The sequence below is a fragment of the Haliotis asinina genome, chromosome 15 (genome assembly GCF_037392515.1).
Source record: "Haliotis asinina isolate JCU_RB_2024 chromosome 15, JCU_Hal_asi_v2, whole genome shotgun sequence".
NCBI classification, from domain to species: domain Eukaryota; kingdom Metazoa; phylum Mollusca; class Gastropoda; order Lepetellida; family Haliotidae; genus Haliotis; species Haliotis asinina.
Genome location: NC_090294.1, coordinates 1,330,396 through 1,391,343, shown reverse-complemented (window position 1 = coordinate 1,391,343; position 60,948 = coordinate 1,330,396). Strand labels below are relative to the sequence as shown.

Here is a 60,948-nt window from a genome sequence, read left to right as displayed (position 1 = left end):
GAACACTAAATTGCAGGATTATGGGGACGGAAACTTTCATTGTACAAATACAACGCTTGATACCGACAAACTATTGCCATACATGTTCACAGAACATAACGATATGTCAGCCAGACAGTACAGATGCTTGCCTAGAATGTCTGAAATGTTCTCTGATTGTATCAATTAAATGCAAGGCTCTGTGTAAGGTGATATATACATAGCTAATTTCATCTGTCTGATTGAAGTTACTAGCCCTCACAGAAGTTTTAGCGTCTTTCCGACACACTGTACAGGGGATCTCGACTTGATAGCTGGTCACAGCCTTCCATAGATGACACAGTGGTGTCTTGATTTGTTCTGTGTCGTAGCTGGTACTGACACGGCGGAGGTCATTGAACACCCTCATCCTGGCGTCGGCGTCCGTTAGAGACCCATAGGCAGCCATAAGATCATCTATCTGTAAAGACACAAGTCTAATTGATTTGCTCTTTAAATATCACTCCTTGTTGGAGACGAAATATTTCACATCAATATTCAACGTATTTGGTAGCGGTTTTTAAATAGTCGAGTCTGGACCAGATGAATACGGAGATCAACAGCATGAATATTGATCCATACAATTGACACGTGTCAGCGAGTCTGACCACCCGATCTCTTCAGTGGGCTCTTAAAATACGCACCCGGATGTTCACGGGTAACGAGAATAATAACCAAGTGATGTGATTCGAATCATATTTCCTTCAACCGCACGACAACAAAATAAACATGCAGATTTATGTAAAGATCGATCATACGAATGATGGTCTTGATTTTTAAATAATTCAGACAAAGTGAGTAAAATTTCTTTGTAATAAATCATTTTTTTGGTTCCCTGTAAATAGTATTTCAGCTATATCACGATCTGTAATTGTGATGTCCGAGAACACCCGTAAGTGATGCTGATCGGCATATCCTTTGCAGACCACGTCAAACTATTATAGATCACTTACGATTTCATTGTCCGCACTGAAAGGGTTAACTGGCGGCCAATCTGCAAACATTTCCATTGTGCTGTCTTCTATGGAATATGCGTTGACCTACAAGAACAGATGGCATGCATACACGTAATCAGCTTTGACTCTTTCGCTACATGACCTCTCACAATCCGAGCCAATCAGCGAAATATACATCACCATGTTAACGATGCTCTCTATTTTAATAAAACATAATACATGATAATTTTTAGAGTAGTAATTCTGCACTTGCTAAAATTGTGAATATAACGACAAATGTCTTTCGTAATTTTTCTCACGGTTACGGCAGATCCGACAATGTCCTTCACATGTCCATACAGCCGTGAAAGTATTACTAAAACCTCGAAAAACTTTCTGAGGAAGGACAAGAGGTAATATTGAAAGAAAGAGAGAATCTTTGTTAACTAACGGGAACAGGAGAAACACAGCCATGTCAGTCACGGCTATCAGAATTTAAAGGCAAAATAGTGGAAGTCGTGAAGTCATATGAAAGTAGTCGTAATAAAAGGTAATTACTATGGAAATATTTACCTAACATCAGTGTTGACAACATGTAATATGAAAGTTTTTACCTGATGGCAATACCATGACTAAAATATCGAGAAATGAGGCATCCAGGACATCAGTCTCACTTTCTTAGTTTCTTATTCGCAGTCTTAGAAGTGATGTTTTTTTTATATTTTAATGTGTCCTTTTATCTAAAAGTTATATTTGTTAAACAAGTGAAGTTGGAATAAACAGCAAAAGGTCTAGGAAATGCTCGATTTAGATGTGATAGAGGTATCTAGTCACAGTGAGTGTAGTCATCTTTCTGACTCATCAGTCGCATCACCAACCTCGGACGCTATACCTTAATTTTAAATGTTTTATTTCAAATTTGAATATATCGTAAGTAATATGTTTGTAAATTAAAACCTGTGTTAGCGCTTGGCATTCAAGGTTCTGAAGAGATTTACTTTTTTATGTGTAACTTCACTTACAAAAATGAAAAAGAAACATAGAAACTGTAGTCCCGTATCGTAAACAGGTTTAAGATCGATAAATCTGAATTTTGAAACCAAATTAAGACATTTCCAAAATGAACGAGGTAGTGTGTTATATTGTTCTTTAAATACTTACGAAATATGTCAGTTTTGTGTGCAGATAATGTCGAAAGATGCCCAACATCCGGGAAAATCTGTGTATTTCCTGTTGAGTTGGATTGATGGTGTTCTGGTGAACGCAAGGCTGACACAGATCGGTTGCATTGGTGAATTTCAGGCTTAGAAGGGCAGCAAACAAGACGATGTGATGGATATCTGAAACAATGGAGAGATGGTCATATTTAGGCACCTTTCCACACGATGCAATCAGTTTAATTTGAATTACCTTGAATGTGAGGGTCCAAACTGAAGGAAATCATTTAAGGTGATGTACATGGCATTCGTGAGCACATTATGTACTTATTTAACAGAACAAATTACAACGTTAGTTGAACTAGTTGAAGAAAATGTGAAGCGGCTGTCGAAGATATAAATTCAACTCATGTCCATGATTATACTATACTCCTTGCACTTACTCATCTTGATACGGGCTCAAACGTCTGTGATACCAACACATGATGTTGTCCATTTTATATAGCATGTTTAGAAAATTCCTTTTCGGTGTAATTTGGAAAATCTCATTCGTATACTTAAGAAACTGTAAGTGTTTCCTTAAAGTTACCTTAAGTAGGTCTTTGTTGAACGGGGAGGCCCAGTTCTGTAATGTGCGTGACTGGGACAGCAGAAGGTCTTCAGTGTCATGATCTCTAAACAGATAAGTTACACGCTAGCTTCGCCAAAATACCTTCCTTTGTTGGCCACTGAACTGTGCCTGTATACTCATTCAGAATGGAAATTACCAATTCCGGTGTTGAGAAGGTTTTTAAAAAAATAATTCTGATTGGATATGATAACATTGACAAGTGTTAATGCACTGGTGTGGTGTCATCACACATTAATGATTGGTTAGATGTTTGGTTTCAATATCCAATGTTTATCGGGAGATTATTCTATTTTATTAATATATCTTACACCGGTAACAACATTTCTATGAAGCAGAGTTTAGGACGAACTGCTTTCCACACCAACTACCTCAATGTTTGAATGTGCTACACTGCAAAGTTGCAAAGAACAAAAAAAGAACAAGAACGGACATTTGCCATGATGTTTCTCACGTTGATATATCTTGAAATCCCAGCCCATACCCAGTGTTTGTTCAAATTGTAGCATGAATTGTCCACTTCCCGGGAATGGGCAGGATAGTTGCCCAAACCCTGGGAATGAGGAGTTCCGGAACTTGAGTACGGCAGCGATATATACATATATATAATAATATATGTAGGTGATGGACATCTATGTGTGATCACTGTAGGTGGCACCAGAACGATTCTCCTGTATGTGCAGCCAATGTCACGGCGGCTTTCAAGAGATTTAAGAACACCTCTGACTGATTGTGTTATGTGTTAACATGTTTTTTTCCTGTCTGTACATATGTCAAGTTTCGCTGTTTCAAGAGGCACGTTGTTGCAAGGTGTAGGTGTACTATTTTGGACACCACGTTTACAGGAACTTCAGTTCCTCGCTGAAAACTATACTGAAAGTGTTAGTCAGTTCGGATAAAGCTATATCCGGCTGTACATGCATGTGTTGGCATGCTGGTTCTCTTCTCTATATCAGGACGTGTGCTCAGGTTGGTCAAGTAGGAACGTATTGATCATTACTGTTACCACGTCCGTCTGGGAGACTGTGATGTGTAAGCAACATGAACAAAAGACTGTTTGAAGGAAATAGTTAATATACAGACACGCCCAACACATGAAAAAGGAATATTCATGTTTATTGAAGCGAACACGGTAGAGCTGGTGGACGGAGTACTACGATTCACACACCAGCAACGCTACAGAGCCATGCTGTCATATACAGGAAAGAACTTTCTTGAGACAGATGAACATGGAAGACTTCAGAAATATAAATCTAAACAATATATTAAACTCCAACATGAATAGGCAATATATAAGTGTAGAGGAAAATTATCACATTGGTATGGTAGTTTATAAATAAAAACATATAAACAGGTTAATGAAATATAAATATAGTCAGTGACCGTACACTCAGTGAACATACTCACTCACACACAAATCCACTGAATGATAAAGTAGCCTGTCTAGAAACAACAGCATTCCACAAACAGGCAGAACAAGGTTATAGGTTGTTTACATTCAAGAACAACATTAAATGGTGTTTACATTCAAGAACAACGTTATGTGTTGCTTGCTTTCAAGAACAACATTATATGTTGCTTACATTTAAGAGCAACGCTATATGTTGTTTACATTCAGTGGATGGAAAATTAAACATACATTTATATAATGAAGGCTGAGCGAAAAACTCTTACATTGTTCTTCTCGTAAGAAGTAGGTTACCATGGAAACTGGTTGAACATTTTGAAAACATCAGAAGCAAATTATATGACAATAACTGTTAGGGACTATCTGGCTCTGTCTAATTACCATGATGAAGTTTAAAATTACAATTATTGCCATTCGATATTTTTTATCTCTTGGACATGTTTTAGATAATAATAAATGCTGTTTGAGGAAATCCTTGTTATAAAACACATACAGGAACATAAACGCTAAGCAAGTATAACAAAATACATTCAGATTGGGTGTCCTGATAAATCTCTATTTTGACTTATGCTTCTGAATATACAATCTGTATGTTTAGAAGCAGTAATGAAATACGCAGGCTACAGCAAAACGCCCATAAACAAATATTAAACAAACAGGTTGCGTCAATGTCAACATAACAGTGACAATTAGATGCATGGATCGCCAGAACTAAGTGTTCACGGACAAGGTGAACATGTCCTGTCATGATAGGAGTGATGAAGTCAAATGTTAAACCAAATCCTAGAGCTTGGAACTACCAGAGATCGTCATCTCAGGGGCACCGTATGCTGTACTGGTGGCCACCGGTGGGCCACCTATGGCGTCATTCGTAACTACTCGGGTCATTCCGGAACGCCGGATGGCGTCTCGTACCCATCTCCATTCGTAACTACTCGGGTCATTCCGGAAAGCCGGATGGCGTCTCGTACCCATCTCGTGGCCATGTTACCGACTGGGTCTTGTCTAAGCGCAAACGGGCGCGGAGATGAAACTAGTCTAGATTGACGGACTATTTCCATAGAAAGATAACTCCGTTTTCAAGCATGGCTACTCCAAGAAAACAAGAAGAAGAAGTTTGTTTAACTTGCAGAAAGAAGGCCGGAAGATTACTCAGTTTGAAAGGAAAGAAACTGGCACAGGATCTTGAATTTAGGGACAAGTTTAGGCAGTTTCTACGGATAGAAATTAATGACTCGGATATTCAGTTACTTTACATTTGCCGATCGTGCCACAATAAAGTTGAAACCTTTGCAGTTTTCCAAGCGACTGCCATACGCAATGCCAAATCAGGACTAGAGCAACTACAACGTCCCAAAAGACTACTTTCAACACCTAAGGTAAGCGCACCTAAAAGGGTGAGCGTTGCGTGTCAACTCATTTCTTCTGTTGAGAAACTAAGAATTAGTGATGCTACCACATCCCAGTCAGACAAATCAGCCCAAAAGGTACGCCGAAGAAGATTGTTTTCGGAGGCTGCAACATCCTCTGTTGACGACAGTGGTGATTCGTCATATCGTTTTGACACGACTAAGCAGGATCATCTCTATGCAGCAACAACACAGCCACAGGAAGACCCTGTGAAATTTGAACATGTGTATGGAAAGCCTATTGTACGATATGCCTCTGAACAAATTGACAGACCAAACAAGTTGTCTGCAGAAAGACTTATTGAGACTAAACCAGATACAAGTGGATGGGTCTCACACACTGAAGATATGTGTCAAGCTCTGACAAAGATGTGTGCAGCAGGAAAGAGTGTTCTGTATTCAAAGTCCCCTCAGTATTTATCTAACTGTGATATTTTTTCTGAGGCAGTGTGTGAACTGCAGAGGGTGTCCCCATTTCTGTTTTCAATTCTGCATGTTGTATTAGGTGACAAGATAACGCTGTCATCAAAGATTTCTACCATAGCTACCATCTATGGTATGATACTGCACTCAAACAACAATAAAGTGTCTGCTGTACAAAGACTTTTTACGACCACAGCCATCAGATATCATGCAGATAATATGGTACCTTCACTTAAATTACATGTTTAGTTATGTTACATTTACAAGCTCTTTTGAAGCATGTTAGAAGAGCTTGTTTTCTTTTTCTTTTGAAATAAGTAACTTCGAATGGATGTTATTACTTAATTTTATTTCATATACATACGTGTTTTAATACATATGTATTAATCATAGCATTCCTTCAATTGAAATTTGTTTTTATTTCTGGAAATTTATATTTTGTTTCCAATTGGTTTCATCTCCTATTTTAAAGTTGTAAATGAAAGAATACATTATGTTTGTTTATGGTGGGGTTGTTTTTCATGAAAACAAAAAAAACATTGATGTCCCTCGCTCTCAAAATCTCTGCTGGCAAAAAAAAATCATTTTTGGTATGGAATTCTACAATGTACATGTATTACCATGTAAATTCACCAAAATATGCTACATGTACATTTTAGCCGTTACGTAAGCTTGATTATGTTAATTGGAGATGAAGTCATCAAAGTTTATTAGGTCTTTTATTAAGCAACATACTGTACACCACCATAGATTTCATATGTTTACAGTATTTGTTACCCGTTCATGTGTTTCCTGTTCTTTGTTTGAATTTAAGCATATTTGACCACTAAAGAGAAGATGGTATCCAGACATATAAAGTAAGTGATTTCTTTAAAACCCTAATTGACATATATATGGTAATCAAATGTTTACTGAAATAATGTGAAATTTTTATTATTTATATTTGTGTACGTATATAGCTGTATTCTGCATAATGTGATTCTTGTTAAAATAAATGTGCTTACTTTTTTAATACAGTTCTCTTCACCTCTTTGGAATGTATATTGTTCAAAGTAAGTTCCTAAATGTTATCACAAATATTTCAGCTTCTCTCAGTTCTCAGTCACAATTTGTGTATAAACTGCTATCAATATCTGTAATGTCATACGTTATAGCATAGAATTGTCATCATGAATCAGAAGTTCAAATTTGCTTGAAGAAGAATTGTGTTATAAACTGATTTGTAATTTGTTTGTACAGGTTTGGATGGGAAGCTAAATGGTGACAATCTAGATTTGAGAGTAACTACAAATGATGTTCGAATGACAAACAAGAGTAAGGACTACCATTTCTTTGCTTCTGACTTTGTTGCGGACAGGATTGATGTTTCGCAATTGTCGAACAAAGCTCCTCAGAAAGAGGTGGAATCAGTGGGTGCAGATGACTTCCTGCCTACATGTGAAGAAATCAGAAAGTTTAAAGAGTATGTAAAGGTCTTGCTGGCAAGGAAATTAGTAGAGCATGTAGATGCATTCAGCTGGATGAAAAGTCTCATTCCAACCCATGTTTCACATGCTAGACAAGTAGAGATGTCAAAGGCTTCATCAATTCACTTGTTGCCAATCATATTAAAAAATGAGGCATCATACTCTGACTGTATTGACATAATGGATGCTTACGTCAAGCACATCAACCACTGGTATGCCAAAGCAGGAAGAGGTAAATGTTTCATTGTTCCTACAAGATTCTGTTCAATCATGGCATCTATACATATACAGAACAATGGAATTTTTGAGATTATGTAAATGATTGTCATTTCATATATTACATATTACCTACATTTTGTATTCATTTTCATAAATTTACACACAGCAGTTTGTAGTTGTTGCATGATTTGATTTTCCTTTCATATGTATTTAATCAATTAATACTTCATTTTAGGCTCAGAGCTTGAAACATTACAAGTTCCGGTGGGTGGGGACCAACTGACAAGAGTAAGACTCCAAGGAGCAAAAGCCTTGAGGGAAGGGACACACACTGTGCAGTCAAGATTTGATCAGTTGGAACCAGTCATTGTGGAAATGTTCCACACTCTTCAAGATTTCCTTGAGGTAGAGATGATACTATCACAAATATGTTGCCCTTATTCTTACGTAGACAAAGCATATGAGGGTTAGCGGGAATGACATGGAATGAAACATCCAAACACTTGTGAGTTTAACCGAACCTATCAGGTTCTTGAATATATTTGTTCTGCTGACACATAGACAAATAGCTTAACTTCAAAATTAACCTCTCAAGCAATGTTGACTATGCCAAATGAGTGTAATTGCCTGGTATGTATCAGTCCATAACATTTCAATGACTAGTATGAATGCACATATTGAAATTGATGAAATATATCATATATTCGGGATTACTCTTTCTTAGTAAAGTAGTAGTATAGGGAATGATAGTCCGAAAACACTTTTCAAAAACCCCTCTAAAAAGCCTCATTTACTAAATGAGGCTTTGGTGGGACCATTAGCTCTTGCTATTATTGCCCCTACTACAAAGCCACACCATCACGTTTACCGTGACTTGGCAGGTGGTAACACTGTGCCGTACGGTACGATCAATAATTTGTTGTAAGTTTTGACCGACCATATAGGATCGGTGGCTCGCTTACGGCTATGTTATGTTTATATCGATGAAACAGTTTAACGTGAACCGCCTACGATCTCTTTGGTGTTCATAATAAAGGCTTGCTGGGCTTTTTGTATCCCCTGTTCTATGTACTTTTTTTTCTCGTCCTCGCTGATAGCAGACTTACGAGACTTGGATCGAATATCTTGTTTCATTCCGTTATATTTTTTGAGTTCAGAGAGGATTGAACGAAACTCCTCTTCTGAGATCTTACTGTCAGAGAGTGCCGTGGAAATACGCTCACTAACTGTGTTCAGCTTTGCTTCGGCCAGAACCCTGATCTCATCGTGTTTCAATGCCTTACGATGCAGTCTGCGTGATACCAACTTAAGCTGCTATTTCAAAACCTAGAACTATAGGTGCAGCCACGATGGTGGTTAACAACACAACTCCTGCCGCCCCTAGTCCCATGCTGGTTGTCATAAGGGTAGTGTCAGCCCCGTCCACGATATTGAAAGCTCTATTGTATTTTTTACATAGTGCTTTCCGCGTGTCACGGTCTTGTTCTAGTTGACGTTTTACATCACATAACTGCCTCAAGCGGAATCCATCTACGGTTTCTAACGTCTTAGCTACTTCCTCTACGACTGGGTACAGACCCATCCTATAATATATATTTTGAAAGATATTTTAATTGGGGTTCAGTTAAAAATCTATCAATGTATTTGAAGCCTATAAGTTCTAGACTACTAGTCAGGGTAATAGGTGAGAGGCTAATAAAATATCCTATTCTAATAAAAACCCCACTGGGGCTTATTAAGTGGTTTATAGGACCCGTGGTATCCTGTTGTATAACAATACGACAATATTGGTCTCTGTAAGACCAGCGTATTGACACCCCGGGTAAAATTTGGTGTACTATTGGGGGGTCTTCATCGAATGAATCCGTAAAGAAGACTTCTATGATGAGTGTGAAAGGGGGGGTTATTATTTCAGGGTTACTAAATGTTAATTTATTTTCGAAGTAAGTTGATAACCCATTTTTGTCGTAACCATCAGATAGTCTGGGTCCTAATCCCCTCTCCGGAATGAAATCCCCAGCCCAGATACCGTTGTTCCTAATCTTAGTGATCCAATTATTTTCGTCTATTGTGATATAAGGTGAGGTGGGTGTTAAGTTGATCAGCCATTTAGGTTTTGTAAAATCTGGTAACGGCACCGGTCTGTACACGTTGTCTTTGAAGTGTAGGATGTATAATTCATCTTCCTCACCAGGCTGATCGAATCCATCCGTATCTCCCAGGTCGTTAAGTGTAGTGTTGGGATGATGACTGGTCATTATTATACTATTATGATATAATTTCCAACTGGTTTTCTGATAATAATTCAGGGGTTAACTTAATACCCATGAAGTGTATGTTGTCAGGCAGGAAGATATTGATTAGTGATATCTTATTTTCCACGATCACGTTGACCCCCTGCAGACTGGTCTTGGAGTCGACACCCACCCGCACGTAAACGTTGCAAACTTGATACTGGTGCCGTTTCACCCACCCGAGTTTGATCCCCTTCACGATCTCGACATCATTCACCGATGGTTCCCCTAGGTAGACTTTGATGAATAGTGTTGAGTTTGCCGGTAGACTCTCTAGTATCTTGACCACGCCTTCGAATTCAGACACCAACTGCAATTTCACGTTTTGTATGGCTGGTTTACTCGATAGCATGTGGGCTGCTATAGTGTTGACTGGGCTGACGACTATGCTACGTCTCTGAGTTGGGACGTAAGCCACGAGCAGGGTTCCATTGTTCACGACTTTGTTTAGGTGGTTGTCTTTGTTATCCGTGAACACGTAAGGGGAGACGAGTCTAATATTGAGAAACCATTTGTTATCGGGTAACAACACCCACTTGTCATCTTCGGTGAAGACGAGCATATATGGTTTGTTTTTGACGACGGTAGTGCTCTCAACATCGTCTAAGTCGAACAGTTTACCTCCGAACGATGGGTATATTACCCAACTATTATCACCGGTGTTGACAAGGGAGTACTTAGTGTTTACTGTTGCTCTTGTGGTATCTATCATATCACTTAGGGTTCCACCGGAGGGGATTTCAACGCGTTTGTAAATGTTGTTTTTCAGTTGCAAGGCATACGATTTACCATCTACTCCGGGAGCGTCGAAACCGCGTGTGTCTCCGAGGTCGGAGATCCCGATATTGACGCATTTTTTCACTCCGGGTCCTTGTGCGCTGGTCATGTTACGTGAAGCGTTAAGCTGAGGTATCCTATATTTACAGGATTATGATTTATATCTAACACCGATATTGTCAGCTCAGGTATGTTGCCCTGGGTTAATCTCTTATACTGCCGTGGTGAAAATGACTCGGTTCTACCGTCGTTGAATTTCTCAGTTTTCACCGGCACTGCTCTCAATATAGTGGAAGGGTGACCTCCTTGAATGTTATACGTTGTGCTCACCTGACTGAGATGAATGTACAGCTCTCGGTACGGTACTAGGTCGGGTAACTTCGTGCCTGTGACGGTTGTTGTTGGTTTTATCTCGTCAGGAGACATACCGAGTATCCTCGCTAATGGTCGGCCGAGCCTCAAGGAGGTTCTTCCGTTGTTGATTAACACCACTGTGCCGTTTGAGTCGTTCATCTTGAGTTCGGCTCCCAGGGGTTTGAAGACCTCGTCGTTTAGAGAGCACACGCTGTAGTAGCCGTCAGTTATCTGGCTGCGAGTTCCACTGACGAACAGCTTATTGTTGCTGATATTGATGTTAGTCCATTGCGGTAGGTAGGTGATATCGCAGAGTGCGACTTCGAGTTGACCTGACGTGTTATCGATCGCGTGCGTCAGCTGAACGGCCTCACCGCTCGTTATTCCAGGAAGTGTTATGTACATATTACATATATATTTATTATATAATAGTTTTAAAATGTATTCCCCTGGTGTGTTGTACCCTAAACTGGACGTAGATTTCTCCACCATGAAGATCGTGGTTGCTCCTGGGTTGTATTTCAATGCCAAGTTTATAGATATGCCTGATAAGTATAAGCTTTCGGTGACTAACATTGAGGCAGTCCACGCTTGGTTCAACAACCCTATGCAGTTCTGGCAGAACCAATTCAACTTTGCCGTGTGGTGCGCTACAACGGGGTGTGGTGTGACATTGACCGACACTCGGCGTGGGCCGCTGAGTCAGTCTGTGTTCAAGTTCCACGTGTACTACCAGGTCAGACGTATCCTTAAAGAGATCAGCGCCCCCCTCCCACAGGACAAAGCGTGGGACGCAACAAACAACCCGTACGATAGACGGGTCTACGAACGTATTTGCAACGAATTCGAAATAGACCCGAAGACGGATTGGCGTTTGCCGGGGCTGAACCACGGGTTGGGTATTCCTTACGCTCATGGGCTCTCGCCAAAGGCATTTGACAAACATATACTAATAAAATTTATGCAACGAAAAATGTTTAGTACGGAACGTTTTTCCCATGCATTAGCTGATCTTGTTCCTAAACCTAACAAATCTGGACCAAAACCAGTGAAAGATGCCAGTGATGATTTACTGACACTAGGTATACTTAGGCAGGACTTTGCTTTGTTGAGTAATGAATGGAGGGATGATCGTATGGACTTTAAAAAAGGTGGTGTTGGTTTCACAATCCAGAAAGTGGAGCAGTCAACCACAGACGGGTGGAAAATGTTCATGCTGGACACGTCGAAAGGATTCACTCGTGCAGGGGTAGTTAGGTTGAACGACTCGATTCGAACGTACGTGTGGGCGCTGTTGGGTGCGCAGTCGATGACGCGTTCCAACATCATCGGTAAGGGAACTGCTTACGACGCTCAGACACAATTCGTTTCCAACGTTGAGGATGCTATCAATTCTCCAGTTGATCTCCCGCGGGCTATCGAACGCTACCAAAACGTGTTAGAATACACCAGATCGAAAGTCGACTACGTGTTCGGCGTGGGGTTGTACATGGCCCCGAGTGATATGCAACTTAGAATAAAAAAAGTGGTGGGTTATAACAACAAAATAGTCATAGCCACGGCGGACCAAAAGTTGGGTATCAACCCCGATATTAACACCCCATATATCCCACACATCCCACCACGTGAAAAGGGTATAGTGGCGCCACCTCCGGAGCCTAAAGTTCATGTGGAGGTACCCCCCACACACTCTCATATTCAGGCTCAGCAGCATATTGATAATAAAACAGCCTTAGTGGTTGGCGGGGTAACTTTGGGACTTATTTGGTTAAAGATTTCTTAGCCGCTACGTACACCAGACCCGCCACGGCGACGATGGCTGCCCACAGGTTTTGACTTAGCCACATAGCAGTTTTAGACAGAGCGCTCAACAACCACGAGACGATGCTACCCAGGATGCCGGGAAGGGCTTCGGCGGCTTTACCAGCCAGTTTAGCTAGGCCTTCCCCGAGTTTTTTGATCCAGTCTTTAACACCACCACCGCCACTTGGAGTTCCGCCGCCGGCACTTGGGGGTGTGGGGGCACCCCCCACCAGTGACACCACCAGGGTTGATATGATTAAACCCAATGCAGTCAGAATGCTGGCGATGGTGATCCCTTGCTCCCGGAATAATATCCGAATCCTGTTGGCTAAAGTTGTATCTTCGTTCAGTATTCTATCGATTGTTTCCCGAATGCGACTGATCTGGGATCGAAGATGTTCACGATTCGAGGAAGCGGCTTCCAATCGTGTACGTCTCTCGTCTTCTAAATCGCGTAGTCGTTCATTGATACGATTCTTCATATCATCGTCGTCAGTTTCGGTGAGTTTGGTTTTTTCCCTAGCGATGTGCTCGTCGATTTCGTTCAGTTTCCCCATGTTGTTCACGAGTTCTCCACGCACGCGTTTCACGGCTTCGTCTAAGCCGTACAGTTCCCTTACCGGAAAATCAAACCCCGGTAACGGTTTGTCCCAGTAGGTGCTCAACAGTTTTTCTATGCTGTCCGAGGCTTCTGTAGCACGCTCTGGCGTCATTTCATCTATAGTGGTGAGGTGGGATCTGGTAGCTTGCAGATCTTCTTTAACGGTCTTAGGTATTGTGCCAACGTAATCACGCATGTTTAGATGTTCAATGATAAATTTAGCACCACCATTGCGGCTGGCTAGAGTTGACAAGGCCAGTGGTTTTTTAGTGATCTTGTTAAAGAGGTCAACCTTTGGGGCAGACTTAAGACGTAGAACACCCTTTGTATCAATAAAAAAATCCTTATGGTATCGACCCTGGGGTTCAACGTAGTTTTTATCGCTTTTTAAACTTTCGTAATAATCATTTACCGTTGTTTCTAAAAGTTGTTGGCTCAATGGCAAACTAGTAAATGAGGTCTCCTGCTCATCATATGCCTGGGCACTATCGCCCCGCATATCATCCATAGGTATGTCTTCATCCATTAGTATTAAAAATATATTTCATTTATATAACAATGTACGGTAGAAAATTAGATCCTTTCAGAAAATTGAGAGAGCCATTAGGTGCCAGAGCCGTGCGACAGTCGGTGACCATCACCAACAATCCCAGCAAGATAGACCAGAACCAAACTCTGCTGGTTAGATTTCCAAACCTTGGTGAGAATGACCTCATTGTACCAGGCACTGTTCGACTGGCGTTCAATATCACGTTGACCTCCGACAACGACAAACGCGAGTTAGTGCGGAACGTGGGTCGAGCTATCATCAAGAAAACGACCGTCAAGATCAGCGGTAACGAGGTACTGAGCATCGACGACAGCGACGTGTTTCACTGCTACAAGGATCTCTGGAAAAGCGAGAGAGAACGAGTCAATGATGTGTACCAGGGTATCAGCAAATCAACCCGGGCGCGCATAGGATACGTCTTCACGCAAGACCAGCAAGACAAGCTATCGGACGGTGAAAAGGCTATCGCTCTAGCATACGGGAATCGATTCTGCGTGCCGCTCGACTTCGAGTTGCTCACGGGACACGCGCCGTTTTACCAGGCCGCGCTGGGTGATAGGCTCGAATACGAGCTCACGTTTAACGACTATAGCAAAGTAGTGCGTACGCCGAACGGTGATGAGGCCAGTTATGCCATAGACAACATCTCTCTGGAGTTCGACATGGTCACTAGCCCGGAGCTGGCCAGGCAGGTTCGAAGCCAGTACTCTGGGAAGATGGCTATCCTGTACGATCGCGTACTGAGACATAGATCAGTCGTGCGAGATAAGAGCGACACTGTGTGGAATATCAACCTTAACGTGCCGGCGCGATCGATGAAAGGTATCCTGGTCGTCCCCGTGGAGGATTACGATCCATTCCGGAGGGACAGCGAGAAGTTTTTCAACCCCGAGATTGAAAAGGTGGAAGTGACCATCGAGGGCGTGCCCAACCAGCTGTTCAGTCATGGTATGAGGCCACACCAGCAGTGGGATGAGATAAAAAAGCTACCAGTGGGGGATTACATAACAAAGGACCTGGACCTCGGCTCCGTGCAGATCGGTGAATACCTGACCACCAAGTACGCCCTATGGTTGGACATGCGATCCACGGATGATGATAAACTGCACGGTAGCGGACGCCGTATAGATAACGGCAGCGAAGGGATAACCATCCAGATTACTAAGAAGGCTCAAACCGCTGGTAAGTTGAAATTATATCTGTACGTAATTATGGACGCGCAACTTAATATAGACAATGGGAGATTCGTGCAAGCCATCTACTGATGGGGGGTACCCCCCACTACCCACTGACCCACACTGCGCTATCATATGCGGGCAGACTGGCTGTGGGAAGACCGTTTTCGTGTTGGATATGTTGGAGGGTTACTACAAGGATGTGTTCGATAACATCGTTATCATGTGCCCTACTCTGAGCATGAATAAAACGTACGCGCGACCTTGGGTGATGACGGACCCGGACGTACACAAAATCGACCCTGGAACACGCCTGCAGGACTGGTTGAAAGCTCTTCACGAGAAATTTAAAGGGGAACCGACGCTGTTTATACTGGACGACTGCAGCGCTAATCGCGAGATAACAAAAAAGAGAGACATGCTATCGTACCTGGCCTTCTCCGGCCGGCATGCAAATCACAGCGTCTGGGTGCTAACGCAGAAGTTCAACTCGGTGTTGAAAGACCTCAGGGAGCAGACGCGATGGGTGGCCTTATTTCACTGTAAGGACAGGGATTCGTTTGAGGAGTGTTTGAGAGAGAACGATGTGATGAGTAAATTAGAACGGGAACGGGTGAAGAAACAGCTCGCTGAAACTAAACACGCTAAGCTCGTGCTAAAGACCGACCAACCAGTAGCATATATAGTTTGCTAAGCAAAGCTAAGTAAAAGCTAAGCAAAGCTAAGCTAAAGCTAAGCAAAGTTAAGTATATAGCTATGATATTTGAAGTATTTGTCGTGTGCAACTTAACCTTCATTTCTCTGTGTTTTGTTTGTATCGGGTATTATATAGTTAAAACTAAATCTTACTTGTTATATTATAAGATGGAGTGTGAGGAATTGCTCGAACAATTGTCGCCCGCAGGCCCCACTGATGACAAGCGAGAGAAACTGGTGGCGTTGGCTGTTGGCGGCAAAGCCAAACATTACTTTGGAGACTACACCCCGGATAAAATTCACAAAATGTCAGCCGAAGAAATCGATAAGCTGTACGCTAGATACGAGTCCCGGCTCGGAGCAGAAATGACAAAGACAATAGGATCGGCTATGACCCAGATATACACCGGTATTGTATCACAATTCCTTCCCATTCCACCAGAGCGCCGACTTTACCTATGGGAGGACCTCGAGAAAGACCCTTTTATCGAACACGCCGTGAGCTCTATCAGCTGCGGGTTGTACCACAAATATGGTATGTTGTTGGCTCCAGTGACGGCGGCGATTATCACGGCAAAACATTGTCAATTTGAGAGAAAGAATAATAATAATAGTATAGATGGATGCTGCACAGGAAACCCCAGTGGAGGTACCCCCAACAGTGAGTCCCGAGGTGACGGAACCAGTGACGGTGGAGACCCCAGTGGTGGTACCCCCAACAGTAACCAGGCAGAAGAATCCTAAGAGAGTAGCTGCCGGGAAAAAACGGTGGTGTAACCAACATAAAGTGACCAACCCAACCCGACTGTTGTTGGCTGTAGGCGTAACTGCTGCCGTGGTTATAACATGGTTATACGCCTCCCACAGTGAGCCACCACCCAACAGTGAGGTAACCCCCAAGCCGCCGGCAGGCCCCACTGTTGACCCGCATATCATGTTATAATTTAAAATATTTTATATCATATACATAATGTCTGAGGGGAAAACGTTCGTCAACGACGCATACCACGCCACAGTGGTCGCCAGTCTAGCTGTAGGGTACGCTCGGTTGACTAAAATGGTGCTTAAACAACCAACTATTAAGCTAGATTTCAACCTGCAGGATATGGGTATGCTCATAATGAACCTTGGTATGGCGATGGCCACAAAAGACATCCTAGTAAAACAAGGAATAATACCTGATAATATAATGAAATAAATATAGGGATGGCCACGATAGCTATGATGGTCGGTGGGGCGTTAGTGAATGCCCTGGCATTTTCCGGGAGTAATTTCCTCTTCTCGAAACTACGAGATGATCACGCGGCTGAAATACAGGAAGAAAGGAAGCGACACGATCTCGCTACTGAGAAATTACAAAGAGCACAGGCCGAGTACGCTAAAAAACGCCTCCAGAGGATCGATTTTATTAACGAACAACTCACGCGTGAAAACCATGCCGTTCAAACATTCAACGATGTTGATGAAGCAATGAAAGAATACTATCTACTAACTGGTAAACAATTGGAACCGCTCAATAAACCCACACTCGCTCAGTACTACACACCATCCAAGGGGCAAATGAATCGTGAACTGGGCTTCATAGTGTTGGGTATAGCAGCTACTGCGTTGGTTGCTAAGCAATTAAACTAAAATACCTATATAAGTAAACATGAGACCCGCTCCATACCGATGCGAATATATACTTATGGGGAAGACCGAGGCCTGTGGTAGGAAATGCAGGAATCAGGGGTTCTGTTGTTTCCATATGGGAAGTCCTAACTACACGTGTTCTGTGTGTGGTATCGGGGTTAAAGGACACTACTGTTTATGTAAAGCTCACGGAGCGAACGTAGTCAGACATCAACTCATATACGAGAATAAAAAAGGCTACATAAAAGAACGTAGGCGACTGCTCAAGATAGCCACTTAAGAGTTACTGTGAACCAATTAGAGATTATACACACCTACGTATAGCTATGTCTATGGAAAACATATTCAAATATGAACTGGCCTTATGGGGAAGCTTCAGATTTAAGATAATAGTGGACGTGGTATGGATTAAAGAGGGTGTTAAGTATACTCACCCCTTCGAATGGGAGCGGGATATCGCGTCTCAATACCATATAGAACGTTTTTCGAGTATAAGTGAATACAAGGAATACTATACCCAAGGCGAGTACTGGATTGAAACAGCCACACTATATATTTTACCAGGTACGTGGGACGATTTGACAGAATGTCTAGAATTGTACCCGGCCACCAGAAAATATTTTTTAAGAGTTACTGCCGACCAATTAGACATTGATTCTCTTAGGTGTAAACACTATGGCTACTGTGCGCGAGCTCAAGCGGGCCGCAAAGCAGAGAGGTGTTATCGGGTATTCTAGAATGCGGAAGCCAGCATTGTTGAGATTACTAGGTTTAGAAGTCCCTCCTACGGTAAAACAGTTAAAAGCTCAAGCGAAACAGCTTGGATACACGGGTTATTCAAAACTGGGGAAAGCCGGGTTAACCACATTGTTATCACATGCCCCAGTAGCACGTCCAACTGTAAAACAACTGAAAGCCGAGGCACACGATTTGGGTTTAGGCGGGTATTCTCGTATGAGAAAACCACAGCTTTTAGAATTATTACGACAGAATAGAGCTATTGACCTACAGTTCGTGCGCACTGAGCACGCCGTAGGTAATTATTTGAGAGGTTGGCGCATGCGTGTTGATAGAAACATAGACATTACAGATATCAAGCCTCTGATAGCTGATAAGGTCAACCAGGAACTAAATAACCTAGGAAGTATCAAGTTTCAGATCACAGTGAAAATGTCGCTCGATAAGGAGGGCACCACAGGGGTCACTGAGTATTTTCAACCTTACTTCCGAGGCCAACAAGAGGTCGTCACACATGCAGAGACCATTGACGCATCAATCGATACAAGTTTTCAGCAGATACGAGAATACCTAGAACGCTACACGCACATGGGGTCCGGGTGGGCTGTAGATAAAATCGATAACGTCTATCTAGACATAGCTAAATACGTGCCGTTCAGAGGTGGGTCATACCTAGCCTTGCCTCCCTACTATAAGAACAAACAAGCCATAGTAAACGTTAAGAATAGAGGAAACGATTGCCTGAGGTTATCTATCAGGTCAGCCTTATTTCCAGCTGCCACTAATCCGAACAGGCCTTCTAATTATCCACAGGACGATGGGCTCAACTGGGATGGTATAGATGAACCCACCCCAATATCCCAGATCACTAAAGTAGAAAAACAGAATAATCTGGCTATAAATGTCTTTGGGCACGAAGGTAACACAACAATAGTACACAGGGTCAGCCCGGTGAAGGATTGTCAAGTTATTAATTTATTCATGATTCAAAAAGGTGAAAAGTATCACTACACGTGGATAAAACATCTCAGCCGGTTGTTGCACGACCAGTCGAAACACGTTGGGGAAAAACACTTTTGTGTACGATGCCTACACTGTTTCAGTCGGGCCGATTTATTAGAATCCCACCTGGAGGATTGCCAAGGTGTTGGGCAGACGGCCATACGAGTCGACATGCCTAAGGAAGGTGAAAATATCCTAAAATTCGACAATCACAAGAACCAAATGTCTGTGCCTTATATCATATACGCCGACTTCGAAGCCTTAGTGGTTGGGGAATCATCCACTAGTGGGAGTTTCACACACAAAACACAAGAGCATAAAGCCTGTTCGTTTGGATACATTGTCGTCCGTTGTGACGGGGAAACGAAAGCTCCGGTAGTGTATAGGGGTCCTGACGCGGCTGAAAGGTTTCTAAAGTGCTTGCAGGAGGAAGAAAAAATTATTAGGAATGCATTGTATAAAATCGCTCCAATGCGTATGACCAGAGCCGACAAGCTAGCTCACGCCAGTAGCACTAACTGTCACGTGTGCGACTCGCCACTTAACGGTGATTCGGTGAGAGATCACTGCCACATAACTGGTAAGTATAGAGGCGCCGCTCACAACGCGTGCAACCTCAAGCTTAAAATCAATCCTAAGACAATAAACATCCCCGTTGTCTTTCACAACTTGAGAGGATACGACTCTCACTTGATCATGCAGGCCATCGCGAAAATCGATGGTAATATATCGTGCATCCCAAACAACATGGAGAGATACATCTCCTTCAGCTTAAACGGACTTAGGTTCATTGACTCGTTTCAATTCCTCCTGTCGTCACTCGACAGTCTGGTCAAGGCCAACAATACCTTCCCTATCACAGATCGATACACAGACGCCGAGACTAGACACCTGCTCATGAGGAAGGGCGTATACCCATATGAGTACATGGATAGCTGGGCTAAGTTCACAGAGACCAGACTACCTCCTATCGACTGCTTTTATAGCAAGCTGAATGAAGCGTCCGTCTCACGAGACGATTACTCGCACGCGATTAACGTATGGAATAAACTGGGTTGTAAGAACCTTGGCGATTATCACGACCTGTACTTGAGGACAGATGTACTGCTGTTAGCCGACGTGTTCGAGACGTTTCGGCAAACATGTTTCAAGCAGTATAAACTCGACCCCGCATGGTATTACACCAGCCCAGGTCTGTCGTGGGACGCCTTGCTTAAAAAGACAGGAGTTAATTTAGAATTGCTCACAGATTATGACATGCACCTATTCATTGAGAAAGGCTTGCGAGGTGGGATTTCCATGGCATCCAAACGATACGCGAAAGCAAATAATCAATACGTGAAAGGTTACGATCCTAACAAACCAACCAATCACATTCTCTACCTCGACGCAAATAACCTGTACGGCTGGGCCATGAGCCAGTATCTACCTACAGGAGGATTCGAATGGGTACCAAACGTTGATGTTATGAGCATTGCACCAGATTCGAACAAAGGGTATATCCTCGAAGTTGACTTAGAGTATCCCAAGGCATTACACACATCGCACAACAGCTATCCCCTTGCACCCGAACGTATGAAGGTTAACACAGACTGGATGTCTGAGTACCAACATAACTTGTCAGGTGGTCGTGTGGCGGACGTTGAGAAACTCGTGCCTAACTTAATGAATAAGACCAAGTACATAGTTCACTATCGCAACCTACAGCTGTACCTGTCGTTGGGTATGAGGCTGACCAAAATACACAGGGTGCTCATGTTCGACCAGAGCCCATGGATGGAGCCCTACATCAGAATGAACACAGACCTACGAAAAAAAGCCACCAGTGATTTCGAGAAAAATCTCTACAAGCTCATGAACAACTCGGTGTTTGGTAAGACTATGGAAAACCTGAGGAAACGCGTAACCGTGAAACTGGTTAGATCTAGTGAGGAAGACAAGCTCAGGAAATTGATAGCCAGTCCGGCATTCAACCGTAATAAAATATTCACAGACGACCTAGTTGCCATACACATGAAGAAAAGCCACATAAAATTCAACCGACCTGTTTACGTTGGGATGAGTATCCTCGATTTATCCAAACACCTGATGTACGACTTTTACTACAACGAGCTCAAGAAACAGTACGGCGACAGGTGCGAAGTGTTGTACACTGACACGGATTCCCTGCTGATGGAGATTCGAACCGAGGACGTGTACGAGGACATGGGGAAACACCTCGATTTATACGACACCAGCGACTATCCTAAGACCCATACTATACACAGCACGGTAAATAAAAAGGTCCTAGGTAAGATGAAGGACGAGTGTGCTGGCACGCCAATAGCTGAGTACATAGGTTTGAGACCTAAGATGTACTCCATATTGAAAGCCGACAATAGTGAGATCCGGAAGGCTAAGGGGGTTAAGAAGTATGTGGTGAAACAACACATCAAACACGCCAGATTCAAGGAGGCTCTGTTCAAGACCCGTACCTTTAGGCATAAGATGAACACGCTTAGAAGTGATGGACATAAGATATACGGACTGACTATAAACAAGACATCCCTATCGCCTATGGACACGAAACGTTGGATAGCTATTGATGGTATAAACACATACGCGTATGGACATGAAAAAATTTGAGGCTATTTATTACAGCCCGCGTGGATATTGGAAAGGAGCTAGCGCAGTAGATAAGCTAGCTAAAATGGCGCGAGTATCACCAGAGAAAGCCAAAGCGTGGCTTGAAAAACAAGCCCTGTGGCAGATCTATTTGCCGGCGCCACGCTACGTACCTAGAAGGAGTTTCGGAATTAACATACCTAATAGCATTCACCAGGCAGACCTACTGTTCCTACCTCATGATAAGAGGTACAAGTATGCCTTAACCGTAGTGGACGTAGCCAGTCGTTACAAGGAAGCCGAACCCTTGACCACGAAAGATTCGGCCAAAGTAGCCAAAGGATTAGAACGCATATACAAACGCAGCCCGCTGACTTGGCCAACAGAGCTGCAAGTTGATCCAGGACGGGAGTTCATGGGTGCCGTTTCACAACTGCTAGCCAAACACGATACAAAGGTCAGACGTGGCACGGCCGGAGCCCATCGCAGCCAAGCCATAGTTGAGAGATTTAATAAGACTTTGGCTGAGCGCTTGTTCGGCCATCAATATGCTAGGGAAATGACAACCACTGGAAAACGATCGACTGAATGGGTAGCGAGGTTACCCGAGGTGGTGTCGGCAATCAACCATGAAGTCACCCGTCTCACTGGTAAGAAACCGGCAGACGCTATCAATCTAAAATCAGTGTTAGCAGAGCCGTCTGCTCCATTGCGTGGAAAGGATAAACAGATACCAGATAGGGCCTTAGTTAGGTATCTATACCAGCCGGGGGAACACGAGGGCGATAGCCGTAAGCGAGCCACCGATCCTATATGGTCAGTCAAAACTTACAACATAGATAAAGTGGATATGAAAGCCGACGAACCTAACTTGTACTACTTGAGGGGTGGGCCGGGTAGGGGGTTTGTAAGAGAAGAATTATTGATCGTACCGTACGGCACAGTGTTACCGCCTGCCAAGTCACGGTAAACGTGATGGCGTGGCTTTGTAGTAGGGGCAATAATAGCAAGAGCTAATGGTCCCACCAAAGCCTCATTTAGTAAATGAGGCTTTTTAGAGGGGTTTTTGAAAAGTGTTTTCGGACTATCATTCCCTATACTACTAAAGTACATATTCTACTACTTTTGTTGGCTGAATTTGTGTGATAGCAATTAGATGCCTGACTCTGAGGGTGTGGGGTTTGAATCAAGGATGGGATGTCAAACAAAAGGACTAGAGTCTGTACTTACACAAAAGTCTGTACTTACACAAAAGTGTAATAGCAGATACAACATACGTTATAATGACCTATATGAAAATGTCTTTGCAATTATTGGCAGAAATTATGCAGGAAGTTTCTCAAGCTTGACAAGGGAATTGACAAGGGCACGCTTGGACATTTGAAACTGGTCATTCAAAGGTCAAATGTTGATGGTAAAGTGAAAGTGCGGTTTAAGGTACTTGTGTCTCTTTTTGATTTCTTCCGTCGAATTTAGCAAAGTGGCAAAAGAGTGACCGTAGGTACAAAAGCTTCAGCTGTAAGAGAAAACTATGATTGATAATACAGTATTCTACACCCACAATATGGTGGTTATCAATTTGCTTAATTATCACTACATATTAGGCATGAACCTGAATGCTAAACTGTATGTTTTCCAGGCACATGAACAGTTTGTAGATGTTGTGGGCACATCATACTTTCTTCAACTGACGAAGCACATGTTTGGGCTCAAGGAGTTGAGCGATGACTTGAAACATCCATATATCCCACCAAAGGTGAATTTGTGGCACAACAAGAAAAAGGAGGAAGTGTTCCACAGAATCATGGACCAACTTTTGGATAATATGTTCATTCCACCAGTGGACCAGAAAAAGGTTTGGTTTGGTTTGTTTTATTATGTGCTTACCATACAATATGTATAACTAGTTTAGTGAATGAAATGAACTGCTGTTATGATTTTCATTTGGAACTACTGGAATTTCAATAGAATCTTTTTGAAGGGTCTAGAAAGTTGCTGATAACACTTCCGATAAATTTTATTGTTGTTACATTTGTTTGTTCCTTAAAGAAGTGGCCTTTTTATTCATGTGTACATAATATTCTCAATGTAGCATTTCAACCCAGTTTTGTTTGTACCCCTAGAAATCTGAAGCAGACAAGAGCAACTTGACAGTTACAGTGGAACAGACCAAGACAAAGCTGACTCTTCCAGTGGTTAACAACCAAATACAAGTCCGAGTAGGTGCTCCAGGAAACATTTTTGTGCTTACTGCTACTCCGACTGAAGTTGAGAATGGGGTATCTGTACCTCTCCCAGGTTTTACAACCCCAGTTCTTATCAACAAAGATGTGTCAATGGGAGATGATCTCCACAACTATGTTGTAAACTTCATGAACTGGTACTTTGTCATACTTGTGTTTCAAGATGTTATCTCCGAAGGCAACATGTACTTGAACAACATTACTCTCAAGTTCATGATACCATTCTTCTACTCACACTCAAGCCTTTCAAAGTACATGTCCGAGTGTATTGACTATATTCTCAAAACTGAGATCATGCTGTCCTCCCGCATGGCTATGAAAGTACGTGCTGCATCATTTGTAAATCCCACTGGCAGACAGGGCCATAACAAGGCAGCAGACATGCAAAAGGAAAATCAGGTCCTGGTGTTAAAAGGTCTGATAAAAGGTCTTGGTGCCAACAAGACAGAGAAGTCCATTGTCAAAATATCAAAAGTTGCACCAGTTGTTGAAAGCATTTCTGATAATGTAGTGTCTTTGACAACATCTGCTGACTATCACACAAGTCACAGACAGAGATCATCTTCTCATGACATCAAGGAGATACTGTCTGTCCTGCAGACAAGTAACCCTTGGATAGTTACTCGTGGAAGGCAGCTAAAAGGGTTCCAAGGTATTAGTCAGACCCCGTTTTCCTTCAATGTGCAACAGATGAGAAACAGCATCCAGACTAATGTGGACCGTCTGAAAAGGTGAGTTGTGTTTGTGCCTGATGATGATGAAGTGGAGTAAAAATGACTGTAAGTCGTGGATTGAAACTTATACACTAATACAGTTGTCAGAACATTCTATTTTGTGGGCAACTGATTCAAAATTGTACTTTGTGACAGTAAATCCACTTTCTGATACATGTTGACTGTGTACCACTGAAATCAAACCTGACTTTTTCTGTGTGTCAAAACCTTAAATGTTAATTGTGCGTACTGTTCTTGGTGTTACACAAGGAAAGGACAGTACTGTATTTGCATGTGACATTGGTAAGGATTAAGGTCACAATATTTGTATCTTCAAAAGTACAAATGTCAATGTTTTCACTTCAATGTAAGTGTGTATGAGAAATGATCACATTAAGTCCAGTTAACAATAAGTAACATTTTTATTTCTTAGACTTCAGACATTCTGCACAATACATTATGATCATATAAAATGACATGAACATAGGTTTAGTGAAAAAACATTGATGCTACCAAGTTGACATGCAATTTGCATGAAAGTAATTGCAGCCCCATTTATTTTATAAAACCAGGAAAGTGAGTTGCACAATGTAATTACATAACCTGACCTGATAGAATTTGAGATTGTGCAATTGTCAAATGTAACATAAAAATCTTTTTGCATTTACTTTCATGCAAAACTATAGTTTTTAAATTTTCTTTGATAATTGTTTGAGAGGGTATTATGATGGAAATAAATATTTTGTCTCACGATTGTTGATTCACTTATTTCTTACATGATTTGTTCTATGTTCTATGTGTATATCCAGTTTGATAATCTTATACCAGAAAATAAGGAGTTGGGACAACGCTAACTGTAATAAACTCTGAGCAAATTCAGTGATCGTTCTTCATGCCGGGTCCTATGGCCCTTTGAGTCCCCTATTTAAGATTCCAAGTCACTTCATGCAGCACATAATTGTTTTCATGGGATTCCTGATGATGAAGTATCACAATATACCCTTCCAGATTTAGTTGAGTACAATACTGGGGACCCTCAGGTAGCTGAATCATTGTTAGAGTCAGCAGCCCCTGTCGACAAAATCTGCACACCCTCAGCCGTACATTTCTGAGAGCATACTTGCTTTGTCCACACGGACTCAAACAATTTTTATGATCACATATTTCACATTCCTTTCTGAGCTGTCCTGCAGTTAATGCAACAATCAGCTGGGTTATCAGAAAAGATGACTGAATCAAAACCAAAATATGAAACAAGCTGCAGCCTTAAGCAAGTGGTCCTGTTTGTACAGTACTTGATCATTGCCTCTGTCATATCCTCACGATTCTTTGCAATGTCATTCTTGTTGTAATACAGTAGGGCACTAGACTTTTTGCCATCTCGTCCTGCTCGACCTATTTCCTGGAGATATTTCTCAAGGGTTGTAGGGGGTTGAAAATGGATTACACGTCGTATGCTAGGTGCATTCAGACCCATGCCTAAGGCAACAGTGGCAAGGACCAACCTAATTTTGGGGTTTTCTTTCCTCAGGTCACACACAATATGGGTTTTCATTTCATCTGTGTATGCCTTGTGGTACTGGGCAAAAATTCGGTTTTCTGGAATGTGTGATTCTGTAGGAATGTATGCCTTTTCCTTTAGATGTCTTGCTACATACTGATAGCAGTATCCCAGTGCCTCATCATTGTTGATGTAAACAACTGTCAGAGGGAATTCAGCCAGACGATTACTAAGGTCTTCAGCAAGTGGTTGAATTAGGTTGTCTAATTTTTCGTGTTTCCTGATATTTGGCAGACGAGTTTGAATCTGAAAAAAGTGGGTTTAGATATAGCAACTGCTCAAATTTTCATTTGTAATAGACTGAATTTTTTAATTGATCTCTCATGTAATAATACATCATTGCTATTATTCAGGTTACTTGTGTCATATCCTGTCAATACATCTGGAGTTAGCATCAACTCATATGGTTTGCTATTTCCTCCAGAACATACATTATGTACATGCTTTTACTGAAATGACCTACAAAAGTAATGCATGTACTAGATACATTGTTTCTATGTTTGGTCTGACATCTGGGCATTACCATAAGGATATCTAGTGTAATGAAAATGATTTTGAAAAAAACAAAACAAATGATACCTCTAGAAAGATGTTGACACGATCAGGGTTTATTCTGATCGTCTTAAAGTCAACAAACTGAAGGTCTGCAGCAAGTTCTTTAACGGCTTGAGGGGTAGCAGTTGCAGTCAGTGCCAGATGAGCGGCATCAGCAAAAATGCAGATAACCTCTGATAATTTCTTGAATGCTTTTCTAAATGTTGGACCCCTGTAGAAATGAAACAGGATTTATAAGGCATTTCCATGGTATACAATGCATAGTGGTATCACGTGTTTGTCTGAAGAACCATTGTTCTTGGATACACAATTTATTAATTAATTTATTAATTTCATGGAACTCATTAAGAGATTGAAATGTTGCTCATATATTGTAACAGTGTTTTTACTTCAAACTTATTCTTTCTGCTTATTAGCAGTCAGGGATAAATATTATCTTGGTTATGTTTGAAGGATGTGATATACTGTATATCTCTCTTACCAATTCAATAATATTCAGAAGTGTTCTTATTGACACCCAAAAAAGCATACAAATGATGTCTAAATGATTCCTTTTGGAATGACACATATAGCAAATTGAGTAAGAGAGTGAGTGTAATATAATGCTATGTACAGCAACAATGATGAGCAAATGCTTTAACCACTTGGCTACCCCACCCACCTCGTATGTTCTTTAGAATCATTAGGCAAATACTTTTTACTTGCTAACTCAGTATTGATGGTTTGTATTTCAACCAGGCTGAAGAAAAAGTTCTTCCTCATTGAAAAATGCCTTAAGTTCTCCTGCTCATGCTCACCATTCAGATATCACGTGCACTTCATCAATAACAACGGCGCAGACTTTTTCTTGGAAAAGTGGAGATCTGAGCAGACTTCCAACTGTCTTGTTGTTGAGAAGAGTCTCCGGATGGGCATAGATGATGTTGACTTCTCCCTGCCGCCGTTCTTTCATGTTGACATAAGTTGGCGCATGAATGTCATTTTCAGTTACTTCGTCTTCATCTTCATCATTCTCCTCCTCTTCTTCTTGCTTCTCCACATCAGTCTGGCGTGAGATCATCTTGTAAGTCTTTCCAGCAGTACCTGTGAATACACACACCATCGTCAATTCAGTACTGACAAATGAAAGGGCTTAGTTACTTAATAATATTGTTTGTATATATAGAAGTAGTGAGCAAACACTAACTACATACACACACTCATACGGTATGGGTGGGAACACCCTTATTAACATTATGACAACATGACGTTTATGACACTCCATCATGTGATGGTGGTGACAGTCTGAATTACCATTTACGATCTCAATAAGAGAAAAAAATGACTACCTTGTGAATTAAGAAAACAGGCTTTGATCCCACGGTCACACAATGACAGAACCTGGTCCTGCATCAAGGAATTGAGTGGACACACAGCGATGACCATCCCTGGATTTGACATATCCTTTTGGAGCAGCCACGGTAAAAGTTGAAATATAACACTTTTGCCATATCCAGTTGGCAAAACGGCTATACAGTCATTTCCCTCGTAAAGATGTCTCAGTGTTAACAGTTGCTGATCCTTCAGCTCAAAATTAATGTTTAACTTGTGCTTTGCATACTTAAGCGAAGTTTCAAAGTTTGGCGGCGTCGCTATTTCCATGCTTCGATATGCAGTGACATGTTCACACGCTAAATATTTTATAATATAACACAGTAGTCACTGAAAGTAAGTTTCTTAGCCCGTTAACAAATATCATTACCCAAAAAATTATATGATCACAGAAATAAACATTAAAATCGAAAATAACTAAGAAACTATTTCAGACTTTTTCACATATTACTACGCGCGATTTGATTGGTTTGCCACGGTTCTAGGCAGTAATGGCGTACGATAGGGGTACGAGCCTTCTTGCAGGTTACGGAAAGAGGCGAGTAGTTACGAATGCTATGGCGTGTTCAGCTGATCTTTGATAGCCCCACGGCAAACCAGTGGTTCACTGGTGGCAAGCCGCTACATTAACGGAGAGTATGTGTATTTTGTATTTTTGATAAAATAATTATACCAGGCGCAAACCTTTAAAAACAAATACATTTTTTGGACATCATTTACTGAATTTCGTGACATGCAGTTTTCACATCTACGACGAAAATAATTTTCATTTCTTTTGCGAACTATGTGGAAGTCTTTTATTGGGGCTGGAAACTCACTGACTCAATCGCTGAAGGAAATGTCAGTATACACGTATCTGCAATTAAATGGATAGATTTCAGGTGATTATCACATTCAATGAGTAATTACTGAAGTCTTTGCAGTGATACTGTCACTTCAGGACAGGTTCTTAGGACATATATAAAAGTGGCCACCAATTTACAGAATCATTTTGGTTATGGATTAAACATAAAATTTGCATTAATTTCTGTTCTTGACACAATGTATTTCTGATTGAGTAGGTCTATAGGTCTGTCCGTAATTTAATTTTACAAAGTTTCATATATGATTAATTTCAATACAGTGATAATGAAAGAGATGATTAACAAAGTGTAATGATTAATTAACGATATGAGTATTTAATTTAGAGTTACTAATACATATCTATAAAAGTAACTTCTTGCTGTATAAATTGTGTAACATACTGCAGTTCTAGGTGTCCACAAGGTATTCAATGTCATGATCTAAATTTATCATGAATTTATTTGTGTACAACTTGAAGTATAGATCACATATATTTCAGTGGTTTCGTCAAGTTAAAGCCATTGATATCAGTAGTTTTCCTCTCTTACTTTAATTATGTTCAAAACTCCAACTGGCCTTCACTAAAATATATTCGTGATTTATAACAATATTTCATGAATTTGGATAATAATTAGCCCATGGTAAATTGTGAGTATGTGTAATTAGTCATAGTGGTAAACTGTTCGCTCGTCACGCCGAAGACTCGGGTTCGATTTCCTACATGTTACAAGTTCTGGTGTTTCCCGTCGTGATATTGCTGGAATGTTGCTTAACCAAAACCCAAACTCATTCGTTCATTAAAGAACAAAAACGGAAATAATGTATGGACACTGTTTATTCTGATATATGTATTTATATTTTATATAGAAACATCATAGATATCAATTTCCAATTTAGTGTAGGTTCCTGTGTACACTGCGACCGCCTTGTCTGTCCAATTAAACCTCAAATCAGTATTTTAAAGTACTGCACCTGAAACAATGGGAAATCATATTTACATTACATGTTAGGGAGTCCGAAGGTTTATACCATCTTTTATTAACAGCTAAAAGGAATGTGCTATCACTTAATTAATTTTTTAATGTTCTCAATTAAAATGGAATTTTTGTCTGGGTGACATTTTCGAAATGAGTTCAACGAATTGAAAACACTGCTAGAACACTTCCTCCCACATACGGGAGGAAAACATCACAGAAGAAAAACAACTACAACAAAACAGCAGCAACAACAACAACGACGCTGTTTTAAATAAATAAATCAGACGACGAGATTGCCGATATATATAATTCCAACGTTGGGACAATGAATGCGACGGAGACGTACCAGTTATATCCGGACACTTGACGTCATGCCCGTTAACTTACATGTTATGTCAGTGTTGTATGCATACTTTTCATGAATTGAGTTTGGGATGGATGTTTCTAAAATTTGACAGGAACTTTTGAAGTTATATATGCACTGCGCACACAATTTCAGTTTATAAAACTTATGTATTGTTCCACAATGGACAATCACAAAGGCAGTCATGTTAATTAGTTCACGGTACTGTGCATATGTTTGTTAAACTGTTGCCTTTCGATAAATAAACAACGGAAAATTAAATATAATTTTGTGACTGAAGTGGAGATGATTCCTCACAAATGTGCAGAATTCGACTTAATTGGATCTTTAAACTATTAATTAAATTAATAAAAAAATATTTTTGCTACACCAAATTAACACGTAAGCTTTTAAAAATTACAAGTATGCGAATATCACTGGCACGGATTGGTCGATCCAGTTCTTTCAAAACAAAGGTCATGAGGCAGACCTGTTCACGATTCATCACCTTTAATTTTTTCGGCAATCGAATTGTTTATCTCTTAAATTTCTTGTAAATGAATGTGTTAGGATCGCTAATTATATTATCGCATATCCACAAGTGGGTTTTACTGTAAACAACATGTTTCGTTACGAAAATATATGTAACATCGTTGCATACCTTTATAGCAACATTGTTACAGCATACAAGCTAGCGTGCGGGCCGCCAGCTACAAGCCACTGTCGACTTGCCGACTGTAGCCACTGACAGACTGATGACGTCGTGTTATCTGGGATAGAGTCCAATGTTATCAGGGATCAAACTCGTCCAATCACTGCAGTCGACGTAAACGTCCTCCTCCTCTGCATCGGGACCAACGCACAACATCGGCTTCAGGTAGTTGCTGACGATGGTACATATGCGTTGTTGACGTGACCAAGTCATGGCGACATCAGATCTGTCCACTGCATTTGACTAAGACATGACAATCTTTATGACAACATTACGAGGCTGAAAACAATAGTCTGATCCTGTGGTCAAACAATCAAAACAATGTTACTAGAGCACACACACCATCATCAAATACTGTTTAATTAACTTGTGGGTTTCATTCTAACCACCGTGATATATTAGTTTAGACTTTCTGTTGCCCAACAGTTAGGTGTTAATACATACTTGATATTATATTTTATCAAACAATATCACTCTTATGTTATGAACGTACTCTCTCCGGTGGACGCATCTTTACCCCGTCTGGTAGTGTACGAATTGCAATAACTGACAGCATGTGTTATGTAAGAAATAGAGCCTTTTCAGTTCACCCCTTGATTTCTTGTTTTCATAGGATAATTGGTTCTAAAAGAAATACTTTCACATTATTTATTGCATTATTTCCGCTATGTTAACAATGTCACAGATGTTAACAATGTTAACATTCTTTCGGCATCATATGACTGTGTAATGAGTGTAAAAGGATATGTAAAGATTAAATTAGGGAATAATAGAAACCAATAATTACAACTCCGGTAAAACGACCCAGCCCCTCGATATGCAGCGTCAATGATGACAAATATCTTCATCACTAATCCTTCACCAACGTCACACACCATGCGATTAATGATGGTAACTAATCAATACAAAGGTTGTCTCTATTGAAGTTGAGTCATTTAACGCCACACTAAACTGAGGGCGGTTGGGTATTATTTGTGTTCATGTGATAAGTCGTATGTGTTGGACAGGTGTTTCTGAGTTGACGTGGTTGTGTTGGTATAGTTGTATGGTGTAGTGTTGGTGGATTGTGTTGGTGTGGTTGTGTTGATGTATCTGTATATTGTGCTTGTGTTGTGTAGGTGTGGTTGAGTTGATTTATATGTATGGCGTCATTGTGTTGGTGTGGCTGTATGGTGTAGTTGTGTTGGTGTATCTGCATGGTGTGTTTGTGTTGTGTTGGTGGACTGTGTTGGCTGGGCTGTGTGCACTTACATTACCGGAGTTCCGCCTCCAATCTTGTATCTTTATATTCATGAACTATCAGTTATAAATCAAATAACTGAGCCACTTGATCATCCGGCCATTTCTGACGCGAAATCTGATGTACAATTATAGGGCTATGTTAAAGCCAGTGACTCTTTAATCCGCTCATCAGGTCGATATGCAATAAACGTACCCTACCAGGGAGCGCACTTTAGGTCACTTGACAGTGTTTATCCGAATTATGATGGCGAAAAAAGATCATTATCCCACTTCACAACATACACAAAGGACGATTGACCAATTTGGGTTCTTTAGACACTTGGGTGAAAAAATATGAGTTCTGAATTCTTAAAAATGAACAAACAAATGATTTTAGAACAAACTTAATATTGCCTGGGAGAAAACACATCAAATACAACAAAAAAAATAATTTCTCACAGTACAACATTAAAATGTTCTTGTAGTGTCAAACTAGCGCAGACTTACATTGCTTTTACTGTGCAGCCGTGTTGGAAGACCCACCTCGATGGACGCCAGGAGTTGCACATCGTATCTGGTTAGTCGGTAGTCCTAAAACAAAACATGAACAAATGAGCCAAGCTCAATATTTTCATCTTGGACTTGGATTAGAAAACGCCTCCGCAATAATCGACTTCTATTGTGAGAGAACAAAATATTCTCAAAATCATTGTGCATCTTGCTGCACAATTTTTTCTAAAATACATAATTATTCAAATTAACAAAATTCCACCCAACTTTCCACCTTTAATTGTCATGTGGTATGATTTCGTACTCCATGCCCGTCAGTCATTTCTCAACTATGAGTGCACTGAGTGCAATATGTGAATAGAATTATAAACAGAGGTGAAAGCTCGATAAATCAGGCTATCATCATTGATCGGAGCTCCAGGCTTATCACAAAGAGATGATAATATAGGTAACGATCGCTTCCAGCTCGGAGTAATTCGCACATTTGGAACCGATCGGAGGTACGATAATGAATGTAATATATCGCTTTAAAAGATCTTTAAATATATGGCAGATTAATTTATTGCAACATTTGTTATATTGTTTTCCTGGAGTCACATAGAGTCCGAGTACCACGAGCTCACCCACAACTGATTGTCTTGATCACGGCCAGTGAACAATACCACTTAAAGTTCAATAGGTTATTACTGATAGTCTTGATCACGGCCAGTAAACAATACCACTAAAAGTTTAATAGGTTATTACTGATAGTCTTGATCACGGCCAGTGAACAATACCACTTAAGTTCAATAAGGTATTGGCTGCTCTGGATTACCCGGATACGGAATGAGCAGAAATCATTTTAAAAGGATGAAAAGTCGTAAATTAGCTTAAAATATCGTATATCCAGTGGCAACCGTATTTGGGGACAAAGGAGACTATTCGTATTATATATATATGTTTTCAGGTAAGATATCATTCGGTAGAAAATGTTCCTGGATATCTAGGAAACGCATACGCGAGGTTCTACTGAGTTGATATAGGTTCTGTCATTCAACCTGAGTACTTCACGAATAGGAAGCTCTAAGTGTATGCACAGAAATGGGAAAATGGGAAGTTGAAACATTTCAGGAAAAACCAACCTGTTTAAATTTGGACAGCATGGCTTGCAAGCTGCTGATGACGCGCCTCTCTTGGAGAAAACACACGTCTTGGGGCATATCCAAGGTTACAGGGATTGTCCAATGCTTGTTGGATTGTCTCCTCAGATATGTGACAAGCCCGGGGGTGGTGTCTACGGTGCATGGTCCCAACAGTAGTAGAGATGTACAAGGTAAGAGACATAAAGATGTATGTACCTGAAGAGACATGGTCATGAGTACAGGAAACTTGTCATCGCTAGTTGGGGTGTTTGTAACAATATCATAACGACATAGAGAAGGAGGCAGTTGCCTTGAGTGTGTGTCTGTGAGAATTACCCTCGAAATGTAACTATGACCCGAGCGAAACAAAGAGAATACACCGCGAAGTCGAGCTTACCCGGCGGAATGTGACAGTAGGTTGAATGTAAGATGTGAGGTGGGGGAAATACATTCTAGAAGTGTTCCCCAGACTTAAAAGAAAGGCCAGAATACATATAAGCTACATAATCAGATAAGTGTTTTCTAAGGAATACAGCTGAAGAGCATACCAAAACGACGATACTGTGACAATAAGGCAAACTTAAACCTTGAAAAATGAGAGTATGGCGATAAGAATGTATATGTCAACATGGTGGACAAAAGTCGACAATTTGGAAGATAATATGAAACATGACAATGAATCAAGACCATACATCGGAATCTGAACAGGTTTTATACGGGTATATTTTCGCTTGTTTGGATGGACAAATTTGCATGTGACTGTGTTTAAGGTTACCACAGGAAACTATATGGATAATATAAAGCTACTGCATAAGATACTGTTTTAAGTGAGGGTTTTTCAAACTAACGACGCAGCTAAACCCATTTCTCTCTTTAAAGAAATCATTGCAAAACAACAGTAAAACCCTTCTTTGAGTGGCGTTTTAGGCATTTGGAAGTTTAATACTAACACATTTTATGAAAAGAAAACTCCTTTTGTGAGTGCCGTTGTCACATTCCTTCCAGATATTGGTACACAGACATGAGTCGGAACGTCGCACTCAAGAAATACAAGTTGTTAACCATAACATTTGTCAGTATACTAAAACCCTCATATAACAAAAGATGTTCTACACGCCCAACACCTTATGTGGATCCCTATATAACGTGGCGGGCGATGTCGATTCCCCACAATAGGTACAATGTATGAAGCCAAGTGGTGGGATCCTCGCCGCAATACTAATGGAATACTCACTCACTCAACCCAGCTTCAAATACTTACTTATATTCATATTGCCGTTTCTTTGCTGTTACAAGTGTTCAAAAGCAAAGCAGCGTAGGTTAGTTGTCAGGACATGGACAATCGTCTTATTTATGCCATTTATCTAATATATGCACTCCCTCATTGGCTCCCCTGGAAGGATTTAGTTACATCACATGTATCTTTGGTTAAAGTAGTAACGGTTTTCCCACAGAGATTGAAAAAAGTAATACTGACAAGTATGCGTACATAGTAGGTGAATATAACTAGTCAAAGACGTTTCTGAGATATATGATAAATAAATTATTTTACAACAGAAATCATTTTACTGATAATTCCTTGCAACGCTTGCATTTTCCAAAATTAATCAAGAAAGGTTCAAGAGGTCAAAATGAAAAAAAGATCGAATCAGAGTTGATTCAAAACGAGCTTACATGTGTCTTCTAACACATGTCTCCTTACTGACGTTTGAGTCTATTGAGTCAGTGAGTTTAGTTTTACGCCGCTCTCAGCAATATTCCAGCTGTATGCGAGCTTGTGCATTCTTTGATGGGTTTAACCATGTATGTACTGTCTTTATATCCACCAAAGAATTTTTTTTGGTTCTGAAATTAGGTGACTGATGTTCAGCATTTGTATTAGTGCGCACTTTCAATGGTTGGTTTGCTTGTCATGTTTTCCTTATGTCATTAATGATCACAGGTTTGGACGCGCATAGGGTGGGTACCTGTTACCTGAGAAGACGACGGGAGCCTGTCTCCTCCGTCTTCCGGGCATCGGGTGTATATACTTTAGATCTTTCTATCCAGGAAGGAGCGATTTTGAGGATTTTCTGGCTGTTATATTTGATACCACTTATTTCAGGCACTCCGTGTACAACTGCCACAGAAGTCATGTTCATTAAGTGAGCTACTTTCGTCATCCTAGGAGCTTGTGTTTTGTTGTGGAGTTTCATTGAACATGTTGAAGTGTCGTTTCATAGCATAGTGTTCTTGACTGGACCACAGGCTTGTGATAACAACATATTAGTAAACCATTATGTTCCTCAAACACACCAGTCGGTAGTACAGAGCAGAGCGCCACACACATACATGACAATAAGACACAATAAAACGATGCAAATGTATAGTGTTTCTTCAAATTTTAATTTAGAATTGTTACAAACTAAGACACGTTTGATAAGTGATATGTTTTTAGTATTCTAAAACGTGTCAGTCACCATGGACAGAGGTCACGTGCTCGACTCTAGTGTAAGACGACATCAATACAGTGTCCATACAACCAGAATCACTCCTAGCTCCTCGAGTACTGGCTTACACACACATGCACACGCACGCACGCACACAAGTATATACATACACGATTGTGATGATAGAGGGCACATACTCGTATAGACATGACTGACATGGCTGGCACTGACGTCTTTTACTCTGATCAGGATATGCATAACACATGAAGCGATCGAAATGATAGGGTATTCACTCAGTGAAGCGCGGTGCGTCATGGCTTACAGGAATTTCTAGTTTCTTAATGAAATCCGGCCAAATGAACAAGCAAAACATTCGTCATAAATATTACAGTAAAATTGATTATGCATAATTACCGAGTTTTAAAGTTTTTGTATTTTCATCGATTCAATAAGGGAGTGTATTTTCTGACATTTTCTGGAAACATACACATTTACTAAAATCTACACTGATTTATTTCACCGACTGACCCCGATCTATACAACTGGGATACAATGACATGTGTCAGCCAAGTTAGCGAACCTGACCATCCCATTCCGTTAGTCGCTTCTTACGACAAGCATGGGTTTCTTATCTCGCCTGGGTATGTGTAATGGACAGAAATTCTAGCATAAAGTCCTGTAATTGTATACCAGAAGGTACATGAATTGAGTAATTGCCGGGAACTCACTTCTCGTTCCTTGAATTCATCGTCACACTGGGGAATTGCCAGTGTACAGGACAGGAACATAGTACACCTTGGCGATTGTTTCAGTCACCAACGTATTCCCCTCCTCATGACGACAAACTGAATGAACACACGGGACAAGTCACACCCAAGTTGGTCAGACAGCTGGATCGGTGCTGTGTAGGGGTGAACGTCCTCAACCTGATACTATTTGAAGTGGATACCATTACGACCAAAGTTACATGTGGGTTTATTTCGGATAACGTTAGCAATAATGATAATATATATATATAACAGTGTTTAACTGAAATCCCTTCTCCCTGAAGATACACGATTGAAACATGTAGGAGAAGATCTGTGTTGTGTTATTATTTCGGAAACTACTTCTTATATATATATATATATATATATAGATAGATAGATAGATAGATAGATAGATAGATAGATAGATAGATAGAGCAGCTAATGTGTGCTTGACGGACACCACGACGGAACAGATTTTCACGAACGTCTGCTATTGAGTGAGTGAGTTTAGTTTTACGCCGCGCACAGCTATATTCAGGCTGTGTGACGGTTGTCTGTACAATCGAGGCCGAACAAACCAGTGATCAACAGCATCAGCATCGATGAACGTAGCTGGGATACCGTGACATGTGTTAACCAGGTCAGTGAGCCTGACCATCCGAACCCGTTAGTCGCCTCTTACCACAACCATGGATTACTGAAGGCCAATATACTAACTCAGATCTTCACGGGTTCTGGTATTGATGGAACTCGGAATAGTACAGTGGACTGTTTTATCTTTCCACATTCTTGTCGTTAATTTTCCCTCAGATCAGTACGACAATGAGATGCTACGACTAAATAAACAAAGACAGCGTCAGCGTGTTCCTGGATATGTGATACTCATACACAGGTGATCACTTGACACAGACCAACTGATAATCGTATTTACTATCCTGGTGTCCTGCTGACATAACAATAGATATTTATTGCAAACATGAAACATTTTAATTGTCCCAGTTATTGAAGAAATATATCACATAGAATTCCCGCACACTGACTCACTGGGTTTTAATTTAGTTTGTATATACATTTGACAACATTACAAAATACTCGTAAGAAAAGGGAGAACTGTTTATCCAAATATGCAACGTCAAAGAGTAGCCCATTTCGAGGAAAAGAGCACATTTTGTGTACAGTGTTTAACCTTTTGGAACATTTTGTGGTTGCTTACTAACGGAAATCAGTTCCATATCATCTACTATTTCTGGAAGGGGTGAAAGATACATTCATTGAGAACACATACAAGATGCTTACTGCCATATTACCTCAAAATGTCTTCTTGTGAAAATGATTTCTTCTTGTGGAAGTATACATTTAACCATATTGAAAATATCAATACTTTTAATGACAGAATAAAACTGACTCACAACGAGGTGGTTTAGGATCAGAAATGGTTTATTAAAGTAGTCCAAACGCTCAACTGTTTCTAACACACTTGTAATAGTTTCCATGGCTTGTAGTGTCTGGAACCAAATGTATTGTAATCTGTAGCATTCTGTGTTCTACAGGGGTGAATATTATAAACAATAAAATGTGAACTGCCCATAAAGTTAAACAAACAACAGTGCTTTTAATTTATCTAAACAAACTGACACTTACCAATTTATGCATATCGTCCCATTTTTGGAACGGGTACTGAAAAAAGCATTTTTCTAGTATTGCTGAAAATAGAAACGTGCAGTATAGACGTGATTGACGGTGAGTAAATTGTTTAGTGGTTGAAGGATTCACATTACTAGCAGAGTTGAAGTTCTTTAAGCATGGGCACTTCCAGCGGCGAGGTTGCTCACCAGCCAATTCGGCGAAGTGTGACGCTCGATGACTTTTTTCTATTGGTCCCTATTTAAACTATTTAAGTTCATTTTAATGTTTTATAACTTTCTTTGTTCAAATAGAAAGATAAAATGATAATAATGTAAGTTCACGCACTTGCATATCGTCCCATGTTTGGAACGCACGTTTGCAGAGTAAAAAGGTATGGAACATTTTATTTACTGGACAAAATGACCCCTCATTCCTTTCACTGCTTGCCTAAACAAACCAGGTCACAAAATGTGATTTAAATGCAAGACCCCATGCATAAATGGAGTAATGTCTAATAGCGGTGAATAGAACACCATGCATACAGATGCATAGCATACATCAGCTACAAGAAATATCATAATACTAAGCCTTAAAACGCACATGAAAACTAAAAGAACAGCCTATGTTTCATCTGTGTGATGACAAGATACCAGGTTATTTTATTATAATATCAGTAATCAATGGAGAAACAGTAAATGTTTCATATATGTAGTATTGCTTTCTGAAAGTGTACATACATCAAATCCAATATGAATGGCATGGACAAGTGATCGATGATCTTCATGTTTTAGAATGTTACAGTGTACATACCTGTATATTTATATACACTTAACGAACACTAAATTGCAGGATTATGGGGGGCAGGATTATATACAACGCTTGATACCGACAAACTATTGCCATACATGTTCACAGAACATAACTATATGTCAGCCAGACAGTACAAACGCTTGCCTAGAATGTCTGAAATGTTCTCTGATTGTATCAATTAAATGCAAGGCTCTGTGTAGGGTGATATATACATAGCTAATTTCATCTGTCTGATTGAAGTTACTAGCCCTCACAGAAGTTGTAGCGTCTTTCCGACACACTGTACAGGGGATCTCGACTTGATAGCTGGTCACAGCCTTCCATAGATGACACAGTGGTGTCTTGATCTGTTCTGTGTCGTAGCTGGTACTGACACGGCGGAGGTCATTGAACACCCTCATCCTGGCGTCGGCGTCCGTTAGGGACCCATAGACAGCCATAAGATCATCTATCTGTAAAGACACAAGTCTAATTGATTTGCTGTTTAAATATCACTCCTTGTTGGAGACGAAATATTTTACATCAATATTCAACGTGTTTCGTAGCGGTTTTTAAATAATCGAGTCTGGACCAGATGAATACGGAGATCAACAGCATGAATATTGATCCATACAACTGACACGTGTCAGCGAGTCTGACCACCCGATCTCTTCAGTGGCCTCTCAAAATACGCACCCGGATGTTCACGGGTAACGAGAATGATAACCAAGTGATAAGATTCGAATCATATTTCCTTCAACCGCACGACTACACAGTAAACATGCAGGTTTATGTAAAGATCGATCATACGAATGATGGTCTTGATTTTTAAATAATTCAGACAAAGTGAGTAAAATTTCTTTGTAATAAATCACCCTTTTGGTTCCCTGTAAATAGTGTTTCAGCTATATCACGATTTGTAATTGTGATGTCCGAGAACACCCGTAAGTGATGCTGATCAAACTATTATAGATCACTTACGATTTCATTGTCCGCACTGAAAGGGTTAACTGGCGGCCAATCTGCAAACATTTCCATTGCGCTGTCTTCTATGGAATATGCGTTGACCTACAAGAACAGATGGCATGCATACAAGTAATCAGCTTTGACTCTTTCGCTACATGACCTCTCACAATCCGAGCCAATCAGCGAAATATACATCACCATGTTCACGATGCTCTCTATTTTGATAAAACATAATACATGATAATTTTTAGAGTAGTAATTCTGCACTTGTTAAAATTGTGAATATAACGACAAATGTCTTTCGTAATTTTTCTCACGGTTACGGCAGATCCGACAATGTCCTTCACATGTCCATGCAGCCGTGAAAGTATTACTAAAACCTCGAAAAACTTTCTGAGGAAGGACAAGAGGTAATATTGAAAGAAAGAGAGAATCTTTGTTAACTAACCGGAACAGGAGAAACACAGCCATGTCAGTCACGGCTATCAGAATTTATTGGCCGTGAAAGGCAAAATAGTGGAAGTCGTGAAGTCATATGAAAGTAGTCGTAATAAAAGGTAATTAATATGGAAGTATTTACCAAACATCAGTGTTGACAACATGTGATATGAAAGTTTTTACCTGATGACAATACCATGACTAAAATATCGAGAAATGAGGCATCCAGGACATCAGTCTCACTTTCTTGGTTTCTTATTCGCAGTCTTAGAAGTGATGTTTTTTTTATATTTTAATGTGTCCTTTTATCTAAAAGTTATATTTGTTAAACAAGTGAAGTTGGAATAAACAGCAAAAGGTCTAGGAAGTCTTCTTTCTGATTCATCAGTCGTATCACCAACCTCGGAAGCTATACCTTAATTTTAAATGTTTTATTTCAAATTTGAATGTATCGTAAGTAATATGTTTGTAAATTAAAACCTGTACTAGCGCTTGGCATTCAAGGTTCTGAAGAGATTTCCTTTCTTATGTGTAATTTCATTTACAAAAAATATAGAAATTGTAGTCCTGTTTCGTAAACAGGTTTAAAATCGATGAATTTAAATTTTAAAACCAAATTAAGACATTTTCAAAATGATCGAGGTAGTGTGTTATATTGTTCTTTAAATACTTACGAAATATGTCAGTTTTGTGTGCAGATAATGTCGAAAGATGCCCAACATCCGGGAAAATCTGTGTATTTCCTGTTGAGTTGGACTGATGGTGTTCGGGTGAACGCAAGGCTGACACAGATCGGTTGCATTGGTGAATTTCAGGCTTAGAAGGGCAGCAAACAAGACGATGTGATGGATATCTGGAACGATGGAGAGATGATCATATTTAGGCACCTTTCCACACGATGCAATCAGTTTAATTTGAATTACCTTGAATGTGAGGGTCCAAACTGAAGGAAATCATTTAAGGTGATGTACATGGCATTCGTGAGCACATTATGTACTTATTTAACAGAACAAATTACAACGTTAATTGAGCTAGTTGAAGAAAATGTAAAGCGGCTGTCGAAGATATAAAGTCAACTCATGTCCATGATTATACTATACTCCTTGCACTTACCCATGTTGATACGGGCTCAAACGTCTGTGATACCAACACAGGATGTTGTCCATTTTATATAGCATGTTTAGAAAATTCCTTTTTGGTGTAATTTGGAAAGTCGCATTCGTATACTTAAGAAACTGAACGTGTTTCCTTAAAGTTACCTTAAGTAGGTCTTTGCTGAACGGGGAGGCCCAGTTCTGTAATGTGCGTGACTGTGACAGCAGAAGGTCTTCAGTGTCATGATCTCTAGAGAGATAGGCTGCACACTAGCTTCGCCAAAATACCTTTCTTTGTTGGCCACTGAACTGTGCCTGTATACTCATTCAGAATGGAAATAACCAATTCCGGTGTTGAGAAGGTTTTTAAAAAAATAATTCTGATTGGATATGATAACATTGACAAGTGTTAATGCACTGGTGTGGTGTCATCACACATTAATGATTGGTTAGATGTTTGGTTTCAATATCCAATGTTTATCGGGAGATTATTCTATTTTATTAATATATCTTACACCGGTAACAATATTTCTATGAAGGAGAGTTTAGGACGAACTGCTTTCCACACCAACTACCTAAATGTTTGAATGTGCTACACTGCAAAGTTGCAAAGAACAAAAAAAGAACAAGAACGGACATTTGCCATGATGTTTCTCACGTTGATATATCTTGAAATCCCTGCCCATACCCAGTGTTTGTTCAAATTGTAGCATGAATTGCCCACTTCCCGGGAATGGACAGGATAGTTGCCCAAACCCTGGGAATGAGGAGTTCCGGAACTTGAGTACGGCAGCGATATATATATATATATATATAATAATAATATAAGTAGGTGATGGACATCTATGTGTGATCACTGTAGGTGGCACCAGAACGATTCTCCTGTATGTGCAGCCAATGTCACGGCGGTTTTCAAGAGATTTAAGAACACCTCTGACTGATTGTGTTATGTGTTAACATGTTTTTCTTCCTGTCTGTACACATGTCAGGTTTCGCTGTTTCAAGAGGCACCTTCTTGCAAGGTGTACTATTTTGGACACCATGTTTACAGGAACCTCAGTTCCTCACTGAACACTATACTGAAAGTGTTAGTCAGTTCGGATAAACCTATATCCGGCTGTACATGCATGGTACGCTGGTTCTCTTTTCTATATTGGGCAATATCAGGAAGTGTGCTCAGGTTGGTCAAGTAGGAACGTATTGATCATTACTGTTACCACGTGTGTCTGGGGGACTGTGATGTGTAAGGAACACCAACAACAGACTGTTTGAAGGATATAGTTAACTGACATCATGAATATTGTGTAACATATCAACGGACAATATGCAGACACGCCCAACACATGAAAAGGAATATTCATGTTTATTGAAGCGAACACGGTAGAGCTGGTGGACTGAGTACTACAATTCACACACCAGCAACGCTACAGAGCCATGCTGTCATATACAGGAAAGAACTTTCTTGAGACTTTCAGAAATATAAATCTAAACAATATATTAAACTCAGGCATGAACAGGCAATATATAGGTGTAGAGGAAAATTATCACATTGGTATGGTAGTTAATAAATAAAAATATATAAATAAATTAAAGAAATATAAACATAGTCAGTGACCGTACACTAAGTGAACATACTCACCCCCACTCAAATCAACTGAATGATAATGTCTAGAAACAACAGCATCCCACAAACAGGCAGAACAAGGTTATATGTTGTTTACACTCAAGAACAACTTTATGTGTTGTTTACTTTCAAGAACAACATTATATGTTGCTTACATTTAAGAGCAACGCTATATGTTGTTTACATTCAGTGGACTTATATAATGAAGGTTGAGTGAAAAACTCTTACATTGTTCTTCTCGAAAGAAGTAGGTTACCATGGAAACTGGTTGAACATTTTGAAAACATCAGAACCAAATTATATGACAATAACTGTTAGGGACTATCTGGCTCTGTCTAATTACCATGATGAAGTTTAACATTACAATTATTGCGATTCGATATTTTTTAACACTTGGACATGTTTTAGATAATAATAATGCTGTTTGAGGAAATCCTTGTTATAAAAAAGACATACAGGAACATAAACGCTAAGCAAGAATGACACAATAGTTTCAAACTGAGTGTCGTGATAAACCTCTATTTTGACTTATGCTTCTGAATATAAAATCTGTATGTTTAGAAGCAGTAATGAAATCCGCAGGCTACAGCTAAACGTCCATAAACAAATATTAAACAAACAGGTTGCGTCAATGTCAACATAACAGTGACAATTAAATAAATGGATCGCCAGAACTAAGTGTTCACGTACAAGGTGAACATGTCCTGTCATAATAGGAGTGATGAAGTCAAATGTTCAACCAAATCTTAGAGCCTGGAACTACCAGAGATCGTCATCTCAGGGCGAAGTCATCACAGGGGCAAAGTCACTCGACATGTTGGTTGGAGCGTTTGCAAAAAACGTGAAAAGTAATCAACGACTTTGTAGCCATAGAGTCCAATTTCATCAGGGATCAAATTCGTCCAATCACTGCAGTCGACGTAAACGTCCTCCTCCTCTGCATCAGGGCCAACACACAACATCGGCTTCAGGTAGTTACTGACGATGGTACATATGCGTTGTTGACGTGACCAAGTCATGGCGACATCAGATCTGTCCACTGCATACGAGAAACACGACAGTTCCCGATAGTACGATCTAATGACTCGCGTATACTCCGTTCTCTGAACAAAAAGATGAAGGAAATTGAAATGCAATGCAAAGTAGCATGACTTGCAAATTGTATCGGATTTGACTAAGACATGACAATCTTTATGACAACATTACGAGGCTGAAAACAATAGTCTGATCCTGTGGTCAAACAATCAAAACAACGTTGGTAGAGCACACACACCATCATCAAATACTGTTTAATTAACTTGTGGGTTTCATTCTAACCACCGTGATATATTAGTTTAGACTTTCTGTTGCCCAACAGTTAGGTTTTAAAACATAGTTGATAATTTATTTTTATCTAACAATATAATTCTGATGTTATGAACGTACTCTCTCCGGTGGACGCATCTTTACCCCGTCTGGTAGTGTACGAATTGCAATAACTGACAGCATGTGTTATGTAAGAAATAGAACCTTTTCAGTTCACCCCTTGATTTCTTGTTTTCATAGGATAATTGGTTCTAAAAGAAATACTTTCACATTATTTATTGCATTATTTCCGCTATGTTAACAATGTCACAGATGTTAACAATGTTAACATTCTTTCGGCATCATATGACTGTGTAATGAGTGTAAAAGGATATGTAAAGATTAAATTAGGGAATAATAGAAACCAATAATTACAACTCCGGTAAAACGACCCAGCCCCTCGATATGCAGCGTCAATGATGACAAATATCTTCATCACTAATCCTTCACCAACGTCACACACCATGTGATTAATGATGGTAACTAATCAATACAAAGGTTGTCTGTATTGAATTTGAGTTATTTAACGCCACACTAAACTGAGGGCGGTTGGTTATTATTTGTGTTCATGTGATAAGTCGTGTTGGACAGGTGTTTCAGAGTTGACGTGGTGGTGTTGGTACAGTTGTATGGTGTAGTTGTATAGTGTAGTTGTGTTGGTGCGGTTGTGTTGGTGAGGTTGTGTTGGTGCGGTTGTGTTGGTGTGATTGTGTTTGTACAGCTGTATGGTGTAGTTGTATAGTGTAGTTGTGTTGGTACGGTTGTGCTGGTGTGGTTGTGTTGGTGTGGTTGTGTTGGTGTGGTTGGGATGGTGTGGTTACGTTGTGGTATCTGTATGTGTGGTTGTTTTGGAGCACCTATATGGTGTGGTTATGTTGTGTTGGTAGATTATGTTGGTGTGGTTGTGTTGTGTTGGTGAATTGTGTTGGTTTTGTTGTGTTGCTGTATATGCATGGTGTTATTGTGTTGTTGTGTAGTTGTATGGTGTGTCTGTATGGTGTGGTTGTGTTGTGTTGGTGGATTGTGTTGGTTTTGTTGTGTTGCTGTATATGCATGGTGTTATTGTGTTGTTGTGTAGTTGTATGGTGTGTCTGTATGGTGTGGTTGTGTTGTGTTGGTGGATTGTGTAGGTGTTCTTGTATGATGTGGCTGTGTTGGTGTATGTGTATGGTGTGGCTGCGTTGTATTGGTGGACTGGATCTCTATATTCATGAAATATTAGTTATAAATAAAATATCTGAGTCACTTGATCATCCGACAATTGCTGATGCGACATCTGATGTAAAATTATTAAACTTAATATTGACAGGGAGAAAACACATCAGATACAACAAAAATAATTTCTCACAGTACAAAATTAAAATGTCCTTGTAGTGTCAAACTAGCGCAGACTTACATTGCTATTACTATGCAGCCGTGTGGGAAGGCCCACCTCGATGGATGCCAGGAGTTGCACATCGTATGTGGTTAGTCGGTAGTCCTAAAACAAAACATGAACAAATGAGCCAAGCTCAATATTTTCATCTTGGACTTGGATTAGAAAACGCCTCCGCAATAATTGGCTTCTATGGTGAGGGAACAAAATATTCTCAAAATCATTGTGCATCTTGCTGCACATTTTTTCTAAAATACAAAATTATTCAAATTAAACAAAATTATACATACCACTTAAAGTTCAATAAGTTATTACTGATACTCTTGATCACGGCCAGTGAACAATACCACTTAAAGTTCAATAGGTTATTACTGATAGTCTTGATCACGGCCAGTTCAATACGTTATTCCCTACTCTGGATTACCCGGATACTGAATGAGCAAAAATTCTTTAAAAAAGAATGAAATGTCGTAAAATATCTTTCTGGACTGTTATAAGCATCACATTATTCCCCGTTCATCCAGCGGCAACCGTATTTGGGGACATGGGAGACAATTCGTATTATATTATATTTTTTTCAGGTAAAATATCATTCGGTAGAAAATGTTCCTGGATATCTAGGAAACGCATACGCGAGGGTCTACTGTGTTGATATAGGTTCTATCATTGAACCTGAGTACTTCACGAATAGGAAGCTCTAAGTGTATGCACAGAAGTTGGAAAAATACGACGTTGAAACATTTCAGGAAAAACCAACCTGTTTAAATTTGGACAGCATGGCTTGCAGGCTGCTGATGACGCGCCCCTCTTGGAGAAAACACACGTTAACTGGCTCCATGGCGTGCCGGGGAGGTCGACTTGGGGCATATCCAAGGTTACAGGGATTGTCCAATGCTTGTTGGATTGTCTCCTCAGATATGTGGCAAGCCCGGGGGTGGTGTCTACGGTGCATGGTACCAACAGTAGTAGAGATGTACAAGGTAAGAGACATAAAGATGTATGTACCTGAAGAGACATGGTCATAAGTACAGGAAACTTGTCATCGCTAGCTAGTCGGGGTGTTTGTAACAATATCATAACGACATACAGAAGGAGGCAGTTGCCTTGAGTGTGTGTCTGTGAGAATTACCCTCGAAATGTAACAATGAATAGAGTGAAACAAAGAGAATACACCATGACGTCGAGTTTACCCGGCGGAATATGACAGAAGGTTGAATGTAAGATGTGGGATGGGGAAATACATTATTTCTAGAAGTGTCCCCCAGACTTGAAAGAAAGGCCAGAATACACTGAAGCTAGATAATAGATACGTTTCTAAGGAATACTGAAAAGTATACCAAAACGGCGATATTGTGACAATAAGACAAACCTAACCCTTGAAAAATGAGAGAATGGCGATAAGAATGTATATGTCAATATGGTGGACAAAAGTCGACAATTTGGAAGATAACATGAAACATGACACTGAATCAAGACCATACATCGGAATCTAAATAGGTTTCATACGGGTATATTTTTGCTTGTTTGAAAGGACAAATTTTCATGTGACTGTGTTTAAGGTTACCACAGGAATAAGATACTGTTTTAAGTGAGAGTTTTTCAAACTAATGACGCAGTTAAACCCATTTGTCTCTTTAAAGAAATCAATGCCAAACAACAGTAAAACCCTTCTTGAGTGGCGTTTTAGGCATTTGGAAGTTTAATACTGACACATTTTATGAAAAAAGACTATAGACACGAATCGGAACGTTGCACTCAAGAAATACAATTTGTTAACCATAACATTTGTCAGTATACTAAAACCCTCATGTAACAAAAGATGTTCTACACGCCCAACACCTTATGTGGATCCCTATATAACGTGGCGGGCGGTGTCCATTCCCCACAATAGGTACAATGTATGAAGCCAGGTGGTGGGATCCTCGCCGCAATACTAATGGAATACTCACTCACTCAACCCAGCTTCAAATACTTACTTATATTCATATTGCCGTTTCCCTGCTGTTACAAGTGTTCACAAGCAACGTAGCTTAATTGTCAGGACATGGACAATCGTCTTATTTATACCATTTATCTAATATATGCACTCCCTCATTGGCTCCCCTGGAAGGATTTAGTTACATCACACGTATCTTTGGTTAAAGTAGTAACGGATTTCCCCCACAGATTGAAAAAGTGATACTGACAAGTATGTGTACATAGTAGGTGAATGTAACTAGTCAAAGATTCTCGATTGGTCAGTTTCCGGATTTGAATCAACGGCGCCCATTGTGAGGCTCCTTTGAGGTGGCCATTTTTGTATGTATGTATGAAGCAAGTTGTATGAAGCTGAGCACCACTGTATGTGCATAAAACATGATGCCCCGTACTTGTAGCCAATGTGTCCCTCTTCATTGTATAGTCGAAATAATAAGTCTGAAAAACCCAATACAGGCCTCAACAGTGCAAAACATCGTGGTACTCGTTAGAATTAGGAACAAATGGAAGTGGGTGTCGCGGATGTCCTAGTAACTCTATCTGTAACAAACATGACGACGATGTGATGCATCAGTGCCGCAATACGGTGAACTATCTGTAATACACACCAGGCCCGCTGGGTTTGCCTCCCCGTTGCGGACACTGAGTTCTTTTTATCTTCAGTCATCGGATACTGAAAGGTGGAAGCCAAATTGTATGATGTTCTTTCAACGTGAATTCTATAGCGTTGGTTTTCTACAATGTGTTTATGTCTGAATAGGTTTTCATGCATAATAGATTAACGAAATGATGTACACTGACTGGAAACACAACCCATATATAACCCACACGCCAAATATCTGCTCATCGTGTCAAAATAACGTTTATACTTTCATACCTAAACTACCGGACAAAGGAAGATATCACCACGTTCACTTGAACGCAAAAAAGAAACAAAGACGTCTCTGAGACATATGATAATTATTTTACAACAGAAATCATTTGACTGATAATTCACTTCAATGCTGGTCTTGCATTTTCCAAAACTAATCAAGAAAGGTTCAAGACGTCAATATAAAAAAAAATCAGAGTTGATTCAAAACGCGCTAACACGTGTCTCCTAACACCTGTTTCCTAACACATGTCTCCTCACTGGTGTTTAAAGTCGGCACCACGGTACTAAGGACACCATTGGGGTCTCCTATGGTAAGGCGAGCTTGTGCATTCTTTGATGGGTTTTCCCACACATGTATTGTCTCTATACCCACCATAAGAATTTTAAATGTTTTGTTCTGAAATTAGGTGACGGATGTTCAGCATTTGTATTAGTTCGCACTTTGAATGTTTGGTTTGCTTGTCATGTTTTTCTTGTTTCATTAATGATCACAGTTTTGGCTTTCACATAGGAGTGGGCCCCTGTAGCCTGCGAAGACGACGACAGCCTGTCTCCTCCGTCTTCCGCGCGTCGGGTGTATAGACTTTAGATCTTTCTATCCAGGAATTGCTAAATACCAGGGGATCAGTTTCCCTAGTGTCCACGTAAGGGGCGGTTTTGTTGTATTTCAGGCACTCCGTGTACAACCGATTTAAGGGGAGTGCCCAATTTATGTTAAATTCCTGTTAGCTATTGTGGGTCATTTTTTCGTCTGGGCAGACAGACATTCGTATCCGTTATCTAGAAATTCTCTCTTCACTCCAAGGGACTATTTTTCTGATATTTTTTTTCTAAAATCAAATAGTAGTCAACTTTGGTCTATAGTTCCTTAGAAATCATAGGTTCTTGACAGATATAAAAGCAGTAATAGAAAATGCAGCTATGTTTGTTAGACCTCGAAATTCAAAATTACTAATTGTACCCTAAAAGCTTTCAATATTATGATATTTTATGGTATCCAGTTCTCTTTCATAGTCATGAAGTATGGGGACTTGAAAACCTGAACATTTTCGAAAAATTGTACATATGAGATTTGTTAAATTGCCTGTGGGTCTTCGAACTTCCTCTCCGAACGTTCAAGTGTATGGCGAGTTTGGACGAGAACCGTTCTACATCAAATTATTCAAACGAGTTAGTTCTTTTTAGCATACAGTGGAAAAAAATATCCAACACTGTAAACTCTCTTCACTGCCATATAAATATGTTACCTTTCATAATTCTGATGGACATCATGTGTTACAAAACTGCTTAATACCTGTGGTTTATCTGAATTTTCCTCAAACCCCTCAATATCCCACCGTCATGGCTTTTACGAGATGGGATTTCATATAACATTGGCGTAGCTCCATAGAAACTAGTTCTAAAGATCAATTTTATAAATGTTTCAAAGATAAAATATGTTTTGAAACTTACCTATACTTACTGTTACGAGTGTGTATTTTCTGTATATTATTGTTATTAATTAAGCAATAATTATTATTGGGTCACAACGTTTAGTGTTTTGAATAATAATTATGGTGGGTCAAATTTCATATAATATATTGTCAACACTTTCAGGATTCTGGTTTTCCGGAAATTATCTGCTCTTGGTTTTCTATGTGTTTACTTCCGGGAGACTTATTCGAGGGCAATCTACAGTGTTGGCGATGGTCGTATGTGCCCAAACTTTCGGGAAATCACTGAATATATATATTAAAAAATGGTGGTTGCTGTGGCGCGACGGACACATCACTGGAGTTACATCATCGCCAACAATCCGTCAATGCTGGATCTACATTAGCCGCTGTCAGACCGATCGCTGTGTTTACATTCTGCATAGCTGATTCTCTCTCTCACTAAGACTTTGGTGAGTTTGCTGTATTATATCTTGTGACCCATTGCCTTAGATTTTGTCTCACTTGTATTGTATTTGAAATCAACATTGTGAAATTGACTCGTGATCTTGCATAACTTGCTCTCTTTGCCTAAATAATACAGAATTTGAAGTTTATGAGTTGCCTTTGTTCTGTTTTGCTGGTTCACGGGGGATTTCTTCCATCGCTTGTCACGGCAAATTCTTAACCGTAACATTACCCAGAACTCCATAGAAACTAGTTCTAGAGATCAGTTTTATAAATATTTTAGTGATAAACTATGTTTGGAAATTTACCAATACGTGCCCAGAGCTATATATCTTCCCATATTAAAACCAAAACCTACAACAATAATGTACCAGCTAAAACCACCCGATGGTGTTCTATTCCAATAGAAGAGAGATTATGTAAACTGTATTACGCTGTCGTTGTTGAGATGAGTGTCACTGTCTCTTTAGATGTGAAACCCTTGTCCAATAGCGAAGTGTTTATCTCGCCACACATACATATGGTCTGCAAACTCATTCAGTGAAATTAGTGTGTAACAAAACCACCAAACATTTAGAAGAACTTGTATTCATTTCTGAAAGTAATGTTTCAATCGTTTAAATAATATTAAGATGGTCCTATCTCGTCACTTGTGCATATATTTGTCTATTGATGTTTTTACATATTCGCATGTACCACTGTTGGTTGGTTGTCTGTCTGTCTGTCTGTCTGTCTGTCTGTCTGTCTGTTGTCTTGCCAGAGTACTGCTGTCAGCCTTTGGTAATAACCGTTAGATCGTTCATCAGTTAATATGCTGGTATATTTTGTCTTGTGTTCTAATCAACGATCTCGCCAGTGTGCATTTGATCCTTTAGATTACTTGTTGTTCATTTCTGTTAGCTGCAAATACCAAAACTGTGAACATGCCACATGTCATCAAGCAATATTCGTTATCTTATGTCAGTCCACCTGATATGAGGAACACAGCAATGTATCAACTAACGTGTCAAGTCCCCTCTCCACATTCACAACATAGTGTAACAGATTATTCATCAAAGTATGAATTTTACACCAGTTTCAGAAAAGAAACACGAACTCGAATATCCGGCATTCCGTCACAGTACAACGAAATTCTGTTGGAAACGTGGGAGGCTCAATTTCAGACCCGCGCACTGAATCAATTTTTGAAAAATACAAACCTAAAGATGATGTGTAATTCTTGTCACGCATTATATTTTCATGAATTCGAAAAGAGAACCTGAGATCAGTTCTAATTGTTAAAGAAATTACTGTGGGTGACATGAACTGCAACTTATTGTATGATAACACACTGCGTGTATGGTTCATGTGACGTCATCAGTCACCAACCCCACGCCTACTTCAGTTTACACATGCCCGCAGTTACGCTTGCCGTAATATATGTAGCAGGTCTATAATCTCAGTCTGTATGTATGATTTCACCAAACAAGAATTCTTATCAAAATACCTTACATGATTCGTTCCACCCAAATCATTACCACGTCGTAATGCAGTTTTTCTTTGTGTTCACTGTACAAAATACATGCAAAGTTAAGGTTAAATTGCCAGAGTTCCTCATGCAACAGTAATTAAAGGTATGTCCTGCAGGGATATTTCACATGCATAATCTGTACATCTCGCAAACCTCTTGTGTGGTCCTTCTACCTGCCTGAAAAGTAAACTTTTGTTGTTCAGTGAACAAGACGGTATTCATATAAAACACTCGCACTGATGCGGTTAACACAGGTGAATCCTGTTTCGAAATATACCAAATCGAAGTAGTTTGTTTTGTCTATTTGCATGGAGATTGTGCCATGACCTGAGCCACCTTCTGCCCAGCGGATCATGCCGAAAGAAATGAGATTACATCTTCGAGGATTAAAAAGGCCACATCCTGTTACAGTTGGCATTAGAAGTATCTTACAGCAGGAATGACAAATGTTAATGGTTGATCAACTTCTTTATTATACAACAGCGATGTATTTAAAATCAGTATTGTGAATGATGGTATGGAGTGATTGAAAATGGTATAGGTATCTGTACCGAACTAAAGAATATGATCATCTATAAATGCTTTACAAACAGGTCATCCTGTTACACACTTGCCCGGCCCTGGACGTCAGAGGCATGTCCGCATTCACTGCTTGTTTTGCTCAATTACTGGTGATATTATTCATGTTGAACGTTCATAGATATATTTCCGACTACTACACATTGCGGCAAGCCACAAGAAGCAAAATATCATACTGAGAACCTGCCCCAAACTGCTGTTTCTTCAAATGTATATGGGTTGCTGAGAACACAACCCTGGCAAAACTATCATATGCTCTTTTTACCTTCTCTATGCGACAATGTCTACAGACTCGATTTCTGAAGTTGCATTGTTTTACCAAGGTAGTTTTCACACGCCTGCATAATTTGTACCACAAATTGTACAATCTGACCGCGGTGGCATGGTCTCCTCCACAAGAACACTATGTGTTTTCAAACCTTTCTGGGCCGAATGATGATACAACTCCGGTATAACACTGAGTGTAAGTCCGTGTATGTGTGTGCCGTCAACACAACAACCAGCCTTACACACACACACACACACACGCGCGCGCGCACGCACACACACGCACGCACACGCACACGCACACGCACACGCACACGCACACGCACGCACACATACAGACACATATATATACACATATACATGTGTCTATCGGATTTCAAAAAGACTTCGATTCAAGTCAGCGTCTCAGACACTTCCTGGTTAATACACAGATGAGAACCTGACAACTTCTTTCTTTGAATTCTTTTCAGACAAGATAAGCAGTATACGTGAAAATCATGAGCTGTCAGCTGCATCAGTCTCCCAAAACAATCCCATCATTGACAATGTACAGGCACTAGAAGAGATATCGAACTTTCACATTACCACTGACAATGAAGTCAGACGGGTTATCATGAAGAGTCCTACAAAATCATGCTCACTGGATCCTATGCCAAGATGGCTCCTGAAGGAGTGCATTGATGAAGTTGTTCCCATGATTACATACATGGTCAGTGAATCGCACCAACAGTCCACCGTTCCGCGGGCAATGAAGTTTGCTCTGATCACACCAATAATCAAGAAGCCTAACCTTGACTCTGATGTGTTTAAAAGCTATCGACCTGTCTCAAATTTATCCTTCGTTTCAAAGGTCCTTGGGAGGATTGTTGCAGCCAGGCTAACTGAACATGTCATTACAAACAGGTATGCAGAGGTTCTACAGTCAGCATATCGATGTCGCCGTACATACTGCAATCACTGGACTCAGATGGGGCTGCCATCCTGGTACTACTCGACCTCTCCGCAGCGCTTGATACCATTCACCGGTGCATTCTTATGAACACTCTCCAGCATAGATTCGATATCAAGGGCAGTGCCTTTTACTGGTATCCTATCCCTCTGGAATATTCCAGTCAGTGGAAATCAGGGATAGTATCTCCAGTAAAGTCCCTCTTATATATGGCGTCCCTCAAGGCTCTGTGCTGGGACCGATTCTTTTTACAATTTACACAACCCCTCTTGGTGACATTGCACAAATGCATCATCTGTCATTCCACTTGTACTCCGATTACACTCAGCTTTATCTGGCATTTAAACCATCGCAGAGTCTATCAGTCAAGAATGTTTTCACTCGCATGAAGCTATGCGTCGAAGATATCACGATGTGGATGACCACAAACTTTCTCAAGTTGAAAAGTGAGAAGCCTGAACTTGTCGTCATGTGTTCAAAGTCTATCAGAAACACGTTAACCCTTCCAGATCTGATGACTGGAGAATGTCTCATTACTCCAAGTGACAAAGCGCGCAACCTTGGTTGGATTCTGAGTGCAGAATCTCAAGTTTCAAAAGTCTGTAAAACAACATTCTATAACATCAGAAACATCAGCCAAATAAGAAGATACCTGAATGTAGAGACTGCTACCGCTCTATGCCAGTCCTGTGTGTTGTCCCATCTGGACTACTGCAATGCATTGCTGTACAGTATCCCGAAGCACCTTATCAACCAGCTTCAGCGATGCCAAAATGCAGCCGCCTGACTGGTGACCAAGACAAGGAAGGGTCAGCACATTAGTCCAATTTTAAAGAACTTACACTGGATCACGATTGCAGAGGGAATAAGTGCAAGATCCTCACACTGGTGTTCAAGGCGACAAATGGACTGGCACCACCCTATATACAAGACCTGATAAATGAGTATGAGCCAGCCACCCAGGGCTCTCAGATCAAGATTACAAAATCTTCTCAGCGTTCCAAAACCCAGGAAATCACGCTTTGGCCACCGCAGCTTCTCCGGAGCAGTCCCTGTTCTCTGGAACAGCCTTCCACAGGAGATCAGAGCCACCTCACAGAACTAACTACTTTTCAGTTGAAGTTGAAAACTAACCTTTAACATATTGTTAATCTTTGCGCAGGCTCCAAAAGCGCTTCTGAGTAGTTCCTAAACTGGATATAGAAAAAAATATATAAAGTCACTTATTACTGAGCATTCCGATGAAGCTTCGCGTTCGGCCTCGTGTTTACCAACAATCACAAACTCATACCCATACCCAAGGGGAGGCAACTCTAAAGCGCTACCTTAAAAGGCGAAAAACTAAGATACTATTACCGTGATACGAATCGTGACCAATAATAACTATCACCCAAAACTCTAAGCATTGTGACATAACATACCTATCACTTAATAAATAGCAATACAAATTGCAGAAAATACAGTCTTGAAACAACATACACATTACAGAGCCACACAGGATTTGTTAACATCAAATTATTCACATTTGATGATGTCACATAGATGCAATACAAAGATTTCCCCATTTGCAAAGGCCGCTCCTCAAGCTAACACGGAAGTGGACATCATGACATAGAGAATACATTCAGCTTGGTGTGGGTGTGACGTCAATGTACACGTTGATGTCGGTGTAGATGTGGGTTCCCGCATTTGGGTGAAAAAAATGAACAAAATAAGTATGGCCGTAAAATGAATTTTTCCATACAATAGTACGTCCCCTCAATTAATTTTGAGACGTATTTGTGTCTATGGTTATCATTGTGATATTTGTCATATCACACCAATAGAAAGTAGTGATGTCAGCTTATCCGCACAGGACCAATGGATGCATCAAACTGTGTTTGAAAATATTGCTATCTTGATAACAAAAATCCCCCAACCCCCTAAAACAACCACAAAAAAAAGAAAAAAAAAAGAAGAAAAAACCCAAACCAACAACAACATACAAATGCGCGACCCAGATACTATACTTAAGAATGGACGATGATGCACATTAGCTTCTTTAAAGCTGTCAATATTTGTCCTATTTCTCACAGCTGTCCTAATGCTGTGGTCCCTGTGTGGAATAGTATCTAGTTGGTGAACAAAACACCAACAATGATCCACGCCGACTGACTGACGCATTGTGACTGACAGTCAGCAGTGTGACTGAGCATTGTGACTGATAGAAAGTCATGGGACAGAGCATTGTGTCTAGCAGTCTGCCATGTGCCAGAGCATTGTGGCTGACAGTCAGTCATGTAACAGAGCATTGCGGCTGACAGTCAACAGTCACATGGAAATATTTTACCAAGAGAATATTATAAACATTGAACGCAGACGCAGTCGTTTTGGTGAAACATGAGGCGGTGGTAGTTGTAATTACCATATTTATTTCATGAAATGACATATTTATACGTAAAATATATATTCACACGTCAGCTATTGTTTGTTTTGTGTTGGGATGAGAGGTCGATCACATAACCTCGGCACTGACTGTTCAGCAGATGAATGACGTGTTGTGACATTCACCTTTGTTTCTGGACTCTGTCTAGCAAGTGACAGAAACACGAGAGTTATGTAAGTTTACAATACTCACTGACAGTGTTATCTGCCAACAAACTTTGTCTTCTTGGGTAAAAGTGTAAAGGGGCTTTACTGCATGTGACAGGTAAGTCCCATTCAAACAAACAGCCCCCATGTCAAGTTAGAGGTGACAACGGACTGAGACTGATAGGGTCTCCAGTGTTGTGACATTTTCATGGAACATCTGCTTAATTTCAATAGGTGTTAACACCGCTATCAAAAAGCGGCGGTGACGTGTGACTAAACATTAGTATGTTGTTCCGTATATGTATGTGTGATCAATGATGATGTAACACCTGCACTAAAGTTCGGTGATCGTCTTATCAAAGCCACGTCTGTGTGTTGTGTAACGCATAATGGGAGACAATCATATTGTGGTGGAGGACAGATACTCCGGTCGTCGTTTCAGTACAGTGTAATGTCCAAGCAACTTCCGAGTTTGAATCCCGAGTTACCCCGGTTACATTCCCAGGTTTGCCTCAACGGAGGGGGTTGCCCAGTGGTTAAAGCGCTTGCTTGTCACGAAGAAGACGTGTTCGATTCTCCACAGGGGTAGAGTAAGTGAAGCCCATCCTGGTATACCTGACCGTGATAGTGATGGAATATTGCTAAAGGTGGTCTTTAACTAAATTCACCTTCTCGCTCAATGTACAGAAGATAACACTACTGATGGTATGTGATGGTTCGTGTCGTCAGCCTGTCCTTACATGTAGATGTTTTATTTCTTCTGTCTGTGATTGGTCGCTATAAGACTGCAGTAACTGGTTCCTAGCTCACCACTCAGATGAAAATGTTCGGTATAATTCCCATATGTACAAACCTATTATCTATTAACATATACTCAGCAGTCATACACATACATCTTCAGTTTTACAAAAGTTATTTTACCATTTTCATCAGCTCGCCAGATGACTTGAAAAACATTTACCACAGATCTAGTTAGTGAGGGTTTTTTTCAAATTTATGACTGATACTACCATTTCCATGCAAATATGCACGTTATTGACACTTCAATATTCAATATTTACACAACTGTGTATAATGTGTGTGGAACGGGCGTTTAAATGGGAAATCTTTTGCCTATTAAACATTTAAGTGTCAGTTAAATAGTTTTTTTAAGTACAGAAATAAAGAAAAGACCTCGCCATTTCTCCATGTATATACCACACCTTAAATACACAAATACAAGATAATACCAAGGTATATCTGCCCTGAGTAAATTTATCATGTGTAGAGAGACATTTTGATGATGTCTGTAAAGTGAGTTCACCATGTTTGTAGACACCTTAACCTTATTTTACTTGTGGACATCTGTGTTTTACCTTGACATGTGACCATCAATGAGTCAGAACAGCAGATCTGGAGTTTCTGAAAAATATCTTGGTTTCATTACAGAGATGCTCCACTGTGAAACATATGAAATGCGGGCAACAAGCATGAATAACGGCCTTTCAGCTCGTGCAATTTGTGTGTTCTTAAATTTGCGAAAATTATGCAGCTTATTTTGTGAATACAGTTGTCTGCATGTCTGTGTGAGTGACTGTTGACACAACGGTATACGATTGTCATTATATACGCAGACTATTTGGGTCTATGAACATCATGCTCACATCTACGTAGAAGATCCCAACATCCACGAGGATTATATGTGTACCCCATGTATCATCTTATAATTGTGTGTATCATAACTCAAACCGTGATACTGTCCTGTAAACGTCTAACTCCTGCTGGATATACATACACACACTGCATGCAGTTTCTTTAGCATGAAATCCTGTACGTAAATATAGTCTGGTTCATAATTATTGAGAATTTTTCTTCTTACTTTGAGCTATCCTAACACCTCAACTGATTCATTGATACTTAAAACTAAGTAATGGTATAAGGGAGGTAACTCATCTTGGCCTACTGAGTATAGTACAATTAGATTTACCTCCCCTGAATTTGTAGCAGACGTCATTTTCCTCAGCACTGTCAACAATGGCTGGGATTTTTAGCGTCTAAAAAGCAAAGGGCAAGCATCTCCAACATCAGGTATGAAATGATAGAAAGGGGATCAACAGTTGTATCAAAATCTACAGTTAGAAGAAATTTGATTGATCTTGGATGGGAGAAAAAGACTGGAATTCTTTCTCCTCTCATGAAACAAGAACATAAAGACAGGCGTGTTGAGTGGTGTTTGGCACATGAAAACTTTGACTGGGAAAATGTCATTTTTACTGATGAAAGCTCAATATGGGTATATCCCAATAATGTGAAAATATTGACAAAGTCTGCGTCAGCACCGTTGTATCGACGACCTAAATACAGCCCAAAGTTTCATGTATGGGGAGGGATATCCTTATTAGGAACGACCCCGCTGTGTGTGTTTGAGGGAAATCTGACAAGTCAACGCTACACTAACATATTAGATAATTTTCTGCTTCCAAGTGCACATGTGTTTTATGGAAATGACTGGATTTTGCAGCAAGATAATGATCCTAAACACACCGCAAAACATGCCAAGCAGTGGTTTCAGGAGAAAAATGTGACTGCATTACCATTTCCTGCATATAGTCCTGACTTAAATCCCATTGAGAACATTTGGGGGATGATGAAGGAATGTGTGAATCAAAAGGGGTTGACAAAAATTGAAGACATGAAGAGAGAAGTGGTCCGATACTGGGACAGCATAACTCACGAGACACTAACCTCTCTGATAGAAAGTATGCCTACCCGTCTTAGACTGTGCCGTGAAGCTCAAGGAGACTTGATAAAATATTAAATTGTTACCTACACAACATGAAAAGGTCAGTTCACTTTCACAATACATTCAATTTTATCTGATTTGTTCTCGTTTAATAATATGAAATGCTTTAGCTATTCTCAATAATTTTGAACCATACTGTATAAGTATCATCTACACACATGGCTGTTTGTTCCACGAAGGAGGACGTATATTGTTTAGACTGTGACACAACTAAGTTCATATGTTTTCTCCAAATCACTGGGAGGGAATGTAAAGCATTGTTTCGGTCATTCATTCAGTAGATTGTCTATGTACATTTCATTAATCATAACGTGCTTTGTCTGAGAGTAGGATACCATTTTCTCCTGGGTGTCTCCCAAACAGACCTTTCAATGTGATAGTGATGACGATCAGCTGCACTGTGACATGTGCACATGTGTCGGGTTAACACTCTGCAGATGACATCCTACTCTGTGCAGTTAGTTCGACGTTGCTGTCTGTGCGGGTGTGTAGTAGTGTCGATAATAAAACCTGACTGAATCCGATAACAGGCAAGAGATTGTAACAGATAACAGCCTGACTCACGTGGGGTTATCATTTAACAATAGAAGAGTTATTATTATTGTAAAATGTATATAGCACCGATATCCAGTTCAGCTGTTCAAAAGCGCTTTGCTTTCCCCGGGGTTACTGGATGTCAATCTTAATGGCACGTGGTATTATCAATTTCAGCTCCCTTGGAATCATAAACTCTTGCACCTACAAGGTACATCGGGTTAATGTTATTTTCCCATCATTAAGAGGATGTGTCCCAGTACAAAGGGTGGACTGGGACACATAGACCCTGTATTTTGTCAAAATGAACGGGCCACCATCTGGTAAAATTCTTCAAAGGCATTTAGAAGTTGGTGAGGTAATACAAGACACTATTATGGATGACAACTTCTTTAATTCTTTTAACACGACGTTTCAATAATAATAACTCTTCCTCCTTTCATCTCTCCTCTGTGATTGTACATACCTAACTACATTTACGTGCTTGTATATACATCTTACCTCTCTGGCTTCATGTATACCTGTATATATT

General features: G+C 40.1%; 1 protein-coding gene and 1 pseudogene across 1 annotated transcript; one reads left to right on the top strand and one right to left on the bottom strand.

Annotated features, from left to right (window-relative positions):
* The first annotated feature begins 7,219 nt into the window (after window positions 1-7,219).
* Window positions 7,220-24,903, top strand: LOC137266167 (uncharacterized; annotated as a pseudogene).
* Window positions 24,904-26,010: 1,107 nt separating this feature from the next.
* Window positions 26,011-28,539, bottom strand: LOC137266166 (uncharacterized). The gene is made up of 4 exons (XM_067801654.1): window positions 28,290-28,539; window positions 27,759-28,044; window positions 26,986-27,172; window positions 26,011-26,652 (listed from the first exon to the last, which is right to left on the bottom strand). The coding sequence occupies exons 1-4, from the start codon at window positions 28,399-28,401 to the stop codon at window positions 26,011-26,013; spliced, it is 1,227 nt and encodes a 408-aa protein (XP_067657755.1). The 5' UTR covers window positions 28,402-28,539.
* Window positions 28,540-60,948: the final 32,409 nt, after the last annotated feature.

Bases quoted from the DNA above. Each gene is read 5' to 3' on its own strand.
- LOC137266166 (XM_067801654.1), bottom strand. From the start codon at position 28,401: ATGTCAAATCCAGGGATGGTCATCGCTGTGTGTCCACTCAATTCCTTG. The intron at 28,045-28,289 runs GTAGTCATTTTT...GTGTATTCACAG, and splicing joins CTGTTTTCTTAATTCACAAG to GTACTGCTGGAAAGACTTAC. The intron at 27,173-27,758 runs GTGAGCATGAGC...TCATTTCTACAG, and splicing joins GTGCACGTGATATCTGAATG to GGGTCCAACATTTAGAAAAG.